This window comes from Symphalangus syndactylus, chromosome X (genome assembly GCF_028878055.3).
Source record: "Symphalangus syndactylus isolate Jambi chromosome X, NHGRI_mSymSyn1-v2.1_pri, whole genome shotgun sequence".
Taxonomy (NCBI): Eukaryota; Metazoa; Chordata; class Mammalia; order Primates; family Hylobatidae; genus Symphalangus; species Symphalangus syndactylus.
The window spans coordinates 148,874,835-148,946,923 of record NC_072447.2 but is presented as its reverse complement, the minus strand read 5'-3'; positions in this window follow the sequence as shown (position 1 = coordinate 148,946,923).

Here is a 72,089-nt window from a genome sequence, read left to right as displayed (position 1 = left end):
GCTTCCACTACAGATTCATAAACATCGACTGTCATTTGCCCTCAATACTGCCTGTCTAGCCTACTACATCCTTTTAATCAACATTTCCACTCTCCCCAAACTTCTATTTCAGACATCCTCCAAACTACTCATTAGTCAACTCCTCTACCACGCATCCTTCTCCCTTTTCCAGAGGACCTTACTTTTTACTTTACAGAGAAAATAAAAGCCACCAGATAGATATGATCTTTTCTCTGTTACAAAATTTATTTTCATACCTAATCTATAATCTATTTCTATAACCTTTCACATAAGAGAAGCCACTCCTGTCTATGGACAACGTTCATTTATCCTAAGGTCCCATCCTTTTCAGGAACTTCTACTTTTGGTAGCAATTATCCTTCTCTCTTTTGCTTATTCAATCCCTTTTTTTCATACAGATCTTTCCATTAGATTTAATAATTCTTAAGTCTCCACCATTAAAAAAACAAAAAACAATAAACAAACAAACAAAAAAACAGGCTGTACACAGTGGCTCACACCTGTAATGCCAGCACTTTCGGAGGCTGAGGCAAGTGGATCGCTTGAGCCTAGTAGTTCAAGACCAGCCTGGCTAATGTGACGAAACCCCGTCCCTACAAAAACTCAGCCTGGATGACAGAGGGAGACCTCGTCCCCCCCCCAAAAAAAAATTAAAAATATCTCATGGAACCTCATGCTTTTTATGGTTATTTCTATCTCTCCTCCTGTCCTAACCAAATCTCTTCAAAGATTCCTCTATACTCATGATCTTTCTGCATTTCCTCACCTCTCATTCATTTCTATTTGACTCCATAAGCCTTCAGCAACATTACAACTAAATTCCTGACCTCCATGTTGCTAAAAGCTAATGGACACTTTGCAGTTTTCATCTTACTTTAGTGCAACAACTTTTCATATCATTGCCCACACCTGTTTTTTGGGAGACACATTCCTTTCTTGGCTAACAGGACGCATTATCCTTTTCTCTCCTTCTCTTTTTCTCCATTTTTATTTCAAATGAATACTCTTCTACCTGGTCAATAAATATTGGAGTATATCATGACTTGGTTCTAAGCTCACTTATTTCATTATTCCCAGGTGAAGTCACCCACACTCATGGCTTAAATCACCACCTATATACAGATGGTTCCAAGGTTTTCATCTTCCATGTAGACCACTTTTCTAAGTATCAGCTCTGTATTTCCAATTGTTTACTTGAAGTTTCTTCAATGTTTCAAAGGCACCTCAGGACCAAAATGTCTAAAATTGGGCTAATAAACTTCCTACCCAAAAGGATTTCATTTCCCCCACTGTTCACTGTCTCGTTAAGAGTACCACCGTCCATCTTGCTATATAAGCCAGAAATCCAGGAGTTGTCATTGTTGCTTCTACCACACTCATTATCATGTCCAATCATCATAATTCTTATGTATTTTACCTACAAATGGGATCCACCCACCTCTCCTCTTATTCACTACTACTTCACTAGTCAAAGCTGCCACCATAGCTCAACTACATTGCTGCTATAAATTCTTAACTGTATTGCTGCCAGCTGTTCTGGTTCCGCTCCAATTCGTCTTCTTCCAAAAGCCAGGGTGATCTTTTAAAAAGTATGGAACATATTACTTCCTTCCTTAAAACTTTGCAATGCTATTAGGTTAAGGATAAACAAAACATTTAATATGTTCTATATGTTCTGACTCCACCCTCTTTGTCACATCAAACTCACCCTTACTCTCTGTGCTCTGATTACACTGACATTCTTTTAGTCAACCATATTTTCTTTCATCACAGAGCTCTGTATGTACTGGCCCATAGGCCTGAGATACCACCTCCTTCCCTTTGTGTAATTATACTTCACACCTCAGATCCATTACCTCTTCTTCGGGAAATCATCTCCCTATTACAAGATACGTTCTTTGTAGTATTTGTCTCAGCTACCATTTTACATTGGATTTTTATGATTATTTGTTTAACAAGTCTTTTCATCCTCAGACCTATAGTTTCCAAGATGTAACAAAATATGCTTATCTTGACCACAACTTTATCCCCAGCACTTTGCTTGGTGTTAGAGACATAGTAAATGTTCAATAAATATTTGTTGAAATAACATTTAAATAAATCAGAATGATGGAGAATGGCAGGGAAAAAGGAAATAACTAGCCGAAAGATATCGGTTAAAATAACACAAGTCAAGATATAGAAAAAAAAAAAAAAAGCCACGTCTTTACTTGACAAGAGGCAGACAAGAAATTCATTGCTTGACAAGACATTCCCATGCTGAGTAGACACTATGTGTGACATGACATTAATTACTAGGAAGTTGCAACAATGGATGGCTTCTAATGTGCTAATTCATAAATGTTTCTCATGACCCTTTTACACCTTTGCAGCTTTTGTCACGTTGTCATGTCAGAATGATATGATTTGCCAGATGAAATACAGAAAGTCCACTTAAATAGTTAAATTTGAATTTTAGATAAATAACAGATTTGTTTCAGAGTAAATATGTTCCATGTAATATCTGGGACATACCTATACTAAAAAAGCATTTCTTGTTTATCTGAAATTCAAATGTACCTGGGTGTTCTTTTTGTTAAATATGGCAATCTTACCTTGTGTCCATATCTTTTTTTTTTTTTTTTTTTTTCTGAGACTGAGTCTTGCTCTGTCACCCAGGCTACAGTGCAGTGGTGCGATCTCGGCTCACTGCAACCTCTGCCTCCCAGATTCAAGCGATTCTCCTGCCTCAGCCTCCCGAGTAGCTGGGATTACAGGCACCCGCCACTGTGGCTGGCTAATTTTTGTATTTTTAGTAGAGACGGGATTTCACCATCTTGGCCAGGCTGGTCTCGAACTCCTGATCTCGTGATCCACCTGCCTTAGCTTCCCAAAGTGCTGGGATTACAGGTGTGAGTCACCGTGCCCGGCCACCTTGTGTCCATATATACAGTGACTCCTCTGCTGTCTTATTGTTCTTTTCCTTCTCACTGTGGGTGAACTTAGCCTTCTGCTTTTTTATTTTCCCCCACTGATAACAGCTTTCACTAAACTTTACGCTGATAGCTCTTAAATTGTTATTTCTCTTTTCTTACCACTTATCTAAAGCTCTAACCTCATACACTAACTGCCTGCAGGCCACCTCTACCTAGATATCTCATCATTGTTTCAAATCTAAAATATGAAACATGAGGTCACAGGTTTAGCCTCCAAAATGTGTAGTCCAACCAGCCATTGCTGTCACTTAAAGGGACATCACCATTCTCCAGGTCTATCTGGCTTTTTTGCTGAACTTTCATCCGAGTGACTCCTTCCACTTGACCATTAAATGCAGGCATTTTCTTAGACCTGCTGATACGTCTTTTGCGAGCCTTTAACTTTTGTACATTGCTGCTGTCATCGGTCATCTCCAAGCTTCCCTCATAATGGGCCCCCAAATTAGTTCCTCTTTGGATGCTCTTCTTTTAGGGAGAAATACTTACTTACAATATTCAATCTTGGCACTGAATCAGGACAGGAGGCAGTGTAATGTAAATTGAGGATAACTATACTTAGCATACAAGATATTTGTAAAAATATGCAATACATATGTATGTAGGGAGAAAATCATTATTATTATCATTAACCACTGTACAAGAATAACTACAGTGTGGACCATGTGTTAAATATTAACCACTGTTATGGAAGGCAATGGGAAAACGGAGTTGTATTCTCTCCCATTTGTCTTAGTCTCAAATTTTTCTTTGAAATTTTGATAAGAATCCCTTCTATTTACATCACTCATGGATGCACACCAATATACATATATCCATGTGCCAGGGATGATATTTAAACAAGAGAGTTCCCTCAGTGTCAGTGTCTGAAATTTAAGTACAGAGACCTTTTGCCTCAACTACACAAATGTCAATTGTCTATTATTTTAGCTATTTCTGGGCCAGTAAGTTAAATGCTTTTTAACCCAAATGCACACAAATTCTTAAAACTCTGAAGTATCGCTCACCTTCAGACCTTCAGTGTGAATTTTTTTTTCCTTTTTTTCTGTTTTTTTTTTTTTTTTTTTTTTTGAGGCAGAGTCTCACTCTGTCACCCAGGCTGGAGTGCAGTGGCACAATCTCGGCTCACTGCAGCTTCCACCTCCTGAGTTCAAGCAATGATTCTCCTGCCTCAGCCTCTTGAGTAGCTGGGACTACAGGTGCACACCACCACCTCTAGCTAATTTTCGTATTTTTAGTGGAGATGGGGTTTCACCATGTTGGCCAGGCTGGTCTTGAACTCCTGACCTCAGGTGATCCACCCGCCTTGGCCTCCCAAAATGCTGGGATTACAGGCGTGAGCCACCGCACTCAGCCTTCAGTGTGAATTTAAGCCATCATTACCTTCAACAAACTGTTCACGAATGTGTCATATGTTACTTTTGTGATGTAAGTGGAGGTTTGTAGACATTAGTGATTTTAAATGGGGAAAACATCTTAGAGAGAAAGTGCAACTTGAAAACTAATTCCCTGTAACACTCAGAAATTATTTGCTCTGTATTTATTTCTCAGCTTCTACTGTTGAACCTTTCCTCCATTAAAGGTAACAGAGATGGGGGTGGAAAAAACAAATGACCTTTCTATGGGAAAATGCTGCCTGCCCTACTGTGGGTTTATTGTTTAAATATTTCTTGTGCAGTGTAGTTACAACTGGAGTGTCAGTTTTCTTCTTAGTTCTTCCTCCTTTAGTTTAGCTCACTCCAACGTACCTTATGCCAAGCTAATCTTCCTAAAATTCCCCCATTTCATTTCTCTACATAATAGCTCTGGTGACTCCCTGCTGCGTAGAAAGTCATGGCCAATGCCTCAGCCAGACCCATACAGCTGTACATCACAGGCCTCATCTTTCTAATGTTGAAGTCCTCTCATCATTTTTTGTTTCCGCTCCTCCCGTCCCTCTCAACAGGGGCAAGTTTATCAGGTGCTCCAGACCTTTGCTCATGCTACTGCTGCCGGCCACCTCTTCTCAACCTTCACAATTGCCCCCAAGGCTCATAATACAACCATTCTCCTCCATTCATTCTTTAAGGACAATCACAATCTCAAAATAATCATTTTCATGTTTACGTATGATACTCCCCTTTTTAGCCATTTTGCATTTTGTCTCCCTAATCAAATTTAGCATAGTGTAAGGGACGACGGTGGCCTTCTACTTCTCTGAGTTCCACTTAAGACAGGTCTTTACACTGTTTGTGATTTTAATTGAGTGGGTAAAGAACTGAATGGTATAGTGGAAAGACCACTGGACTTGAATTCAGTGAATCAAGACTGAAGTCTCAGTTCTACTTTTTACTAGAATATGTTCTTCAACACAAGTGATTTTAGTAAGTGATGCCCACTCCCTTCCCTATAAAACGGGGATAAACCCGCCATCCTAACTAAGTCATAGTGTTGTTGGTTGTTGTGAAGATAAAATCAGGTAATATTTTTGGAAACCATAAACCAGGGCCTTAAAGGAAATATAATGTTTGGTGCTCAGTGTCATTGTGTGTCTATAGCATTTATAGGTCAGAGGCCTAGGGCCATTAAATTACCCTTCTAAGAACATAGAAGTAAACATTTATCTACCCTTTCCTAGCTATGGGTCAGACTTCGTATTTTCTCATATTTCGTAATGATAATACAGAACCAAGCAACCTACCCATGAATTTATTCTATGTTGGCAATGTGCCTTCTGCATAAATCCTTTTTGTTTCTTTCCAAAGGTCAGATGTATTACCGAACATAGGCTCTAAGAAAATGTTTACGGAGTCAATGTTAATTTGGAATAAGAAGCTATTTAATGGTTCCCAGGACATGTTTCCTACTGTCTACCCCTTGTCAAATTCTTGTGCCTTATTGAACACCAACTGACACATAAAGCATGTTAAGAAATGTGACATGATTTTAAAGAATGCAATCAGAACAAATGGCCAAAGCATTTCTAAAAATGCAACATATGTAGTTATGTGAAAATCAATGCTTAATGAATAATAATAGAAAATATTTATATAGCACTTACTATATGCCAATCAATGTTCTAAGTGCTTTCCCCAATGAATTAGTAACTACTGCTTTCCATACTTTATAGAAGAGGAAACGGAAGCACTGATCATGCAGTTGGTGGGTAGCTCACCAGAATGCAAACCCAGGTAGCTGAGCTTTTGAGTTTATATTCTTAACCACTGTCCTATTTGCCTCAAAGGACAAATCTAACTAATTCTTTTGAAAATTAATATAGTACTTCATTGTATGAATGGATCACAATTTATGTAACGAATCCCTTATTAATGAACATTTTGGTTGCTTTACCCTTTTGCCATTATAAACTTTTCAATGAATAGCCTACTAAAAACTAATTGCATATTTGTCTAAGTATTATCTTGGGATTAATTTTTATACATTTCAGAATAGAGTATTCCAGAACATTTATACTTTGAATTATTTTCACATGTAAAATCTCATTTAATAGACATAACTTTGGTTCTTTCAATTATCTCAATTTTAGGTACAAAGTACTTGGAATCAGAAAGATGAAAGTGCTCAAAGTCATATTGCTAACATGTGCCAACTGTCAGATTGTAATCTGAGAAGTCTAAAGTTAAACCTCTTACTCTTTTTACTTATAGTCCACTGTCTTCCTATAACTAAAGGGGGCACCTTCTCAGATCGCATGCCACAGACTTGAATGTCAGTTCCTCTTTGAGTCCTGCTCCACCCCAGTGGGGCTCATCCTATCACACATATCTTCATTCTGTTGTCTATAGAAAATATAAACAAAATCAAAGCCAAGAAACATCATTTCACTTCAGATGTCTAATTTGCCACTAAATTTTTTTCAGATTTTGAAAAACTATGATTTAATAAATAATATTTCTATGTCATAATATAACCATAAAACTAGGCCAAAAGCGATGAGAGTAACAATCTAGTGAGAATCAGGCACAGTTATTTGTGGCTGTGGTTATTTGTGACATCTTACCATACAAGTTTCAAATAAGTGCTGTTGAATTAGGAGAGTAGTTGAAGGAAATTTTTTTTTAATGGGTGGGAGAGGTTTGGTTAAAAATTGGTGAATGAAATATACATATTTACCACTGCTCCTACAATCCTCAATAAAACGACACTAAAAGAAAGAAAAGGGGGTTGGAAAGGTGTGGTGGCTCACGCCTGTAATCCCAGCACTTTGGGAGGCCGAGGCAGGCAGATCACCTGAGGTTGGGAGTTCAAGACCAGCCTGACCAACATAGAGAAACCCCATCTCCACTAAAAGTACAAAATTAGTCAGGCGTGGTGGTGCATGCCTGTAATCCTACCTACTCAGGAGGCTGAGGCAGGAGAATTGCTTGAACCCAGGAGGTAGAGGTTGCAGAGATCATGCCATTGCACTCCAGCCTGGGTAACAAGAGCAAAACTCTGTAAAAAAGAAAGAAAAGGAAGGAAGGAAGGAAGGAAGGAAGGAAGGAAGGAAGGAAGGAAGGAAGGAAGGAAGGAAGGAAGGGAGGGAGGGAGGGAGGGAGGGAGGGAGGGAGGAAGGAGGGAAGGAAGGGGGCAAAAGGAATGAGGAAATAGAAAACAGCATAGAAAACAGGTTAACAACATGTTTGAAGATGGAAATCCAAAGGCCCTTTGTTAAGTAAGCAGGTCTGAAATGTGTTTACTGAAGTAGGCTGTCACCAAAGTAATCACCAGAAAGTCATTATTGTTAGCATTCAGACTCCTGTGTAGCTCCTTCACCTTGACTCTGGGCTGGCCCTGTGATTTTCTTTAATCAATGGAGTGTGACAGAAGTGATCCTGCGTCAGTTCTGAAGATCAGTTGAAAATCAGTTCTTTTTTCCCTTCTCGACTGTGAGAACTCTGATATGCATACCCTAGGCACGTGTTTGGACATTCTTCTCAGAAGAAACTGACCAACACGGGACAAAGTAACTACAGGAAATTCATATCAGGAGAATTGTGAAGGGGATTCTTAAGATGGGGTTAGATGGAAATAAAAAGATTTCAGTGTACATCAGGCCAGAGAGCTGTAAGAACAGGACAGACATTTCCAAGAAGAGAAAAAACAAACAAACAAAAAATGATAGAATAGTTGATCTCCTTGAAGAAAGATTTTACAGTTATACAGGGGAGTTTGAGGAAGAATATATGACTTTATGTTGAAAAGTAATCAAGTGAAAAATCAAGGCAATTATCTAGTCTAGGCAAACAAAGACTAATAGCAGGTAAGATATATGTGTATGATTCTTCTGTGAATAATTTGTATGAAGACACTGACTAGTTAATAAACCAAAAATTCTAATAGTATTTGGATGGTGAGGAAAGGGTAACTGAGAGTATGTGACGGTGGTGTGGTAGTAGCTAAATCTACACTTTCCACAGTATATAAAACAGCTAATATCTAAAATTGAAAAAAAAAATTACTGGCAGCATATGTACATTATTTAGAAATAGGAAAGTAAAATCCACAAGAACAGGGTTTTGACATGTGAGGGGAGAGGGGTTGTCTTTCTTTATGAGCCTTGACGCATTTATATAAATTTTTAACAAATATTGCTTTGAATAAGATACACACGATGTTAGAAAAACAAAAATAAAAACAAAGAGAAAGAAAAGTTCAGCTATAAGAAGTAGGAAGTTTTTCTTGCAAAACTGAATGTGTAGACTTAATAATTTTCAAACATCTCCTCTTAAGTCTGTCCAACATAAACAATGAGACCTGAATGCTGATTTTCTCCTACAGCTACACTGGCAATGCCATACAGGTTTCCCGGGTTCAGATATCAAGTAAAACCAACCTGTAGCCAGATAAGCTTATATTTATAATTTATGTTTTCTATTTATTTTTTAATCCCAAAATAAGGTCTACTTTTTTCCTGGATATTGGATAAAATCAACTGAATATATTAGAGTAAAAAAATATTTTCATGAAAAAATTAACCTTACGGCAGTTTTATTTAGTGTTTCAGTTTTGCCATTCTGGATATCTAGAGAAAAAAATGCCCAGAAGTTGTCTCCAGGCAACAACCCAAATGCAGCAAGCTGAGGAGCAAATGAACTCAGCAAGTGACAAGATCTAGGCATAAGTATAGGGAGACATGATGACATGTGACTAATTGAAGAACTTTCACAGCATAGGGGAGACATCCAATGTATGGAGGCAAGAAAAAGACAATTGAGATTTTGGAAACAACTAGAAAATATAAAGTTTAAAATAGAACTGAAACCATAATAAGCGGGATGTTAGCTTTCCATTTTTCTATAATGTGAAAAAAAAATACATCTGAATGATGAATCAAGTAAAAGAAGACAGTAGAAAGAAAAATAAGCCAAGTAAGGTAAAGAGATCAAAACACCTGAGCAAAGAAATAAATACGAAAAGTGGATGAAAAATAGCAATAGAACAACAACAACAATAACAACAACAACAACAAAAAACCCCACAAAGCAGAAATATTCCTCATTGCTTTATAGAGCTAGAAATAATCCACTAGTAAATTTCTATCATTATAGCCAACTATGCTGACACAGAAAACACCTCCTCTTTCTTCAAACACAGAAATACTCAATGACACGCACTTGGCTTTTTTAAAAGGCTTTACCCAAGTCTAAAAGCAAGAAAGGGAAATCTCCAGCAACAAAAATAAAACTGGACCTCAAAGCAAAAGGGTGAGCAGAGTGATATGAACTTGGAAGAAGCCTCAGGCCTGTGTGTGGCTAAGGAGCTAGAACTGAGATGCCCGAATAAAGTCTATCAAACAATGTCTATTATTAAAAGTAGAACTAAGTGGGAAACGTACTTCCATAGGAAATGTATTCCCAGACACAAGGCAAGGAATCTTCCCTGTCCTGCTCTGCCCTACTCCCACTCCCAAATCAATTTGGGTGAAACATTAATGACTGCTATAATGAAACACAGAAATGCACCAACCTTTGGATAGCAAAAGGACAAAGGTAAGAATTAGCACAAGACTTGAACTGGGGAATCCTGAAGCAGTTAATACAGAAGTGCACCAAGAGGAGTAGACCCACTTTATGGGCATGAGAGGCCTCCCCGGGAAAAAAAAAATAACAATTCTATGTTTATAAAGAAAATTGAACTTTAAGGAAGAAGTAGGATAAAAAAGCAAAGAAATTTGTTAAAACATATTGCTGTATGTAAATAACTATTGACAATAAATAATAATAATAGCAATGAAAAGTTTGAAAAAGTAAATAACAAGATAAAATGTTAGATTTACATGGAATGAAAAATAGAATTTGAGAGTTTGGATTTAATCTTTCTGAAGGCTTAAGGAGTAAGAAACATTGATTAGCTTTAGAGTTTAAGCACATATGTTAAAAATGTTAAGGGTGGCCATTAAAGGACCAGAAATAGAACCCTTTCCTGAGTAAAGGGTTCTCAGTACCATTTGCTTGGTCTTAACTCTTCCTTGCCCTGATCTATGCATCTACAGGCTTATCTCCAAGGACTGTATCATCTGGGCTTTCTTATCCTCCAGGTTCTTAGTTTGGCCACAGCTGTGTTACTCTGTTAAGGGCCACATCTCCTACGGAATGAGCCCCTCCTACAGCTTTCGCAGTTGTTTCCCCCTATAAATGGCTGCCTCATCTTGCCTCTCAGACCCAGGGGTAGTAATAGCTTCTTTTTGCCCCTTAGAGCCTGTAGAAGGATGCTCAGGATTATCCATGATCTCTTGTTTTTGTTAACCCTGCCCACATCTTTGCATGCGGACGTTTTGTTCAACTCTTTTCAATAACCCCTTTGAAGTGTGTCATCTGTGCATTGCTCTGTGTATTGGCCCCTTACCAATACAAAAACGTAACTTCCAAATTAATGTGGAGCAGAAAAAAGTAGAGCTGGAAAAAGTAAAGACAACTCCAAATCTTAGGAATCCATGGAAAAGGGAAAAGGAAAAGGAACAAGTATGCTAAATAGAAACATTAAATAACACAGTGGACGTAAAAGAAAATGATATGAGCAATAGGATATACCATTTATGTACATTTTTGAATGAACAAAACAAAACAATATTATTTATTGATTATAGATGCATATTTGCATAAAGCAATTATAAAAGCATGGAATGGAATTATATATGCCAACTTCAAGCTAATGCTTGCTTCAAGGAAGGCTTAAAAAGGGGATCTAAAAAGAAAACATTTAAACATATCTGAAGTGCTTTCTTCTTCTTTTTTTGTCTTTTTTTTTTTTTTTTTTTTTGAGACGGAGTCTCACTCTGTCACCCAGGCTGGAGTGCAGTGGCATGATCTCGGCTCACTGCAACCTCTGCCTCCTGGGTTCAAGCAATTCTCCTGCCTCAGCCTCCCAAGTAGCTGGGACTACAAGCACCCACCACCACACCCAGCTAATTTTTGTATTTTTAGTAGAGATGGGGTTTCACCATATGGGCCAGGCTGGTCTCGAACTCCTGACCTTGTGATCAGCCTGCCTTAGCCTCCCAAAGTGCTGGAATTACAGGCATGAGCCACTGCACCCAGCGTGAAATATCGTATTCTTTAAGAAAACTATTTGAAGTAAATATGCAACATATTGGTACTTTGGCTTATTTTGAGTAGTGTACATGGGGGGTTATAAAACTTACTGCAGTGTCTGTGTGTCTGGACTATTTTATAATAAAACAATCCATTATTCTAAATTAGAACTGTTTGGTTCCTACTCAAATCCTGTTGTATCTTGATTTTTTCCCATTTATGTGACCTACACTACTGTCTTAGAGTGAAAGAAGTCTTAACATGTCACAATTGTTGGATCAAAGACCTTTTCTCCATGTATATTAATGAATACTTTTGCTGTACTACCTTTAACATATAAAATGTCATCGTCAAATATCTATTAACATGATTTACAAAACATGAAGAAGACACTGTCTCAGCCCTCAAGGATCCAATAATAATGAGACTTTAACACCCCTACATGATATTAATTAAATTAAAAAATAGTTGCATTAAAGGAGGCATTGTAGCCATATCACATTCTAGATTGCTTAAACCATCCATGGATATTTCAACATAAAGTCATGTGATCATTTAGCATTTTGAGAAAATAATAGCCAGCTCCCGATGACATTGATATATCCTAATAAAATAAGATGGATTCTAATGGCCATCTTTCTGAGAATTAACTATATTATTCACATTTTTCATTTTGTCATATGACACTGTAGATACATGAAAATGTAATTCAAATTTTCTTGCAATCATTATAGGCCTTTCTGCTTCAGATATAATATTCTTTTGTGCTCTAAGAAGCAGAATAAATGTAATATATATTGGCATAATGTTACATTGAGAATAGTAAATATTTTAATTCAATATTCTAATGCTTTCAATTTTCCCTGTGTATTTTTATGATCAAAAAAGATAGATCTCTCTGGGGCTCATGTCAAGGAAGAATATTCATAAACATGCAGATTATCCAATTTTAATAGCGAACATTTCCAATTAGGGAAGGACTGATTTCACCAAGTTCTGGATTACATGCAGGCCTTTGAGCTCCTTTTCATTACCAAGATCTGTGTGGGGTACTTTCCCCTCACTTGTAATTCAAGTCTTCTTTCAAATAAGAGTAGAATGAGGAAAGAGGAAAAATCTCAATTCAGGCTATATTTGACATGATAGTGTTCTAAATAGGTTTTCTTACAGAGAAAGATAGTAACATAGATCAAATCGAATTTGGGGACTACACATAAATTCATTTTTGATACCATCTTCCCCAAAAGCACAGAGAAAAGGTTAATTACAAAATGCTTATTCTAACACCAAATAAATAGTGAAATGTACTTGTATTTTCAGTGATAAGTACAGGGGAGAGTAGCTGAACACTATCATCTCCTGTGGGTCAAGGAGCTTTGAATGTGTTATCTCACCTAATTCTCAATAATCTTACAGCAATTCTACAGACGGGGAGACTGAGGCCCAGAGAGGTTCAATAATTTTCCTATAATCACATAGCAGTTAAGCTGTGGATGCAGAATTCTAGTGCCAACAATTTTGGTTCTAAATTACCAATTGTAATAACAAATGGAATTAGGAGTATTGGTTTTAAACCAGGATAAAAAATGCAAGTATTTCATTTACTTACTACATACCCAACCAGACAGCACTCCATTCTATGTGATCGACTGCTACATAAAGAAAATCTTACTTTTCTTCCACCTCTTAATGTAGATTGATCCATCATTTTTCAAGAAGAAAAACTGTCCTCAAGGCTGGGTTTTTGCAAAGTGAAAACATATGCCACAAAATGATTTTTCTCATAAAAAATCAAATGTAGAGATTTTCATGGTGTAAAGATATAGTACTTGTGTTGACATGTTACATTCCTTAATAATTCAATCAACATATCTGTAGAGTTAAACAAATGCAAGATTTTATATGATGGCATGAATCAGAAATGAATATTACAGACCTGAATGCAGGCAAAGAAATTAAGTCCAATAGTTTCAAAGGGTTATCAGGGACTATGGAGCGAGGTAGAGTCGGAAATCAATGGCAATAACCTAAACCCTATACCTCTGATTTAACCAGAAGAGTTTTGGTTTTATCTGTGTTAAGTAACAAGCTTCTTCACTGAGGCATCATTTGAATATATTGTTTCACAATTGAAACAACTTGAAATTTACTTTTCTTATCCAATTGGCTCATTTTTCAGATAAGGAATATGGGTCCAGTTGAGTTAATTCACTTGCTCAATCCTGCACAACTACTTGGGGCTGAGCTGGAATTTAAAAAATATCCTCCATCATGTCTCATTCTACACCTAAGTTCTCATTACTATAGGTAGCATACAATTAATGGCTACCAATAAATTATAATCTTTTCTATACTGTGAATATAATTTCTATAGTGCACTATAGTTTGAAGCATTTTGTTTTTATGTGTGTGTGTGTGTGTGTGTGCGTGCATTACTTGTTCCTCATAGTTTTTTCTATGAATTGGACAGTGTTAATAGCATTCATATTTACAGATAAAGATGTTGATGCTCAGTGAGTAAGTGACTGACTTAGGGTTAGAACGCCGTTTTCCGAATTCTTAGTCCAGTGCACTTTCTTCTACCTCCAACAGTATCTCTAGATTAAGGATAAGCATCAGGACTATTTCTTACCAAAAATATGTTGTGCAATATTTATTCTAGAATTGCATTTATTTCTATTAATGTTACTTATAAAGAACATGGTGGGTGACTCATGACTTTGCTGTAAATTTCAGAGCTTGCTGGCACTGTAGTAATCTCACAGGTAACATCCCTGCTTGTTTGAAGAGATTGGGAAAACAAGAGTTGCAAACACTGGCAAACATCAAAGACCTATTATTGCTGATCAGTGTGAAAAACACACTTGGATATTCTTTTCCACAAGTTTCAAAACAAAATTTCAGTGAAAAAATGTCAAGCTATTTTTCCATAACATTCATAATAAACGCAGACTAATTCCATCAATCACATGTTCTACCAAAAGTGGCATTGCTACTCACATTCACTATGTCAATGGATGACAAAAAAAAAAAGGTCAATGGATGAATAAGGAAATGCGATGGCCTTGTTTTCTTTAAATGGTAATATACTTTATATATGCCTCTTCAGCTACAAGTAGTAATTAAATTTTTAAAGCTATCACAGACTTTAAAGAGTAATGGCAGTTCCCTTAAGGAAAATGTATTTTTAGATCTATTTTAAACAGCTATTTATCACCCAACAAATACACGTGTGCGTGCACACACACACACACACACAATTTCATTTGGCTTTATCTACCACTTAAACCCTTTCGGTGATAAATAAATGTTGCAATACATGTGAAAAAAATTATAAACTGTAATTCTCCATATAAATGCAGTAAATCATTATTACATCTTAATAGTGTAAAAAATAAAGTAGAGGTTGCTCTTCAAAGACTTTCCTCCTCATCTAATAAGGAATAAATAGTAACTCCTCTTAGAAGCAAAATGCATTCAAAGACCTGTGCTAACATTCTTAAATATCTGCTAACCATAATAAAGAAATCAATGTACTTTATGTTCTTAGCTCCCGAATTTAGCCTAAATATTTGCCCTGACATGCTTATACTGGTCCAAGCAAGCATTAGGTCATAGCCTGTTCCTCTTCCTTATTTGAAGGTGTTTTTACCTTTCTCAGCATTCCACAAGTTACCTCCTCCTTCCTTTGCTCTCCTCTGACTTGGACGCTTTTAAAAAGTTCTAACTTGCTAGCCAATCGGGACAAACACAGAATGTGAGGTCCCGCTCCAGCCAGCAGAAACCAGACGCAGCAGTAGGGTGGACGCGTCAGGTTATAAATGACCCTGTCTCCTTTGTTCAGTGTACTTTCATGGCAAAACTGCTGGCGAGTGTACCCTTTCTGCAGAAAGTAAAAATGGCCTTGCTGAGGAAATTAAATTTATGTTCAAGTGCTATTTCTTTACAGCACTGGGCAATCAGCATTTCTAACAATAGTATCAGCTGCTGCAATATAGTTTGGGATAATAATCAGTCACAGCCTTCACTTGAAATAGTCATCCATCACACCATTTCCTCATGTCTAGACTGTTGAATATCTCATTTTACACCTTCATTATAAACTCACACTAATTTTTGCAGTTATATAATTCACTAATTTTCTGCTGAAATTTCATCATTCTGTAGTTAATCTCATCTTAAGATTTACTCGAATCAAAAATGAGGATTCTTCTCTGATTTCTTATTGCATTCCCTCAATTTTGCCTGAAGTGTTTTAAATTCTATAGTACAAAGAGAACTTGAAGGGTAGTTCCTAAAGCTCCTTTTTTGCCTGAGGGAAGGAAGTGACTTGCCTAAGCCAGCATAGTAACAAAACTGTTTTTTGTTGTTGTTGTGGTTGTTTTTGGTTTTGTTTGAGATGGAGTTTTGCTCTTTCACCCAGGCTGGAGTGAAGTAGCGCCATCTTGGCTCACTGCAACGTCTGCCTCCCAGGTTCAAGCGATTCCCCTGCCTCAGCCTCCCAAGTAGCTGGGGTCATAGGCACCCGCCATCATTCTCGGCTCACTGCAACTTCTGCCCCCCCAGGTTCAAGCGATTTGCCTGCCTCAGCCTCCCAAGTAGTTGGGGTTATAGGCACTTGCCATCATGCTCGGCTAATTTTTTGTATTTTTAGTAGGACAAGGTTTCACCATGTTGGCCAGGCTGGTCTGGATCTCCTGACCTAAGGTGATCCACTTGCGTCTACCTTCCAAACTGCTGGGATTACAGGCGTGAGCCATTGCGCCCAGCCACAAAACTGGTTTTTGACCCTTGTCTTCCAATTACGAATCAAGTCTTCTTTTATAACGCCAAGCACAAATAACCTAAAAGTGTTACTTTCTCAGGGGAAAAACCCTTCAAATAAAAATGGAAAAAGAAGTCCGTGCTTCATTGATCTCTCTGGTTTATTTTCTGAGAGTACAGTCACCTATAATGCAAAGACACTTTTCCTATTACTGTCAACAACACGACACTATTATGTTGTTACAACATATAGTGGCCATAACATATTCCATTATATCAGCAGATTTTGTATAATAAGAAACACAAACTCATGGCTCTCCTGCTCTCCCATTTAATTATGAATGCACTAAAATAGCAATACCAATATTATGAAGTTTCCCCAAAGGGCTACTTCAGTTATTATTTTTATGACATATATAGGCTTAAAGTATTTCCCAATACATATTCAAAAATAGAATTACAAAAAGTGAACTTGGGAAGACAATTCCACATGAAATCCCATTGAAGTTATAAGACAAAGCATTCATGAAACTGCAAATTCATTTTAACACATTATGTTTAAAAATATAAAGTGTACTTAATGGTTTTATTCTGCATAACATATAACCATAAAGTATCCAGAGAATGTTCTCAGTGAATTTGGTTTATTTCCTTCTTAAAGAAAATTACGAAGAATAGTCAAGGGAAACTCACTCCATGCCAACCCCCACCCCTCCGTTGAGCAGAAGACCCATTTTTTTCCATAGTAGGTAATAAAATGCACCTGGAACTATACAATTTTCTAAAGGTCATAAGAGGCAAAGGGAATCTGAACCACCATTTGCAATCTTATTCAGGATCTTTAGCATTCTCACTGCAAGCCTGTCAGAAATGTGAAGGGGGAAACATTGAAGTGTTAGTCTACACAACTGAAAATTACACATTTCTAACAAGAGTTCAGGTGATGCTGATGTTTCTGGTCCGTGGACCACACTTTGCATAGCAAAAATTAATACATTAAGTGCCGGGTGTGGTGGCTCACACCTGTAATCCCAGCACCTTGGGAGGCCAAGGAGGGTGGATCACCTGAGGTCGGGAGTTTGCGAGCAGCCTGACCTCGCGAACTTTTAGTAGAGAAACGCTGTCTCTACTAAAAATACAAAATTAGCCGGGCGTGGCGGCACATGCCTGTAATCCCAGCTACTCAGGAGGCTGAGGCAGGAGAATTGCTTGAACCTGGGAGTCAGAGTTTGTGGTGAGCCGAGATCGCACCATTGCACTCCAGTCTGGGCAACAAGAGGAAAACTCTGTCTCAAAAAAAAAAAATTAATACAATAATATTTTACCAAGGTCATTAGCTAGTAAGAAGAAAAGAAAAGAAAGGTAGAAAGACCTAGTCTTCTCAAAACCTCCTAACCACAGTGTCTCAGCAATCTCTTCCAAACTGCCTCTCTTTTAAGAATGCAATGCCGGCTGGGCACGGTGGCTCATGCCTGTAATCCCAGCACTTTGGGAGGCCGAGGCGGGCGGATCACGAGGTCAGGAGATCGTGACCATCCTGCCTAACACGGTGAAACCCAGTCTCTACTAAAAATACCAAAAAAAAAAAAAAAAATTAGCTGGGCGTGGTGGTGGGTGCCTGTAGTCCCAGCTACTTGGGAGGCTGAGGCAGGAGAATGATGTGAACCCGGGAGGTGGAGCTGGCAGTGAGCCGAAATCTCACCACTGCACTCCAGCCTGGGCGACAGAGCAAGACTGTGTCAAAAAAAAAAAAAAAAAAAATGCAATTCCATACTGTGCAACTCTGAATTTTACATGGAATAGGGACTGACTCATGAAGTTGTGCATGGATAAAATACAAACAATGATATACATTCATATTATGTTACATGTGATGTATAAAGCTAAACACAGAGTCATAACTCTGGTTCTTCAGTGTTTAAACCCATTTTATGGTGTATGGTTTTATGCAAACAAAAGTGATGTGTGAAACCATAATGTTATAGGAAATAGAAAGAAATTATTTAGGTAGACAGTTAAGGCAAAGCGAGTCCCCAGCAGAAAACTTTCCTTTTAACAAAAAGCAGCTCAAAAATAGCTCCCTTTTTAACCTCATGCAGTTCAAAGAAATCACTTCTAACAACAAGCTGCCTGAAAGAGCAGGCAGAGATAAGACAGCTCCACACAGAAGTGGGGGTGTGGGGAGTCTCCTGGGTAATCACCCAACTTCATACTTACACAATGGGCCCAGTAAAACAGTGGGCCTTAATAAGCGCATTCCCTTCCCTTTAGGCCACTAAGATAGGGAAACTAAAAGCAGACTGGGGGGCAGGGGGATGTCTGCAGCTACAAGAAGATGTATGGGAATAGACATAGAAACTCTCCCTCCCAGATAAGCTAGACAAAGAAACACAGACTAAAAGTCAGCCTACGTGGTCCAGGAATGGGGTGAGAGCTGATTAAAAACTCTGCTCTATACAGATAGCACACCTGGTCCCAGCTGAATCATTGTGCCCTAGGAGGATAAGACCTCCCCTCCTCACTAACCCCCTCCTCACTAGCCCATTTATAAAAACCCTGACATTTTTACTACTACTTGGCAACCTGCTCAGGACCCCTCTCTGTGATGGAGAGCTGTACTTTGCTTTTGCCTATTAAACTCCCACTCCAAACTCACTTTGTCTGTGTGTGTGTCCCTGACCTTGATCTCCTTGGCCATGAGACCAAGAACCTTCGTATTTACCCCAGACAATGAAGCTCCTTCAATAATAGGCAAAACAGGCCAAATTTATATCACATTCTCTGTCTGAATGGACAGCCCATCAATTATAATATAATAGAAAATTATCAGCTTATATACCATCATCTCCTCCTAATTCGAACAATGTGATACCAGAAAGCCCTCTGCATTAGAGAATTAAAAAAAGGTATGCCATTTTTAAAAGCCACATCTCAGTAGAAAAGTCTGGTAAGAGTAAGACAATGTGATTCCTTTTTTTTTTCTTTTTGAAACAAGAGTTTCACAGCAGCGCAATCTCAGCTCCGGAGTTAAAGCAATTCTCGTGCCTCAGCCTCCCGAGTAACGGAGGTTACAGGCGTGCGCCACCAAGCCTGGCTAATTTTTGGTATTTTAGTAGTCACGGGGTTTCATCATGTTGCCCAGGATGGTCTCGAACCCCTGAGCTCAGGCAATCCTCCCGCCTCAGCCTCCCCAAGTACTAGGATTACAGGCGTGAGCCACTTCATCCAGCTGCCAATGTGATTTCTTCAAGCAGCCATTTTAAAATAAAGTACCAAGCAACAGAATGACAACATAAAACTGAAACACAAACGATGACAATGATCTTGCACCCGAATATGTAAATAATACCTGCAAATTAATAACTAAAACAACTCAACAGAAAAATGAACAGAAGTCTTGAGAAAACCAAAGAGGATATCCGAATGACCAAAAACATCAAAAGGTTCCCAACCTTATCAGCAATCAGGTGAATACAAATTAAAACCAAAAGGAAATGTTCTAACAAACCCATAAGAATGGCTCAAAATTTTAAAATCTGACAATTTCGTGCTATGAAATGTGTAAAGCAAAGGAAAACTTCACAAACAGCTATTGGGAATGCTAGTTGTTACAACCACATTGGAAAATGGGCATTATCCACTAAAGTTGAAAATATGACGCAGCAATTCTACCCTGAAGTATAACCCCAACAAAAAAAATGCATCCATATTTGCACAGACACGTTCAAGTATTTTCATAGCAACATTGCTCATAATACCCCAAAACTGAAAAATAAATTTTATGTCCATCATCACCACAATAGACATCTATATTATGGTTTAGCCACACAATGTAATACTGCACAACAGTGAAAATAAATGAACTACTGCTTCATAAAACAATGTGGAAGAGCCCAAAAACATAACATTGCATGAAAGAAAGTCAGGACCAAAATAAGATAAATTGCTTGACTCCATATATATGAAGTTCAAAGGTAAGAAACACAAGTCATGCAAATATTTTTGTGGGGGGGATGAAAGAGGAGATGTAATCAGGAGGGGATATAAGAGGCTTCTGAGGTGCCAGCAGTATTCTATATCTCGACCTGAGCATGTTTACATATATGTGATCACACTATAATAATTCATGGAGTTGTACATTCATGATTTGTGAATTTTTCTGTATGTAGTTTATATTTCAATGAATAATTTAAAACAAAGAAAGTCAACAAATACTTATTGTGCACTTACTTGTGTGATAGGAATTGAACAGCAAAGTGGAGATTATTCCTGCTTTTATGGGCTTTAAAGTGTAGAAAAGCATGCGTGAAATAAGGAAGCAGCTAAATAAATATACCATTATAAACCAATTAAGTGCTATAATATATAAGGACAGGGTGCAATGAGAGAAATGACAATAAATGAAAAAAATTACCTTTCATAAATCCAGGGGAGCATCCCAGTGCTGTTGAAATATCACAAATGAGGCAGTGGTTGACCTACAAATAAACAGTATGTTGGAAGCTACTTTATGAAGACCTGCTATGTTCCACCTCCTTCAGAAATCAGATCACTTGTTAGGGAAAATATAATGAGGAAGCTGTAACGTGTACAAGCAGCCCCCTCTTATTACCACTGGGCAAGGTTTCTTAAAATGAGATCTATACCTAGGCTTCTCAAACTTTAAAGTGCATATGAATCACTGTGGGATCTTATCAAAATACAGATTTTGATACCATAGATATTCGGTGGGGCCTAAGGTACTGCATTTCTAACAATGACACAATGATGTCCACAGTGCTGGTCTGTAGATCATACTGTGAGAAAGGATGGTCCATATGGTACCAAGCCAACTGATTAATTTAGCCAAACAACTACTTACTTCAATGGGAAACAGCAAAATCCCTAAGGAATCACTTCCCTGAATTGATAGCTTATTTGAAGTTTAATTTCAGTTTTAACATTGAAATCTTTAATGCTTACGTTTATTTGTTCTCTTATTTATATATCTGCCTTATTAAAAAATATTTGAGGAAAATTCCAGTCAGTTAAAATGACTCAGTAGAAGATCACAGAATCATTTAAGTTGTTTCTTTAAAAAATGTACTATATTCTGCTCAACATCACTAATTACCAGAGACATGCAAATCAAAACCATAAGGAAATATCATCTCACACCAGTCTGAATGGCTATTATTAAAAGTCAAAAAATAATAGATATTGGCAAGGTTGCAGAGAAAAAGGAATACTTGTACATTATTGGTGGGAGTGTAAATTAGTTCAACCATTGTGGATAACAGTATGACAATTCCACAAAGAGCTATAAACAGAAATACCACTCAACCCAGCAATCCCATCACTGAATAAATACCCAAAGGAATATAATATTTTCCATCACCAAGACAAATGCATGCATATGTTCATTGCAGCACTATTCACAATAGCAAAGACATGGAATGAAACCAGGTGCCCATCAAGGGTGGATTGGATAAATAAAATATGGTACATATACACCATGGAATACTATGCAGCCATAAAAAAGAACATGAGTGCAGCTGGAGAACATTATCCTAAGTAAATCAATGCAGAAACAGAAAACCAAATACCACATGCTCCCATTTATAAGTAGGAGTTAAACACTGGGTATTCATGGACATAAAGATAGAAACAATAAACACCAGAGACTACTCGAGGGAGGAGGGAGGGAAGGGATCAAGGGTTGAAAAACTAACTTGTTTACTATAGTCACACCTGGGTTATGAGATCATTTGTATCCCAAACCTCAGCATCATGAAATATATCCATATAATAAACCTGCACATGTACCCCCAAATCTAGTAGTTGAAATTATCCGAAAAAATAAAAGAAATATTGATACAGACTATTAAAATTATCATGTAGATATGAAGCTATTATCAATTTAAAACAATTATATTTATCTGTCATTGAAGGTAGCCCTGAGACCAGGAGATTTAGGGGACAGAAAACGGGATGTGGAGTCAGAAAACTTGAGTTAGAGTTCCTCTCTGACAAGCATTAGTTGAGATCATGATGACACAATAAAACCCTTGATTCTCAATTAAAAAATAATATTTGGCAGATGCCTGCCTATTGCACTTTACAAATAAACTTATTTCTGCTTTTTAAATTGAGGTTTATTTGATATATAATGAATTACACATATACGGAGTGTAAAATTTAATGAGATTTGACATATGTACCTCTGTGAAACCATCGCCTATGATTGATCCACATAATGAACATAACCATTACTCCCCCAAAATTTCCATAAGCCCTTTTGTAATCTCTCTCCCACCCCTGCCCACCTCTACTTTCAGCCCCTAGGCAATCACTTTTTTGCTTTCTGTCATGATAGAGTATTTGTATTTTTAAAGTTTTATATAAATGTAATCATAAAGTAGATACTTTCTTATCTGGCTTCTCTCACTCAATATAATTATGTTTTGATTTATCCATGTTGTTGCATCCATCAACAGTTCGTTTCTTTATATTGCTGAATAGAATTCTATTGTATGAATGCACCAAAATATATTTATTTGTTCATCTCTATTTTAGTTGCAACTGCTATAACAGAATAGATAGACGAAGTGATTTATAAACAACAGAAATTTATTTTTTCACAGTTCTGGAAGCTGAAGTCTGAGAGCAGGTGCCAGCATTATTATGTTCTGAAGAGGGCTGCTCTCTTCCAGGTTGCAAATTTTCATTTTGTTCTCACATAGCAGAAAAGAGAATCCAGAGAAGCTCTCTGGATTCTCTTTTCTAAAGGAATTAATCTCATTTGTGGGGGCTCCACCTTTATGAGCTAATTACCTCTTAAAAGCTCTCTACCTTCTTTTTTTTTTTTTTTTTTTTTGTATTTTGTTTGTTTGTTTTGTTTTGTTTTGAGACGGAGTCTTGCTCTGTCGCCCAGGCTGGAGTGCAGTGGCGCAATCTCGGCTCACTGCAAGCTCCGGCTCCCGGGTTCACGCCATTCTCCTGCCTCAGCCTCTCGAGTAGCTGGGACTACAGGCGCCAGCCACCACGCCCGGCTAATTTTTTGTATTTTTAGTGAGACGGGGTTTCACCGTGTTAGCCAGGATGGTCTCGATCTACTGACCTCGTGATCCGCCCGCCTCAGCCTCGCAAAGTGCTGGGATTACAGGCTTGAGCCACCGCGCCCGGCCAAGCTCCACCTTCTTATATCATCATATTAGGGGTTAGGATGCTCACACATGAATTTTGGGGGACAGAAACATTTAGTTGTTAGCTATCTCTTCATAGCCATTTGGTTTGATTCTAATTTGGGGGTATTACAAGTGAAACACCTATGAACTTTTGTGTAAAAGTATTTATATGGACATACGCTTTATCTTACATAAATGCCTCACAAAGAAATGGCTACGTCACATTGTAAATACTTGCATAACTTTTTAAGAGACAAACTTTTCAAAGTGGTTGTCCCAGTTTAAATTCCTACTAGCAGTTGATAAGCCTTTCCATTTCTCTACATCCTTACTAATACTTAGTATGCTCAGTCATTTTAACCTTAGACATCCTAGTAGGTATATAGTAATATCTTATTTTGGTTTTAATTTGCATCACCCTAATAACTAATTGTGTTGTGCATCTTCTCATGGAATTATTTCCCATTCATATATCTTATTTACTGGTGTCTGTTAAAATTTAGCTCATTTTTAAAGAATTGGTTATTTAGATTTTATTATTGAGTACTGAAGATTATTTACATATTCTAGATGATAAAGGATTCTAGAAGGCTTTATCAGATGGATGCCTTGTAAAGATTTTCTGCCAGTTTATGACTTGTCTTTTTAACTTTTTTACAGTATCTTTAGAAGGGAAGAAACTTTTAATATTGATGAAGTCCAATGTATAAATTTTGAATTTTATGGAATATGCTTTTGGTGTTATACCTAAGAAAATATAGCCTAACCCTAGGTCACAAAGATTTTAGGCTACATATTTTCCAAGAAGTCTTAGAGTGTTAAGTTTTATAACTAGATCTATCTTCAAATGTAAGTTTATTTTTAAATATAAATCAAAGTTGTGAATCAAAGCTCAATTTTTTTGCATATGGAGATCCAAATGTTGTTGGAGAACCATTTTTTTTAAAGACTGTACATAACTCACTAAATTGCCTTTTCACCTTTGTCAGATTCCAAAGACTTTCTATGTGTGGGTTCATTTGGAAACTCTCTTCTGTTCCATGAGCTATTTGTCTAATTTTATGACAATACTAATACACTGTCTTGATTATTATATCTCTTTAATACTCCTTAAAATCAGGTATTTTTATTTCTCCAACTTTGGTCTTTTTTTTCTAAGTTTTATTTTTCTGGTACTTTCACATTTCCATAGGAATTTTAAAATTAGCTCATACATTTTGTACAGAAAAAGACTGCTAAGATTTTGATTTTGATGACATTTAATGTATAGATTAATTTTAGAAGTATTGATATCTTAACAGTATTGGATCTCTGACTCACAAGAAATATATATTTCTCTATTTATAAAGGTCTTTAATTTCTCTGAGTAATACTTTGTAGTTTACAATGTACAGGTCTTGAAGATGTTTTGTCAAAGTTGCCCATAATTATTTCACATTTTTGGTGCTGATCTAAATATTATTGCTTTCAATGTCAAATTATGATTGTTATTCCTAATATAGAGAAATGTAATTAAATTTTGAATATTGATCTTGTATCATATAACTTTGACACATGCACATATTAGCTCTAAAACTTTTGTAGAATTCATTGCATTTTCTACAGAGATGATTATGTTATTTGCTAAGAAATACGGTTTTACTTCTTTTCCAATCTGTATGTCTTTTTCTTGCCTTATCGAACTGGCTAGATTCTTCGGTACAATGTTGAATAGAATTGATGAGAGTAGACATCCTTGCCTTGTTCCTGACCATAGGATGAAGGCATTCAGTCTTTCACCATTAAGTATGATATGAGCTTTAGGGTTTTCACAGATGACATTCATCAGATTAAGGAAGTTTCTTTCTATTCCTAGTTTGTTGAGAGTTTTCGTCTAGACATAGATGTTGGATTTTTTCAGATACTTTTATGCATATATTGAGATAATCGCGTGGGCTTTTTGTTTAATATGATGAATTACACTGATTTATTTTTTACTGTTAAATTTGCATTTCTAATATAAAACATGCTCGGCTATTACACATTGTTCTTATATTTTGTTGGATTTGATTTGCTTTGATAAAATCTTATTTACAATTTTTGCATTTATATTCATGAGTTTTATTTTTTGTAACATAATTCTATGGTTTTATTATCATGGTAATGCTGGCTTCATTTGATTAGTTGAAAGTATTCTCCCTTGATTTTTTGAAATAGTATGAGAGAAAATGATGTTATTTTTCTTTACATGGTAAAGATAAATTAATGTTGCAGATGTATGTAAGGTTGCTATTTGGCTGACCCTAATATTGGGAGATTTTTTCTAGATTATCCAGATGACTCTAATGTAATCAACAGATTCCACAGAAGTAGAAGGAGAAATAGGAAAAATCAGTGTAAGCGTGATGTGACATGAGACTCAACTGACCATTGCTGGCTTTAAAGATGGAAGGGAGCTGTGAGCCAAGGAAGATAGGCAGCCTCTAGAAGCCGAAAAAGGCATGAAAATGGATTATCTTGAGCCTCCAGAAATAAATCTAGCCCTGCCAACACACTGATTTTAGTCCATGTCAGACTTCTGACTTACAGATTAGTAAAATAATAAATGTGTATTGTTTAAATCACTAAGTTTGTGATAATTTGTTATTGAAACAATAGAAAACTAATACAGCAGAATTCACCAATGAAGAATTATTAGCTCGTCATTTTCTTTGCAAGAAGCTTTTAAATTTCAAATTTAATTATTTTAATACATAAAGCTCTATTCAAGTTGTCTGTAGTTTCTTCTGTGAGCTTTTGCAGTGTGTCTTTAAAGCAATCTGTCGATTTCATCTAAGTTGTTGAATTTATCGGCATGAAATTGTCCATAATATTCCCTTGTTATACTTTTTTTAAAAAAATTAATTAAATTTTATTTCAGTCTCTGGGATACATGTGCAAGACATACAGGTTTCTTACATAGGTAAACCTGTGCCATGTTGATTTGCTGCACCTATCAACCCCTCACCTATGTTTTAAGCCCCACGTGCATTAGCTATTTATCCTGAGGCCCTCTCTCCTGTCAACCCCGACAGGCCACAGGGTGAGTTGTTCTCCTCCCTGTCTCCAGATGTTCTCATTGTTAGCTCCCACTTATAAGTGAGAACATGCGGTGTTTGGTTTTCTGTTCCTGTGTTAGTTTGCAGAGAACAATGGCTTCCAGTTCCATCCATGTCCCTGCAAAGGATATGATCACATTCCTTTTTATGATTGTGTAGTATTCCATGGTTTATATGTACCACATTTTATTAATCCAGTCGATCATTGATGGGCATTTGGGTTGATTTCATGTCTTTGCTATTGTGAATAGTGCTGCAATGAACATATGAGTGCATGTTTCTTCATAATAGAATGATTTATATTCCTTTGAGTATATACCCAGTAATGGGATTGCTGGGTCAAATAATATCTCTTGTTCTAGGTCTTTAAGGAATTGCCACACTGTCAGAAGTAAAATGTGGGGTTAGAGGCCCCGCACAAAGTCCCTACTGGGGCACCACCTAGTAGAGCTGTGAGAAGAAGGCCACCATCCTCCAGATCCCAGAATGGTAGATCCATTGACAGCTTGCACCATGGACCCGGAAAAGCTACAGAAACTCAATGCAGCCCCTGAAATCAGCCAGAAAGGAGGCTGTCCCTGCAAAGCCACGGGGCAGAGCTTGCCAAGACCATGGGAACCCACCTCTTGCATCAGCATGACCTGGATGTGAGACATGGAGTCAAAGGTGATCATTTTGGAGCTTTAAACTTTGACTTCCCTGCTGAATTTTGGACTTGGATGGGGCCTATAGCCCCTTTATTTTGGCAAATTTCTCCCATTTGGAATGGCTGCATTTACCAAATGTCTGTACTCCCATTGTATCTAGGAAGTACCTAACTTACTTTTGATTTTACATTCTCATAGGTGGAAGGGACTTGCCTTGTCTCAGATGAGACTTTGCACAGTGGACTTTTGAGTTAATGCTGAAATGAGTTAAGATTTTGTGGGACTTTTAGGAAGGCATGATTGATTTTTCAAATGTGAGGACATGAGTTTTGAGATGGTCCAGGGACAAATGATATTGTTTAGCTGTGTCCCCACCCAAATTTCATCTTGAATTCCCATGTGTTGTGGGAGGAACCCAATGGGAGGTAATTGAATCATGGGGGCAGGTCTTTCCAGTGCTGTTCTCTTGATAGTGAATAAGTCTCATGAGATTTGATGGTTTTATAAGGGGGAGTTTCCCTGCACAAGCTCTCTCTTTGCCTGCTGCCACCTATGTAAGATGTGAGTTGCTCCTCCTTTCCTTCCACCATGATTGTGATGCTTTCCCAGCCACATGAAACTATAAGTCCATTAAACCTCTTTCTTTTTAAAATTGCCCAGCCTCAAGTATGTCTTTATCAGCAGTGTGAAAATGGGCTAATACACTTTCCAAAGTCTTTAAAACTAGAAATGAATTTTAGATCCATCAAAGTTTTGAGACATTTCATAAAATTCTATAGTAATTCTGCAATGGTTGTCCCAAACTCTAACAAGCACCCCTAAAATTATCCTTACATCTATCTATGGTTTGGAAGGGTATCTATGTAGCTTTTCTTTAAATTTCTGATAATAATAATCAGTGGAAGAGTTTGTTAAAAATAGCATGCCAAATTTCTCTCCTGAATAATCTGCTTTAGATTGTCTGGTGTGGGACTATAACTTTATTTTTTAAGCAAGAACCCTAAATAATTCATGAAATCAGGAAAGTTTTCTAAATAATGAGTTACAGGACCCCTTGGCCAGCAGATACCATTTAGAAATACAAACTATGGTTACAATGTCCCCTCCTTGGCTCATACTTGGTCTACTTCCTTCTTAGCCAAAACAAATTCACTGTGTATGGGTAGTAGGTAGTGACAGATGAAAGTCAGGTTTTTTTATGACCTGACAACAAAAAACAAATTAAATTTTTAGAGTATATTTTTGAGAGGAAAAAATAAGCCCTCATATCTCCCTGTACTTCAATTTCATTTGATATGTAAGTGTTTCCAAAATTTTTGCACCCACAATTTGCCAAGTTGAATAAAAGATCCCATGGAAATAAAGTGCTTTGCTATATCCTACTAGATACTAGAGCATTTGGTGTCTTGACATATGTCAGGCAAGTGGTTTGTCACTCAATGTGAATAGCAGAACATGTGAACAGGAAACAACAGACAACTGAATGACATTTAATAAGATCCCAACATCATGTCTTTCATATTCCTCACTAAGGGATCTGTCAAGAGATAGACTTTATTTAGGCAATTTTTCCAATATTTGACTAGATAGATTTAAAGAGCATAGTTTGTGGCTACTTTAGAGGCATGCAAGTCAAAAGTTTGTTTAGATGGCATGGTGTTCAGAAGAGGGCCTGGGGATAGGAAATAATATAACACCTGGAAACAGAACTCTAATAGATAGCTGACAATGTTGGAGCACTTAAATGCCAAGTACTGTGTTGTGTGCTTTACACATATCATGTGATTTAATCATTATGACAACCCTAATTGAAAATGTGTCTTGGCCAGGCGCAGTGGCTCACACCTGTAATCCCAGCACTTTGGGAGGCTGATGTGGGCGGATCACGAGGTCAAGAGTTCGAGACCATCCTGGCCAACATGGTGAAACCCTGTCTCTACTAAAAATACAAAAATTAGCTGGGCATGGTGGCACACACCTGTAATCCCAGCTACTCAGGAGGCTGAGGCAGGATAATCACTTGAACCCAGAAGGCAGAGGTTGCAGTGAGCCGAGATCATGCCACTGCACTCCAGCCTGGTAACAGAGTGAGACTCTGTCAAAAAAAAAATGAGAAAGAAAATAAGTCTTTGACTTTGGATTATCAGGGGGTAGGCATCTCTATGGGTATGTTTTCCTGAGGAATTCAGAAGAGTGTTAAATGCTAACACCCTGGAAAACAGTTAACAAAGAGCCTAACTCTGTGAGGACTAAATGTTATCAATCTGCAGACAGTGTCCTGGAGCAAAGCCCTTGTAGAGTCTTTTTATAAGCACAGGAAAGGCAACTGGTAGAATCTAGTCACAACCCTCCCACCTCAAGTTTTATTTATTGTTCTAGGCAATGAACAATAAATAAAATCACATACCAACCTATTGCCACACTGTTATTTGTCATACAGAAGGAGTGGGGTGTTAAACAGTATTTAAGAAGTAGCAGTCACTTATGTGAGTATCTTATATCCTAATGCTCTCATTTAATACCACATTAGAGGTGTTAGTCCATTCTCAGGCTGCTATTAAAAACTGCCTGATACTGGGTAATTTATAAAGAAAAGAGGCTTAATTAACTCACAGTTCCACATGGCTGGCGAGGCCTCAGGTAACTTATAATCATGGTGGAAGACACCTCCTCACAGGGAAGCAGGAGAGAGAATGAGTGATGAGCAAATGGGGAGATGCCCCTTATGAAACCATCAGATCTTCTGAGAAATCACTTACTATCATAAGAAAAGCATGGGAGAAGCCATCCCCATGATTCAATTGTCTCCCACTGGGTCTGTCTCACATACATGGAGACTATGGGATTAAAATTCAAGACGAGATTTGGGTGGGGACACAGAGTCAAAACATATCATTTTGTTTCTGACCCCTCCCAATCTCATATATTCACATTTCAAAACACAATTATGTCTTCCCAACAGTCTCCCAAAGTCTTAACTCATTCCAGGCTTAACCCAAATGCCAAGTCCAAAGTCTCATCTGAGACTGGGCAAGTCCCTTCCACTTATGAGCCTGTGAAATAAAATGCAAGTTAGTTAAGTCCTAGATACAATGGAGGTACAAGCATTTGGTAAATATACCCATTCCAGATCAGAGAAAATGGCCAAAACAAAGGGGCTACAGGCCCCATGCAAGTCCAAAATCCAATAGGGTAGTCATTAAACCTTATAGTTACAAAATGATTTCCTTTGATTCCATATCTCACTTCCAGATCATGCTGATGCAAGTGGTGGGCTCTCATGGCTTTTCACAGCTCTGCCCCTGTGGCTTTGCAGGGTACAGCCCCACTCCTAGCTGCCTTCCCAGCTGACACTGTCTGCAGCTTTTCCAGGTGCACGGTACAAGCTGTCAGTAGATCCGCCATTCTGGGGTCTGTAGGACAGTGGTCCTCTTCTCAAAGCTCCACTAGGCAGTGGCCCAGTGGGGACTCTGTGTGAGTTCTGACCCCACATTTCCTTTCTGCACTGCCCTAGCAGAGGCTCTCCATGAGGGCTCCACCCATGAAGCAAACTTCTGCCTGGACATCCAGGTGTTTCCATACATCATCTGAAATCTAGGTGGTGGTTTGAAAACATCAATTTTTGACTACTGTGCACCTGTAGGAGCAATACAATATAGAAGCTGCCAAGGCTTGGGGTTTGCACCCTTGGAAGCAATGGCTTGAGCTGTATCTTTGCCCCTTTTAGCCACAGCTAGATCTGAAGCAGGTGGGAAACAAGGCACCAGGTCCTGAGGCTTCACAGAGCAGGGGGGCTCTGAGCCTGGCCCAAGAAATTATCACTTCACCCTAGGCTTCTGAGCCTGTGATGGGAGGGGCTGTCATGAAAATCTCTTACTTGCCCCGGAGACGTTTTTCCCATTTTTCCTGCTGATTAGCATTTGGATCCATGTAAATTATGCAAATTTCTGCAGCCAGCTTGAGTTTCTCCCCCAGAAAATGGGTTTTTCTTTCCTGTTGCATTGTCAGGTTGCAAATTTTCCAAACTTTTATTCTCCATTACCTCTTGAATACTTTGTTGCTTAGAAATTTCTTCCACCGGATACCTTAAATAATCTCTCTCAAGTTCAAAGTTCCACAGATCTCTAGGACAGGGGCAAAACACTACCAGTCTCTTTGCTAAAGCATAGCAAGACTGACCTTTACTCCAGTTCCCAACAAGTTCCTTATCTCCTTCTGAGACCACCTCAGCCTGGACTTCATTGTCTATATCGCCATCAGCAGTTTTGTGAAAGCCATTATACAAGTCTCTAGGAAGTTCCAAACTTTCTGACATCTTTCTGTTTTCTGAGACCTCCAAATCTCTAGGAAATTCCAAACATTCCCGACATCTTTCTGTTTTCTGAGCCCTCCAAATCTCTAGGAAATTCCAAACTTTCCCACATTTTCCTGTCTTTTTCTGAGCCCTCCAAACTATTCAAACCTCTGCCTTTTATCAGTTCCAAAGTTGCTTCCACATTTTGGGGTATCCTTGTAGCAGCACCCCATTCTCTGCAGTACCAGTTTACTGTGTTAGTCCATTCTCATACTGCTATAAAGAACTGCCCAAGACTGGGCAATTTATAAAGGAAAGAGGTTTAATTGACTCACAGTTCCACGTGGCTTGGAAGGCCTCAGGAAACTTACAATCATGGCAGAAGGCGCCTCGTCTTCTTCTTTTTTTTTTTTTTTGAGATGGAGTCTTGCTCTGTCACCCAGGCTGGAGTGCAGTGGTGTGATCTCGGCTCACTGCAAGCTCCGTCTCCCAGGTTCACGCCATTCTCCTGCCTCAGCCTCCTGAGTAGCTGGGACTACAGGCGCTTGCCACCACGCCCAGCTAATATTTTGTGTTTTTAGTAGAGACAGGGTTTCACCGTGTTAGCCAGGATGGTCTCAATCTCCTGACCTTGTGATCCGCCCACCTCGGCCTCCCAAAGTGGTGGGATTACAGGTGTGATCCACCACGCCCGGCCAGGCAGAAGGCACCTCTTCATATGGCAGCAGGAGAGAGAATGAGTGTTCAGCAAAGGGGGAAGCCCCTTATAAAACTATCAGATCTTGTGAGAACTCACTATCACAAGAACAGCATGAGGGAAAACACCCCTATGATTCAATTACCTTTTACCAGGTCCCTCCCACAACACATGGGGATTATGGGATTATAATTCAAGATAAGATTTGGGTGGGGACCCAGAGACAAACCATATCGTGTGTGTGTGTGTGTGAGCATGCGTGTGCACATGTGTACATGCACACAAGCACACACCTGTGCACATTAACATCCTGCAGTATTTCAAACATTCATTTTCTTTCAGAGAAGCTATAAAAATGTACTTTACTTCTCTGAGAGATATTTTTCTAACATATGGATATTTTTTAAGATATAGTGAGCAATTATTTTAATGGCCATTCCCATGAAGTAATATAAATACCACTTCATTAGCTTCAGAAGACATTCCTATGCTCTTACAACTATAATTGAAACTGCCATATTGTAGTGCTGCATGACATCAATGCAATACGACATGTAATGTTACACTTGGACAAGCCCAGTCCTCACAGACTTGGCTTCTATCTAAGTCAATACTTAAGAGCCATTTCAAGAAAGCAGTTGGTAAGTCCCAAAGCCATAACAACTATTACACTTAGATTTAAAAGCAGCAAAAGTCTATTTACATATTATTATGTATCAATGTTTTAACTACAAAAAGCTATGCAGTAAACATCAAAACCCTTCAAAATACCCTTTATACTTTTCTTTTGAAGTATTATTAATTATTCAAATCAAATAGAATACAAAATACTAAAAATATTTTGCAAAATCATATAAAATAGTGCACCTTTCTTGGCCCATTGCCCCATTTTTCTTTAGTCATCTTAATACCCTATTGCTCATTAGTCATCACATGTACTAGACTTCTATTACTCTCCATAGCTTTGGGACATCAAAATTTCCCATGAGATCCTGCAAAAAAAATAGGAAATGGCTATACCAGTCATGTTCAGTATAACTTTCAGTTATAATAAAAATGTCGTGTATCTTCACTTCACAGTTGATAGCTGCTGGTCACATGTGGTTATTGTGCAATTGTACATTAAGTACATTAGAGTGACTTGGGGGTGTCTGAATTTTTAGTTTAAGTTAATTTTAATTAATTTAAATTTAAATAGCTACATATGGCTAGTGGCTACCAGTTTGCACACTGTAGGCATATACCAATGATATTTAAGACCACCATCTAATTTAAAGACTTGTTAACATCATGGAGAAAGGTGAGAGCCAAAAAAATAAACATGTGTGATATCTACTCATATTCTCTTCTTCCATCAATACAAAGCTTGATACACAAAGCTGGGAGGGAATTTCCACTTCAGTACTCTGGGATGTGTGGACAGACATTTCTCCTGTTTTATAAAATGGCAAAAAGTAAACCACCTTCAAACCATATCTTATACCCCTAACCCATGCCACATTATGTTTTCTATTTATCACAGAATCACAAACTGACTATAATTAAAGAGGACATTTGACTCAGTGCTAGTTAAGCAAATAAGAGACTATGATATAGGTGATATCTGGCAGTGCCATGAGCCCCAAATATTGGACTGCATCTAAATGATAGAGGTGGTTGTGAGGAGTGTGAAGCATCAATAGCTTTTGAACCATGGTGAGTACTATACTTTACAAAGCACATGCTTGTCCTAAGAGCAACGGTTTAACTCAAGGAAAGACCACTTCCTTTACAGAGAACATTCTATTTCACTTGGCCCATCACACTCTCTGTACAATGGTTGTCATTTTATTTCCTTCTTTCTTCTTGCAATACACACTTACCTAATATGACTGACAGAGCCTATTACATTCTAAATCCATAATCCAATATCTCTAAATAGAATGACCTGTAATGGAATAGTGGAGTATCTGAAGTTTCAAAAGCCAACACAGTAAGTTTTCCGTGGCCTAGGAAAAAAATCAATATCTCAATGCAGCTAATATAATGAAGACATTTTTGCTGGTAAGGCTGAAAAGTGTAGAAATTTGAGACTCCCATTAAAAGTCCTTAAAAAACAAGAAATTCTGATATAGTTAGTGTTGCTTCAAAGATTCCTAGTACATGCTGACTTACCAGGTTTCTCAGCACAATCAGTATGTTTTTTTAAAAAAAATTCAAATGTATTTAATTACTTGTTTGTATTAATCTGTGTTACAGTGTTGCATTTATATGTACTTTTTCTGGTCTTCTCATAACTACAGGTTCTTTTCATGACTATTTTTTTTTCTCAAAGGAAAACACAGGATGCCAACCTTTCATTATACTTGTTGGAAGCAGAGAGCAACATGTAAGCATTTTTCTTTGTCCAAATAGTGAGTGTTGTTCTCTTAAGGTTGATAAGGAGAGTCATAAGAGATGACTGAGAGGCGGACATCGTGTGCAAAAAGGCAGCTACAGGAGTGGTGTTTGAGAATATGAAAAAGCACAGGGAAAGACGAAGAATAGATTCACAAAGGGTCAAGAAGGGCTTGACAAAAGCTGAATGTGTGGGAATATAAGAACAAAATATTTTTTCATGATGCGACTCTCTATCTCTCCTGCCAGAATGTGAACTCTTAGAAGGCATTAGCTGCATGGGCTGTATGTTTTTGGTTTTTTGTTTTGTTTTGTTTTTTGGTTTTCTTTTTGGTAATGTATCCTTGCTCCTCCATAATCTTCCAATGCAGCAGCTTGCACACTGCTTGATGCTGGTATTTTTGAGAAAATGTGGGACAAGAAGATGAATGAATGAATGAATAGGAAGAGGTACGTAGGGAAGAAGAAAGGAAGGAACGAAAGGAAGGAGGGAAGGAGAGAGGGAGAAAATAAACAGAGGGCTGAAAGAAACCATAAAAATCACCTAGTACAGGCAAACATCTGATGCTTTGATTCTGTTTGAAAGCAAAGGGGCAGCAGCTTGCCTATTGCTACCCCTTCCCCTGGAGCGCCTATTAGTAAGCCACAAATACACAAGATGCTCAGGTTGGAGAGGTGAGCCCAGTTGCGTGGCATGGCTCGTCACTCAATTTATGAGTTCTGGTTACTTTGCAATGGCAAACTCAGAGGCAAATGAGAAGAAATAAAATGTTTCGACACAATTTACTGTTTCTTACATCAAGTTAAATGACATTTTAAAAGTTACCTCTTTCTAACTCTCATCTATACCCATGGTCCTCCTCTCCCTCAAAAAAAAAAAAAAAAAGATAACAACAACAACAAAAGTTTTAGTGTTTTGCTTGAACACCTCCCCTGAGCGGGGTACTCTACCTTCTGAGGACACCCAATTGATTTTAAGAGCGCTCTTGTAGTAGAAGTGCTAAATCAAGCTATCTCTTCTCAGAACTTGTCTTTTAATGTTAGCACTTCCCTCTAGAAACACAGTTTAGTCTGCCGTTTACATGAAGGCTGTTATCCATCAATATTCCGACAAGAAACACACTCTAAAGATTTCAATAAAGTGACTATTTACAAGGGCATGGATGGAAAGAGAGTTGAGGAAAACTGGGCTAGCAGGTTGCCGAGAGGGCAAGAGGGGGAATTCCAGGGAGAAACGCAGTTTTAAGAGAAGGAAGGTCCAACAGGAGCTATGATCTTCAGGAGAAGAGCACAGCCACTGTTAAGACAAACCCTAGCCAGGACGTCATAGGGAAATAAATTCCCTGACTTTCCTCTCTTCCCCCCTAGCCGTATCTTAGTGGTGGTTTTTATTGGCTAAACCCAATCAAAAGCCAGAAAGCAAGGGAGTGGAGAAGTGTAGAAAAGCGATCTTGAAGGGCAAACAAAACTTCACATATTTGAAGGCAGAATTTGTGTTCTCCCAGAGGCACCACACTCAACTTCTTGATTCAGTCTTCACGAGATATTTATATGTTTATTCAACATTCAGATGCCTATTCTCAACCCTACATGGTCATACCACTGCAATGGAGATGGAACTGCTATCTCTCTCAGTCGAGGTCACATACTTCAGGAGTGATATATCCGAAGAAGTATTTAACTAACTATTTCAGTGGCTAAACAATATAGTGATCCCTTATGATTTTTGTCATCCTAAAACTTCTACCCGTCAACTCTATTCATCAATATTAACCTGTGTCTCCCACATTCTTTGGGTATGTGGTTTGCTTTTTGGACCCATGGGCAAGATCGAGCATTTATTGTTTCATATTTCATTTTAACTATCAGTCTCCAGCCTGCTGCAACGTTTGTATTTTATTAAATCAACTTTTGCAATTAAAGAAAAATTTGATATCATGTGGTATAACACCAACACTTTATTTAAGGGCAAACTGGAACCCAAAAAGTGAGAGGCTTTGGCAAGTAAATATCAGAGTAGGAGCAGGGCCTATTAGCTTATAATATAGACTGAGTTTTCATCTAAAGTCATTAGACATTTTGACCACTTTGTACATTTAGTTTCTTCAGGCATATAAAAAGATATACTCTTATGTATTCTGCAGTATTATTTTTTTGGAAGGCATACTTGTCTGCTGTCAGTTTGACAACTCTGTTCTCTCAAGCTTAATTTCAAATTCTGTGGCTAAAGGTAGCAGATAATATCTCATATCCAGAGGACTTGTTGATTCATCCTCTAAAAGTGAATGTCAAAATATTGGATGAAAAAGCCTGAATACATCCTCTCATACTTCAGAAGTAATACTACTAAATTACAGTTCAATGAGTAATATTATTAAGAATCAAAAGTACATCGTTAGATATTTCTAAGAATATTATTCCTCCAATTTTACAAAAGCTCCAAAAAAACACAACCTAAGGAACGCAAAATTCACAAGAATTAGCTCATCCCAGCACCAAATATCACTTTTGTCTTAACTACCTATGTATTTTAAATGCAGAAATGTTATCCCAAGTAAATTTTTTTAAAAAGCCTAAAAAACAAAGCAAACAACAATAACAAAAGGTGGGACCTAACTCCTTATTTCCCCACTGAGCACCATTCCTGATGTCTACCTTAACATTATAACCTTAGCTTTTACTAATGCTTAATACAGAAAATGAAAAAGAATGTTATAGAAATTGTCCAATTTATTATTTAACTGAACACAAAATTCCCTTTTGAGCTTTGGCTAGCAGTGGTAACCAGGGCTGAATTTATAGAGATTCTAATATGCAACTAAAAGGGTATATGTACATAATAGCTAGAAAGACAAAGAGTTCATCTTATTTGTTCAGTCACTTAACTTCAATGTTTGTGGCTAAATCAGATAAATAGACAACCAGTATATCGTTCAGGTTTGCAGGAAAAAGCAACAATGAAATCAATACTCTAATGGGGCAAAATTACTCTTATTTAGTCCCGTAATTTCATCTCTTCCAATTGGACCACAAATCATCCAACACAAAAATTCAAAAGGATGAAACAAGCCAATGATTCTCCAGAATTACCAAAACCACAGTACTTATGTGGCAAATATCACCTCCACATAAAGAAAGTTTGTTAATCATTAAAAAGGAAGCCTATCTTTTATGTTGGTGTGGAAATTCTAGGGAAGACCAGCAAGCCATTTTGTAAGTGTCTGACTATTCAAGGTTACCCTTCCTTTAAGTGATAAATCCCGCATGGCAGGAGGGGAGAAGATTTCCAAACTTATTCTGTTCATTTAAGTTTAACTTTTTTGAATAGTAAATATCTATAAGACTAATGTTAGCCTGTGTAGTATCAGGTTTCTGACCAATTAATTTGTTAATATGTCACTACAGACTTCACTTTAGCCATTGTGAGGGCCAGAGAAATTATACCACCTACCTGCAACATTTGCCCTGAGGAAATTTTAGCAGGTACAAACTCATTGTCAGATGCTTCTAGAGGAGTTGCTTGTTTTAGGTCCTCCTAGGAGGAAGACTTGGATGCTAATCAGCTTGTTGACAAAAGCACAGCCAAATTGCACAATACATCTTATCTGAAACATTATCTCATGTTACTTTGAATGACCATAACCCACTTAGATAAAGCTCCATAACTTTGGATAAAGACCAAGCCTGGTGGCGTATGAAATATAAACATGTATACAAGCACCATAGGCTACGTGCTGTCTATTGGCTTCTAGGTCCTGATTTTTTATTTCATGGAGATACATAAGATTCATGGTGGACTACTGTAGTTGGATGAATAATGGCTGCCCAAAAATATAAGGTTGTAATCCTTGGAACCTGTAAATGTTTCTTTACAAGGCAAAGTTTCTTTGAAGATGTGATTAAGTTAAAGATCTTGAGATGGGCAGATTATCCTGCATTATTCAAGTGGACCTTAAATGGAATTACATGTATTATAAAAAAAGAAGCTGAAGGAGATTTAACAAATGCACAGAGAAGAAGGCAATGTGAAGATGAAACAGATATTTAAAGATGTTGATATTGAGGTTTGGAGTAATGGGTCCACAACTCAGGGACTGTTGTTAGCCGTTAGAGATTGGAAGAGACAGGGAATGAATGATCTCCTAGAGCCTGCAGAGGTAGTGTGGTCTTGACAACACCTTGATTTAGGCCCAGTGATAATGATTTAAGACTTCTGTGAGATAATACATTCTGTTGTTTTAAGCTTCAAGTTTGAGGTAATTTGTTAAAGCAGTCATAGGAAACCAGTACAACAATTCTAGAAAAAAAATCTTAAATGTCAACTAATTCAGTGCTCACATTTAACACAGGGAAAACCAAGTAAAAAGTTATTCGTGTTTTTGAACAAAGGAAAGCTTTTGACTCTTAATCTTTCGAGCTATAGTAGTTAATATTCACCAACTAGATCCAGAGTATGACATTTCCAGGGCTAGTGGAGGTCACAAATTGGCCCAATAAGTACAAAGAATTAAATTTTTGCATTTGAGTTCCAAAATAACCTGGAAACCATAGCAATGAAGATACAGTGGATCTTCATTGTTTGTGGATTCCACTGTATTTGCAAATTTGTCTACTCGTTAAAATTTATTTGCAACCCCAAAATCAATATTTGGAGAGTTTTTCTTGTCATTCATGTACAGGCATAGAGTATTAAAAATTTGTCGCTTGACTCTTATGTTCTCAGGTGACAACAAACAAGGTTATGCACTGTATTCTTGCTTAAGCTTTCATACTAAGGTAACCAGAGGATGGAACAGTGGATGCAACAGTAAAGGGCAGTGGACAGTGCAGTGTAGTACAAGAAACTCCAGCCCTGGGGTCAGTTAGACAAGGCTTCAACCCCAGCTCTGACTTTGCTTAGTGGGGTGGCCATCAGTGAGACACTTATCACTTTTGAACCCCATTCGTTCTCTTTAGTAAGTTACTGTAAAGAAAATGAAGCAAACCAGGATGAGTTGGCTTTAGGATTTAAGATTATAATCTATGTGAGACATAGGTGTGTGTATGTATGTGTATGTGTATGAGTATGTCTATCTAACTCTCATAAGAGCAGAGGCTCAATATTCACGAATTCAGTGTTTGTAGGAGTAAACCACAGAGGAAGGTCTTTGTAGGGAGAAACCATACAGTAGGGAGGAATGTGCCATGTCAAAACAAAAAAAAACAAAAAACAGCAAGCAGATGACATGTGTTTCTTCTCTGATATCAGAATCATGTAAGACACACAACTATAATGAATATCACCCACAGGAGGGGAAATAAGGGAGGAAGGAAAAAGAGAAAAATCTTTAATTTATGATTTACTTGGATATGCAAAGCAAGATGCTGGAATAGAAGCCTCCACCTATCACTCCCCGACACTCTCCAATAGCCCCAGCAGCAGCTACGTGGTGAAGAGAGCTTCTCTGGGCACTAGGGGAGGAGAAAAACAGCTATTGTGAGGCATTAAACTTAGTGCTGTCCTGTTAGAGCAGAAAGAAAAACAGGACCAAACTCAGCTGATGCCCACCCACAGAAGGAGCATTTAAACCACCCCAAGCCAGAGGGGAATCACTGATCCCAGTCACCAGATCTTGAGTTCCCACAAGCCTCTCCATGGAGAGCCAAATTGCTCTATCTCTAAGTAAATGTGAAAGATAGTCTATGCCATAAGAACTGCAACTCTTAGGTGAGTCCTAGTGCTGAGCTAGGCCCAAAGACAGTGGACTTGGTTGCGGGGGACCGGGGTTGGGGGGAGGGCTTGTGCATACGACCTACTGAGACACCAGCTGGTATGGCTATGGAAGTGCTGGCATCACCCCCACAACACCAGGCTGTACAACTTGTAGCTCCAAAAGAGACCTCCTCCTTCCTCTTAAGGAGAGAAGAAGGAAGAGTGGGGAGGATGTTATCTTGCATCTTGGATACCAGCACAGGCTCAGAAAGATAGGGCACCAGTCAGAGTCATGAGGCCCCCATTCCAAGCCATATCACAGGGATGAAATTTCTAGACACACTCTGGGCCATAATGGAACCTGCTGCCTTGAAGGAAGGAACCCAGCCCTGGCAGCATTCATCACCTGCTAACTGAAGGGACCTTGGGCCCAGATTAATCAGCAGTGATATCCAGGCACTACGTCAAGGGCCTCGGATGAGCTTCAGAGACTTGCTGGATTAAGTGAGACTCAGCACTTCACCAGCTGTGGTGCCTACAGGGCAAGACTCCTTCTCCTTGAAACATGCAAAGAAAAAAATATAGGTGACTTTGTCTTGCACCTTAGGTACCACCATGGCCACGGAGGGGTAAAGCACCAAGTAGATTCTTGGGTCCCCTGATTCCAGGACTCGACTCTTGGGCTGCATTTCTGAACCCGCCCTGGGACAGAAAGGAGCCCACTTCCCTGAAGAGTGAGTTCCAGGCCAAGCAACATTTACCACAAGCTGACTTTTAAGAGTACTTGGAACTTAAGAGAATATCTCCAGTAGTCTGTCATAATCCTCATGGCCTGGGGTGGCAGCAGCTATGGAGTGAGGTTCCTCTGCCTTTAGAAAGGAGAGGCGAGAGTGGGAAGAACTGCTTTTTGTGGATTGAGTACCAGCTTGGCCAGAGTACAATAGAACACTAGAAAGACTTCTAAGGTTTTTGACTCTCTCCTCTGACTCCTGGACAAAACCTCTGGACCCACCTAGGGTCTGAGAGGCCTTGATGACCTGAAGGGAAGGACACAGGCCTGGCTGGCTTTGCAACCTGCAGACTGTAGAGCCGCAGGGCCTTCAGCAAACATAGGTAGTAGCCAGTGAATGGTTAGAGCAGGACTTGGGTGATAGCCAGTGCTTTGCTGGCTTCGTGTCTGACCCAGTGCAGTCATAATAATGGTGGACACAGGGATGCGTGTGTCATTTCCACCCCCACCTTTCGGTGGCCCAGAACAGAGAGGCAAACTGTTTGCCTGGGAGAAAGTAAGGGACGAGAACAATATTACCTCTCTGGTAATGCAGAGAAATCTCCTGGATCTTGTCCAAGATCATCAAGGCAGTGCCTCTGTGACTCTGAAAGAAACACATTATTACAGGGCTTGCGGTGCCCCCTAATGCAGATACAGCTTAGATCACAGCACGCAAGTCCTTTCAAATATCTGGAAAGTCTTCCCAAGAAAGACCCTGAAGGCTACAATGCATATCTAACTCTGATTCCCAGACATGAAAGAACAGCTACTAGCATTAACGCCATCCAAGAAAACACAACTTACTGAAAAATGCATCAGAGCCCTTTAATAGCATAATTGATCAAACAGAGGAAAGAATTAGTGAGCTTTAAGACAGGCTTTTTGAAAATACAGAGGAGACAAAATAAAAACGAATAAAATACTATGAATCACCACTATTGAATCTAGGAAATAGCCTCAAAATGGCAAATCTGAGTTGTTGGATTTAAAGAGGAGGAAGGAAAATAGATAGGGATAGAATGTTTATTTAAAGAAATAATAACAGATCACTTTCTAAGCATAAAGAAATATATAAATAACCAAGTAACAAAAGGTCATAGAACACCCAGCAGATTTAATCCAAAGAAGACTACCTCAAGGCATTTAATAATGAAACTCCCAAAGGTCAAGGATAAAGAAAGGATCCTAAAATCAGCTAGAGAAAAGAAAGAAATAAAACACATCTTCAGTATGTCTGGCAGCGGACTTTTCAGTGGAAACTTTACAGTACAGGAGAAATTGGCATGAAATATTTAAAGTGCTGTAAAATAAAACAAAACAAAACAAGCCTTTTACCCTGGAATAGTATATTCAGCAAAAATACCATTCACATATGAATAAGAAATAACAGTTTTCCCAGATAAACAAATGCTGAGAGAGTTCATCAACACCAGACCTGTCTTACAAGAAATGCTAAAGGGAGTACTTTAATCAGAAAGTTAAAAAAAATGAATGAGCAATAAGTAATCACCTGAAGGTACAAAACTTACTGGTAATACAAAGTATGCAGAAAAACATAAAATATTATAACACTGTAACTGTGGTATGTAAACTGCTTTTATCTCAAGTAGAAAGACTAGATGATGAACCAACCAAGATAGTAACTACAAGAGCTTATCAAGACTTAGTCAGTAAAAACTAATATAAATAGAAAAGAACAAAATGATTAAAAACTGGGTTATGAAGGTAAGGTATAGAGATTGATTTGCTTTCTCTTTGCTTGTCTGTTTATGCAAATAGTGTTAAGTTGTTATCAGGTTAAAATGATGGGTTATAAAACAGTATTTGCAAGCCTCATGGTAACCTCAAATAAAAAAAGTACGTACAGTGTAGACACAAAAAATGAAAAGCAAGAAACTAAATCATATCACAAGAAAAAATCACCTTCACTAAAGACAGGAAAAAATGAAAGAAGGATGGGAAGACAACAAAACAATCAGAAAACAAAAACAAAATGGTAGGACTAAGTTCTTACTTATCAATAAAAACATTGAGAGTAAATGTACTAAATTCTTCAATGAAAAGACATAGACAGGCTGAATGGATAAAACGACAAGATCCATTGATCCGCAGCCTATAAGAAACACATTTCACCTATAAAGACACATATTGATTGAAATTAAAGAGATGGAAAAAGATATTCTATGTCAATGGAAACCAAAAAAAGCAAGAGTTGCTATACTTAATGAAACAAAATAGATCTCAAGACAAAAAGTGTAAGAAGAGACAAATAAGGTCACTAAATAATAATAATAAAGGGGTCAATTCTGCAAGAGGATATCACAATTGTAAACATATATGCACCAAACATTGGAGCTCCCAGATATACAACACAAATATTATTAGAGCTAATAAGAGAGATAGGCCCCAGTACAATAATAGCTGGAGACTTCAATATGCCACTTTAAGCATTGGACAGATCTTCTAGACAAAAATTAACAAAGAAACATCAGATATAGTCTGCACTACAGACCAAATGGATCTAATACCTATATACAGAACTTTTCATCCAATGACTAGAGAACACACATTTGTTTCTTCTGCACATGGATCATTCACAAGGATAGACCATAGGTTAGGTTACAAAATAAGTCTTAAAACATTCAAAAACTTAAAAGAATATCAAGCATCTTTTTTGCCCACAGTGAAATAAAGCTAGAAATCAGTAATGAGAGGAATTTTGTAAAGTAGACAAACACATGGAAGATAAATAATATACCACTGAATGATGGGTAGGTCAATAAAGAAATTAAAAAGAAAATCGAAAAATGAAAAAAAATCATGTTCATGGATAGAATAATTAATATTGTTGAAATGTCTATATTACCCAAACCAATCTACAAATTCAATGCAATCTCTATCAGAATACAGGAGATAGTCTTCACAGAAATAGAAAAGTGAATCCTAAAATTTATATGGAAACACAAAAGACCCAGAATAGCCACAGCTATGCTAAACAAGAACAAAACTGGAGGAATCACATTGCCTGACATCCAATTATACTACATAACTATAATAACCAAAACAACATGGTACTGGCATAAAACCAGACACATGGACGAATGGAACAAAATAGAGAACCCAGAAACAAATCCACACACCTACAGTGAATTCATTTTCTACAAAGTTTCCAAGGATATACACTCGGAAAAAGACAGTCTCTTCAATAAATGGTGTTGGGAAACCTGGATATGCATAGGCAGAAGAATGAAACTAGACCCTTATCTCTTACCATATATGAAAATCAAATTAAAATAGGTTAAATACTTAAACCTAAGACCTCAAACTATGAAAATTCTACAAGAAAACATCAGGAGAAGTATCCACGTCATTGACCTGAGCAAAAATTTATTGAGTATTACCCCAGAAGCACAAGCAATCAAAGCAATAAATGACAAATAGAATCACATCAAGTTAAAAACTTTTGCACAGTAAAGAATACAGTCAACAAAATGAAGAGACAACCCACATGATGGAATAAAATATTTGCCAACTACCCATCTGATAAGGGATTAATAACCAGAACATATGAGGAGCTCAAACAACTTTATGGGAAAAAAATATAATAATCTGATCCAAAACTGGGCAAAAGGTGTGAAAAGAAATGTCTTAGAAGAAGACATACAAATGGCAAACAGGCATATAAAAGCATGTGCAACATCACTGACCATAACAGAAATGTAAATCAAAACTGCAATGAGATATCATCTCACCCCAGTTAAAATGGCTTCTATCCAGAAGACATGCAATAACAAATGCTGGTGAAGATGTGGAGAAAAGGAAAGCATCATACGCTGTTGTTGGGGATATAAATAAGTAAAATCTTTGGACAACAGTTTGGATGTTCCTCCAAAGAACTAAAAATACAGCTACCAGAGGATCCCACAATCCCACTGCTGAGTGTATATCCAAAAACAGGACATCATTATATCAAAGAGATATCTGCACTCTCATGCTCCTTGCAGCACTGTTTAAAATAACTAAGATTTGGAAGCAACCTAAATGTCCATCAAGAGATGCATGGGGGAGGGGCCAAGATGGCTGACAAGAAACAGCTGCAGTCAGAGGCTTCCATTGACAACAGTGAAAAAGCCAGTGAATCCTGTACTGCAAACTGAGGTCTCCAGGTTCTCTCATTGGGACTGACTGGGTGGCTGGTGAGACCCATGGAGAGTGAAGAACAGCAGGGTGATGTGATGGCCCACCTAGGAGCCACATGGGGCAAGGGGAGCTCCCACCTCCAACCCAAAGAGGTGGTGAGTTACTGTGCTACCCTGCCTGGGAAACCATGCTATTTCCACTGATTTATGCAACCCATGGATCAGGAGATTCCCCCTGTAAGCCCACACCACCAGGGTATTGGGTCCCAAGAACAGTTACACAGATTCACAGAGGCCATTTGGTTAGATACTGCCTAACTCAATGATGTTCCCGGGGGGAGGGGAGGCCAAAATCACTGCAGCTGCCTGCTGCCTAAGATGACCAAGCTCCCAGCCAAGGGGGAGACAGCCATCGCTGAAGCTGCAGTCTGCCAATTTTCCCTCATTGGTGCGAGGGAAACTAGACAGTTGGAATCCAGGAAAAATTCCCCACAGCACAGCACAGCACAGTGGCTGTGGCAGATTGTGGCCAGACTGCCCCTTTAGGCTGGACCCCAACCCATCCTTTCTCACTGGGTGGGACCTCCATGTAAAAATTTTAGCAACTCCAGCCAGGAATTTAGAAACAGAACTCTGACCTCCCTGTGACTGAGCCCCTGGGGGCAGGGGTGGCAATGGTCTCTGTGGATCAGCAGACTTAGTCTTTCCCCCTGCTGGCTCTGAGGAATCCAGGCAGCTTGGACCAGTAGGATTCTCCCCAGTGCAGCACACCACCTCAACCAAGGGGCAGCCAGAGTGTTTCCTTAAGTGGGTCCCAGATCTCTTGCCTCCTGACTGGGTAAGAACCCCCAACAGGGGTCATCACCAGACACCTTTTACAGGAGTGTTACTGCCAGCATCAGGTCAGTGCCCCTCTGGGAAAAAGACCCCAGAAGAAGAAGCATTCAGCCATCTTTGCAGTTATGCAGACTCCACTGGTGACACCTCCAGGTGTGGAAGAGACCAGGCAAATAGGATCTGAAGTGGACCACCAGAAAATCACAGCAGTCCAACACAAGAGGGGCCTGTTAAAAAAACAAACAAACAGAAAGCAACAATAGCAGCATCAACACAAAAGTCCCCACAAAAACTCCATCCAAAGGTCAGCAGCCTCCAAGATCAAAGATAGACAAACTTGCAAAGATGAGAAAGAATCAACAACAACAACAACAAAAAACACTGAAAACTCAAGAAGCCAAAGTGCTTCTTCTTCTGAATATTATAGCAACACCTATCCAGCAAGGGCACAGAACTGAGCAGAGGCCGAGATGGATGAATTGGCAGAAGTAGGCTTTAGAAGGTGGGTAACAACAAATTTTGCTGAGCTAAAAGAGCATGTTCTAACCCAATGCAAAGAAGCTAAAAACCATGATAAAACATTATAGAAGCTGTTAACCAGAATGACCAGTTTAGAGAGGAACATAAATGACCAAAAAACAACACGAGAACTTCACAATGCAACTATGAGTATCAATAACTGAATAGACCAAGCAGTGAGAAAAATTTCAAAGCTTGAAGACTATCTTGCTGAAATAACACAGGCAGACAAGATTAGAGGAAAAAAAGAATAAAAAGGGATGAAAAAAACTCTGAGAACTATGGATTATGTAAAAAGACCAAACCTATGACTAATTGAGGTACCTGAAGGAGACAGGGAGAATGGAACCAAGCTGAAAAACACACTTCAGGATATCATCCAGTAGGACTTTCCTAACAAAGCAAGACAGGCCAACTTTCAAATCCAGGAAATTCGCAGAAGCCCAGTAAGATACTCCATGAGAAGATCAACCCCAAGACACATAATCGTCAGATTTTCCAAGGTCAAAATGAAGGAAAAAGTGTGAAGAACAGCCAGAGAGAAAGGCCAGGTCACCGACAAAGGGAAGCCCATCAGACTAACAGAGCAGAACCCTACAAGCCAGAAGAAATTGGGGGCCAATATCCAACATTCTTTAAAAAAAAAAAGAATTTTCAACCCAGAATTTTATATCCAGCCACACTAACTTCATAGTTGAAGGAGAAATAAAATCCTTTTCAGAAAAGAAAATGCTGAGGAAATTTGTCACCACCAGGCCTGCCTTGCAAGAGCTACTGAAAAAATCACTAAATACAGAAAGGAAAAACCATTACCACCCACTTCAAAAACATGCTGAAGTACAAAGACCAATGATACTATGAAGCAACTACATCAACAAGTCTGCATAATAACCAGCTAGCCTCATCAGGTCAGGATCAAATTCACGCATAACAATATTAACCTTAAATGTGAATGGGCTAAATGCCTCAATCAAAAGACACAGAATGGAAAGCTGGATAAAGGGTCAAGACCCATTGGTGCGCTGTATTCAAGAGACTCTTCTTATATGCAATGACATATGGGCTCAAACTAAAGGAGTGGAGGAAAATTTACCAACCAAATGGAAAGCAGAAAAAAGCAGGGGTTGCAATCCTAGTTTCTGACAAAACAGACTTTAAATCAACAAAGATCAAAAAAGACATAGAAGGACATTACATAATGATAAGGGGATCAATTCAAGAAGAAGAGCTAACTATTATACGTATATGCATCAAATACAGGAGCACCCAGATTCATAAAACAAGTTCTTAGAGACCTACAAAGAGACGTTGACTCCTACACAATAATAGTGGGAGGCTTTAACACTCCACTGTCAATACTAGACATATCATCAAGACAAAACATTAACAAGGATATTCAGGACTTGAACTCAGCTCTGGATCAAATGAACCTAATAGACATCTACAGAACTCTCCACCCCAAAACAACATACTATACATTCTTCTCACTGCCACATGGCACTTACTCCAAAATGGATCACATAATTAGAAGTAAAGCAGTCCTCAGAAAATCCAAAAGAAATGAAATTATAACAGTCTTTCAGACCAGGGTACAATCAAATTAAAACTCAAGATTAAGAAACTCATTCAAAACCACACAACTACATGGAAATTGAACAATCTGCTCCTGAGTGACTCCTGGGTAAATAATGAAATTAAGGCAGAAATCAAGAAGTTCTTTAAAAGCAATGAGAACAAAGAGACAATGTACCAGAATCTCTGGGATGCAGCTAAAATAGTGTTAAGAGGAAAATTTATACACTAAATGCCCACATCAAAAATCTAGAAAGACCTCAAATTAAAACACTAACATCACAATTAAAAGAACTAGAGAACCAAGAACAAACAAACCCCAAAGCTAGCAGAAGACAAGAAATAACCAAGATCAGAGTGGAACTGAAGGAGATAGAGACACGAAAAACCCTTCAAAAAATCAATGAATCCAGAAGGTGTTTTTTGAAAGAATTAATAAAATATATAGACTACTAGTTAGACTAACGAGGAAGAAAAGAGAGAAGAATCAAACAGAGACAACAAAAAAATTATGAAGAGATTACTGCTGACCCTACAGAAATAAAAACAACCATTAGAAAATACTATAAACACCTCTATGCAAATACACTAGAAAATCTTGAAGAAATGGATAAATTCCTGGACACATACACCCTCCCAAGACAGAACCACGAAGAAGTTGAATCCCTGAATAGACAAATAACAAGTTTTGAAATTGAAGCAGTAATAAATAGCTTACCAACCAAAAAAAAAAAAAAAAAAAGCCCAGGACCAGACAGATTTACAGGTAAATTCTACCAGAGGTACAAACAGGAGCTGCTACCATTTATTCTGAAACTATTCCAAACAACTAAAAATGGGGGACTCCTCCCTAATTCATTTTATGAGGCCAGCACCATCCTGTTACCAAAACGTGACAGAGATACAACAAAAAAAAAAATGGAACTTTAGGCCAACATCCCTGATGAACATCAGTGCAGAAATCCTCAATAAAATACTGGCAAGCCACATCTGTAGGAACTTCAACAAATTTACAAGAAAATAAATCCTGATTTAAAAGTTGGCAAAGGACATGAACAGACACTGCTCAAAAGAAGATATTTATGTGGCCAGGAAACAAATGAGGAAAAGCTCAACATCACTGATCATTAGAGAAATGCAAATCAAAATCACAATGTGACACTATCTCATGCCAGTCAGAATGGTGATTATTAAAAAGTAAAGACTCCACAGATGCTGGCAAAGCTGTGGAGAAATAGGAATGCTTTTACACTTTTGGTGGGAATGTAAATTAGCTCAACCATTATGGAAGACAGTGCAGTGATCCCTCAAAGACCTAGAACCAGAGATACCATTTGATCCAGGAATCCCATTACTGGGTATATACCCAAAAGAATATAAATCATTATATTATAAAGATACACGCATGTGTAGGTACATTGCAGCACTATTCACAATAGCAAAGACATGGAATCAACTTAAATGCCCATCAATTACCAGGTTGGATCAAGAAAATGTGGGACATATACATCATAAAATATTATACAGTCATAAAAAGGAATGTGATCATGTCCTTTGCAGGGATATAAACGGAACTGGAAGCCATTATCCTCAGCAAACTAATGCAGGAACAGAAAACCAAACACCACATGTTCTCACTTGTAAGTGGAAGCTAACAATGAGAACACATGAACACAGGGAGGGAAGGGTTGTGGGGAAAAAGAACTTCAGGATAAATAGCTAATGCAGGTGGGGATTAATACCTAGGTGATGGGTTGACAGGTGCAGCAAACCACCATGGCATACTTTTATCTATGTAGCAAACCTGCACATCCTGCACAGGTATACCAGAACTTAAAATAAAATCAAATAAATTGATGCGTTGATAGGTGCAGCAAACCACCGTGGCACACTTTTACCTATGTAGCAAACATGCACGTCCTGCACACATATACCAGAACTTAAAATAAAATCAAATAATTTTTTTCTAAAAAAGAGATGAATGGGCGACAGCCATATGTGGTACTTATACACAATGGTGTACTATTTAGCCTCAAAAAGTTGAGATCCTATTGTTTGCAATAACATGTATGGAACTGAAGAACATTATGTCAAGTAAAATAAGCCAGGCACAGAAAGACAAACATTGCATTTTCTCACTTATTCGTAGGATCTAAAAATCAGAACGATTGAACTTATAGGCATAGAGAGAATGATGGTTATCCAAGGCTGGGAAGGGTAGGTGGGGGGAGGGGTTCTGGGCGGGCAGATGGGGATGTTTAATGGTTACAAAATGAAAGAAAGAATGAATAAAACCTACTATTTGATAGCCCAATAGGGTGACTACAATCAATAATAACTTAATTGCACATTTAAAAATAACTAAAAGATAATAATTGGATTGTTTGTAACTCAAAGAATAAATACTTGAAGAAATGGAAAAAACATATTTACTTAAGAGAGGCTGAAGTCTAAATCCTGCATTGACCAAAACATTATTGAATTAGACTGAGGAAATGCACAGGATATACTAAGAAAATTTTTCTAGAAGACCAAGAGTCAGAGAAAATACATTTTTTGTAATAATAAAAAACAGAAAATGACCTAAATGTTCACAATAAGGAATTTTTTAAGTAAATTATTGGAGATGTATGCTAGGAAATACTAGTCACCCATTAAAAAGATTAAAGCGGACTTCTCTATATATCTATATATGTATGTATCCTGACATTTAAAGGTCATCATGTAATATTATTATTAAGTGAACTGCGAAGTCATAAAACTGAACATGCCACATGATCTCAATTGAAGGAAGCAAAACAAATTGCAATCATGTGTGAGTGTGTGGTTGTGGGCATCAATGACACGTAAGAATCTACATATGACTAATTATGTACTTCGATTAATCTCACAATGCCATCAACGTTTTAAAATCTCTATTAACTTATGTTTCCAAAATACGACATAGAAATGCTGAATAGCAAGGATTTGTAAGATTAAAATCAACTTGGAAACTATTTTGTCTTTGTGGTTTTTCATGGCTGTGGTTATCAACCCCTGTGCACCTAGAGCTTGGTCTCAACCTTCTCCCTATTCCATGGGTATATACAGCCTTGAATTTACCCATCAGCATGCACAGAGCACGGAAGTACATAAGAGAAAAGCCTGTCTCGGCACCTAACAAAAGGGCAGTATCTTGACTCAGGTGTCTTTTTCTCATCTTCCTTCATCTTCATCTACCTTTTCGTTTATTCAGTCAACACATAATTATTATGCCAGTGACCGTCCTAGGAGCTTGGGACATAATAATGAATATAGCAGGCACGATCCCTACCCTTACAAGTCTTACAGTCTCAACCAAGGTGTCGCAACCATAGCATTATTGACATTTAGGGTTGCATAATTCTTTCTTGTGGGTAGGCTTTTCTGTACATTATAGTGCAGGGAAGGAAAATATTTTTTCTCTACCCATCTTAGATTTACTGGCAGGGACACTGTAAATGACACTGACAAAAGATTAACAAGATGAAAACAAACAAACGTATTAACATGTGCATCAGGCATATACATGGGAGCATTCACAGATGGGTAACTCAAAAGAGGGGTTAGGACTTGGGTTTTTATAGCATCATAACAAAAGAATCTACTTCAGTACATCAACTTGTGCTGAAGTAGATTAGTTAAGTTTCTCTCACCTCTCAAGCCATCCTCCTTGGTTTTTCTTTCCCTCTTCTGTCAGTTGGATGCAAAACATCCAGTGGAGAATTTCAAAGCCCTAGAAGATGGGGTGAGCACTTGGTGAAATGACCTCCCATCAACTTCCTCAATGACTGCATGAAGTAGAAACGTCCTGTTGACCCAATTAGACTATGACAAGGATGAGGAGTTAACCCTTGCTGTGTTAAGCCATATATTCTGAAGACAGCTGTTGACTAAGTCTAATGATTGCATAACTCTACATAACTATTGTCTTGTCTACACTTTTAGGTGAACAACATCTACTCCACAGAAATGTTGGGGAGAACATGTCACATGTCCATCACATTGTCTGATCCGATGTAAGCATTCAAAAAATATAGTGATCCTCACCTTCAACTATTCACACCAGTTTATTGCAACTTCTGAACTTTTTGTTTCCCTTTTGCTTTTTGACAATAATGTCTTTATGTGGTGTAAATGTTAACCATGTAGAGTGAATCTGAATTGTTTTAAATTGGCCTTCTGGTTTATTCTTGAATCATAAGAAGATGAAACCATTTTAAGCACTAAACAAGTTCACCAATGCCTCAATTTCTGCTGATCTCAGAAACCACAAACACTATTCTTGTGTGGAAGAAGAAAAATATGCCATTTAATCTGGTGACTGTAAGAAAGCCTTTTCCTTCTCTGTGTTGATTTAAATGTAAACTGTTTCTATTTTGAAAAAAAAAAAATTACAGCTATTCATGTTTACCATCACAGGACTGAATCACAGAGTGTAGGCTGGAACTGACTATGGTTTCATATCTGCAGCTAGAAAAAGGATTGAGGCCTGGTTTGAAGTCCTGTGTTCTATTTATAATAGCTCTATTTTCTTCTTAAATGTCCCAGCAAAGATATATTCTGATAAAACAGCTGCAGTTTCTATAAAATCCATCGGCATAAAAGACACACTCAGGTAACCCATTCATTATTCTAAAACAGCATTGGTAGCTTTGACAAAATAATTATATAGAGAGTCAGATTGTTAAAAATTCCATTGATATTCCAAGTATTCAGATAAATGATGAATCAGAAAATGAACTGGTACATATGGTTCTGTGCTACCAACTAATTATTTACTAGATGCCTGTTATGTGCAAAGTATCTAACATATACTGCTAAACAAAAGCATGAGAATGGAAGAAATATTTAAGTTACACGTTCTGCTCTTTCTCCTTCTCAAAAATTTCTACAAGCTTCCAACTGCTTATTAAAGTAGTTAGAAATCCATTATTCTGACATCTAAGGCCCTCTACAGTAAAGCTTTATGCAACCTTGGTGAGCAAACTGAACTAGCTGATGGTCCACAACAATTTCCTGCATTTTTTGAAATTATGCCATATCTTACCTGAATGTTCTCCTAGTCTGATGGATGTCTGTTGAAATTCAATCCATCCTTTAAAGCTCATTTCCAATGCTACAGATTACATGCAGGATTCTCCGATTACTTCTCAAAACACTTTAAAAAGAAAAGATGCCATGTCTCCTTCTTGTCCCCTTTGCTACTGACTCTTTGGAAACTTCTCATCTTCATCTATTCATCTTTTGTATATTTGTCTTAAGTGCACCAGTACTACGACTACTTGAGGGACAGAAATATCTTATTTTTTAATCCCTCAAAATGGTTTAACACAGTAGTTCCCTATACATAGTTCACACTTCTTAAATATTTTAAATAAAAAATTTAAAACTCAACTACAACAGAAAAAACAAACCAGTTTTTAAATAGGTAAGGGGCTTGTATTAGTCTCTTTTCATGCTGCTAAAAAAGACATACATGAGACTGGGTAATTTATAACAAAAAGAGGTTTAATGGACTCACAGTTCCACATGGCTGGTGAGGCCTCACAATCATGGTGGAAGGTGAAGGAGGAACAAAGGCACATCTTACATGGCAGCAGCCAAGAGAGTGTGTGCAGGAAACTGCCCTTTATAAAACCATCAGATCTCGCAAGACTTATTCACTATCACAAGAACAGCATGGGAAAACCCTTCCCCCATAATTTAATTACCTCCTGCTGGTTCCCTCCCAGGACATGTGGGGATTATGAGAACTACAATTCAAGATGAGATACGGGTGTGGACACAGCCAAACCATATCAGGGCTTGAAAAGACATTTCTCCAAAGAAAATACACAAATGGCTAATAACCACATAGAAAGACTATCAATATCATTAGTCATTATGAAAATGTAAGTAAAAACCATCATGAAATACCATTTCACACTCATTAGGATGGCTATTATTAAAAGAAAAATAAAGTGTCTTCAATGATGTGAAGAAATTGGAACCCTTTTGCATTGCTGTTGAGAATGGAAAACAGTGCAGCTGCTGTGGAAAACAATATGGAAGTTTTTTTTAAAGTTAAACGTAGAATTAGAATTTTATGATCTGACAATTATCATATGATCTAGCAATTCCATGGGTAGGCCTATACCCAAAATAATTGAAAGCAGGGACTTAACAAACACTTGAACACCAATATTCATAGCAATATTATTCACAATATCCAGAAAGTGGAAGCAACTCATATGTCCATCAACAGATGAATAAATGAACAAAATGTGGTATATACACATAACAGAATATTATTCAGCCTTAAAAAGAAAATAGATTCTGATACATGCTAAAACATGGATGAACCTTGGAAACATTTTCTAAGTGAACTAAGCTACACACAAAAACAAGTACTGAAATATTAACTTAATTCACTTACATGAGGTACATAGAATAGGCAGATTTACAGAGAGAGAAAGTAGAATAGAGGTTACCAGGGGTGGGAGTAAGGGTTAATAGGGCATTACTGCTTAATGGCTACATAGTTTTTGTTTGGGATAACAAAAATGTCTGGTAGTGGATAATGGTGATGGTTGCACAACATTCTGAATGTACTTGATGCAACTGAATTGTGTAGTTTACAATGGCTCAAAGTTAAGTTTTATGTGTGTTTTACCATAATAATGCTTTTAAATTAAAAATTACTTGCAGAGCTAGGATTCAGACCCATAGAAGTAAGGCTAGTGATATATGTTGAAATAAATGTAAAGAACATGAGAGTCCAACAGAAGTGAGTTCAAATTTTCTGTGTCCTTGGGGCAGTTATTAATCTCTTCAAGTCCCTGTTTCCTTACCTGGAAAAGGAAGATAATAAAAGCACCTGTAACATAAAGTTATCTTAAGGGACTATATCACATAATTTATGGAAAGCACTTAGCAAAGTGTTTAGTGCACGGTAATCTCACTAGAAGTACACTATTACTATTCTTAAAGCCAACAAACAGTAACTGATTATCTCGTATGAACATAAGACTAAATGCTAAGGTAAGAAGTTTGTAATTTACTTTGATAGTAAGGTAGATGACATTTTTGAGCAAGGGAAGCTTCCGTGACAGGCAGGTTTCAAGTGCTGAACTCTGGAGCCAGTGCAGAAAAGAAATATAAGATTTTGGTTTAAAACAACTGGTTAAAATGGCAGATAAGCTGCAACAGTGAAGTCACAGAAAATGAACGTTTTCAGGAAGTAGTTGGGTTAGTATTCAGCAGGTCTTGTCTACTTATCTTATTCACCATAACTGGCCAATCTGAGGGAATGGAATATCTAATTAAGTATGGTAAAAGACACAAAATGTCTACTCATAATAATTAACAAATGAGGAATGATCTATTTCTCATCGCTTTATTTCACATTTTGACTTGAATACTAAATCAACCTCTAAAATGGAAATGCCTATTTTAAATTATCCAAACACCAAAACCTATTACTGCTATAAGATTCCTATTCCTGCTATAAGATCTCTTTTTGTTTTGCTTTCCTATGAAGAAGAAAATAAGTACAAATTAAAAATAAATTTACAATGGTTTTAAAATACCAAATAGATTAAATAAGCCTTGCTCGTTAAAAAAATGAATTAAAATGTAAAAAGCAAAATTCTATAGCTAATTGAAAAAATTGGGAATATAAAACATGCTCTAAAATCACCTTGAGATGAACCAAAGTTGTTAAGTGAACTAGTGGCTGGTAGCAATACTTTTGATTATTTTACTTCCTAACAATTCATTTACAGCCAGAGGCAACATTTTAAAATTCAAGCAACATTCAAAAACATGCAGTGCCAATATAATTGGCTAAAAATGAATCATTTTTTCTAATTAACAATGAATAAAATTACTAACAAAAACTCACTTAACAAATGTGGAACTTTACAATCATTTACAGAAATTTAAAAAAAATTTATGAGAATAACAAATGGCAAGAAATGCATAGAAGCAAATAAAATCATTACAAAATTTCTTTCAGGTGCATGAAATTTAGTGTGCTGGAATTATGTGTGTGTGAGAGAATGTGTATGTATGTGTCTGTGTGTGTGTGTGTGTGTACAATTGTACCGTTACAGGAGATGTTCAGCTTTAAAGTGTATTTTCTTTTGTCACATTTGAGTTTGATCAATTTCATTTCTTTGCCCTTTTTTTGACAAATTCACCTGTATTTCTGCCAAAAATGGATTGGAGTTGGTGGAGCTATAAAGAAGAGTTGAGGGGCTACTGCAGTCTTCCAAGTGTGAGATGAGGCAGGCCTGGATAAGAGTTCTGGGAGAACTTTTTCTCATTCTCTAAACTGAACCACTTTTAAAAGGAGGCTGTACTATGTCCTCCTCCAGGCACCTCATAGTGCCTTTTATTTATCTAGACTAGAATTTAACACACTCTGTTCTAAGCATTTCATTACTTGTGCTTTTCTCACTAGACTACAAATTTCTAAATGGCAAGGATTATTTTTTTTGCATCCCCAGTGCTCAGCACAGAGTCTAGCACATAGTAGGTCCTCCCAAATGTTTTTTGAATAAACAGAATGTTTACTAGATTCTCGTGGCCCATTATTGGACACTTCTTCTGCACACATTCTACAGCATCTTGTGTGGAAGATTCTTCAATCTGTAGAAAGTAGGGAACAACACTGAAGTATAGGATTTAAACGAAATTTTTTCTAAGTGAATTCAGCATTCTTTTTAACTGAGTGTCTACTTGCATGAACCAGGCAAACAGACTGTTCAATGGTAGAAATGTGAGTGAATCTAAATCAAATATAAGGATGAAAAATTGTAAAGAAACTTGGCAAGGTGCACCAACCAAGCATGGGTGCATCAGTGGTATATAGAAAAGACATAGGATGGGGTTACACATGAAGTTTGGTTACCACTACAAAATGGTAGAGACCAAAGATTAAAAGAAGTCCAAAGAAAAATGAGACGAGTTTCCAAGTATATATATATTTACAAGTAACATTTATTGAGGACCTCTCCTGGCTAGGCAAGTTCGAATTTCTTCTAACAAACACATAAGTAGCATTACAAATTCTATTTTGCAAATAAAGATGCTAAGGCACAGAGAAAGAAAGTAAATAACTCTTTTAGGGACATACAGCAAGAAAAAAGAAGAGCTGGAAGGTCCCCCCAAGTGGTTGGATTTTTTTTTTTTTTGTAAACTCAAAAATTCTGTCTTCAGAGTCTGAAGTTGACCATTGTCCTAAATGAATTATAAAAATTAATGATGGTGGGGTGGCCAAAATGGCTGACTAGAAGCAGCTAGTGTATACCACTCTCCTGGAGAGGAACAGAAAGGGCAAGTAAATACAGCAAATTCAACTGAAACATCTAGGTACATCCATTGAGACAAATGAAGGAAGCAATTTGACCCACGGAGAATGGAGAAAAGCAAGACAGCATGACAGCCCACCTAGGAGAGACATGGAGCCAGGAGAATCTCTCCCACTCAGTGAAGTGGTGATTGAATGTGCAAGCCCAGGAATCATGCTTCTCCCACAAATGTTTGCAACCCTCTGGTCAGGAGACCCCCTCATGGACCCACTCCACCAGGGCCTTAAGTCTGACACACAGAGCTATGTGGAGTCTCCTCAGAGCAGCTTCTCAAGCACATGTGGATATTCTGGAGCCTTAGATAGCCAGGCTTTCAGGCTTCCCAGCAAAAGCAGCTGCAACTCCAGCAAAGTGGGAGATTAGACCTCGGTGCATAGCTCTAGGAAAGGTGCTGAATCCAGGAGGCTGAGCAGCAACAGTCTTCAGGCCCCACATTCAGAGCAACTCACAGGATAAGACCCACTGGCTTGAAACTACAGCCAGCTGCTGGTGGTAGTGTGAGATAGAACTCCTGGGAGGAGGGGTGGGCCACCATTTTTGCTGTTTGGCCAACTTAGCTGTTCCTGCCTTTGGACTTTGGAGAGTCTGAGGTAACTGGGGGCTGAAGCAAGCCCCCAGCACAGAACAGCTGCTCTACAAAAATGTAATCGGAATGCTTTTGTAAGTGGTTCCTTGATCCTGTTCCTCCTCACCAGGTGGGCCATCCCAACTCTGATCTCCAGCTACCCCTGCCAGTGTTCTCCAGCTGACAGACGTTTCAAACCTCCCTGGGATGGAGCTTCCAGAGGGGGCAGTGGGATGCCATCTTTGCTGTCTGGGCAACTTAACTGTTTCACCCTTTGGACGTTGGAGAGTCTGATGCATCCATGGGTTAAGTGGACCCCAAGCACAGCACAGCTGCTCTATGAAAATGTGACCAGACTGCTGTTCTAAGTGAGTCTCTGATCCCATTCCTTGACACAGGGCAGCACCTCCTAACTGGGGCCTCCACCTACCCCCACTGGTGTGTTTTGGCTGACAGGGGTATCAAAACCTCCCTGAGATGGAGTTCCCAGAAGGAGGGATAGGACGCCATCTATGCCATTTGGGCGACTTACTCATTCCACCCTTTGGGCTTTGGAGACTCTGAGGCAACTGGGGACTTGAGTGGATCTCCAGCACAGCACAGCACAGAACAGCTGCTCTACAAAAACAAGGCCAGATTGCATTTTAAATCAGGTCCCCAATTCTGTTTCTCATCACTGAGTAGGTTGTCCCAGCCAGGTTCTCCAGCCACCTCCTAAAAAGCATATGAGCCTGCAACAGGTCCGTACCTTCCTGGAACAGAGCTCCCAGAGGGAGGGGCAGGTGTCCGTCCATCTTTGCGGTTTCACAGCCTTCACTAATGATACCTCCAGGTACTGGAATATCTAAAGAGACTAGGGACTGGAGCAGACCCTCAGCATACCACAGCATCCCTACAAAAAGTGGCCAAACTATTACGTGTGTGCCCATTTCCATATCTCCTCACCAGGCAGGTCCTCCAGGCCTGGGCTCCAGTCACCTCTTTCCAGGGCTATTGAGCCTGTAGCAGCAGCACTGCAACTCTCTGGACAGAGCCCCTAGGGGCAACTGAAAGCCTCTCTGCCACTGCCTCTGCAGTAAGACTACCCTTGCTACCCCTCAGACTAACAAAGAAGCAAAGACCTTAGTGCCTTATCCACACCTCCAACAAACTGCAGTTGACCCAAGAAGAGGAGGCCAGTCTGTCTCCCATGGGTCCCACACACCCCTACTGCTTGTCACCTGAGAGAGAAGCCCTGGCTTGGGCCCACAGCACAGACCTTTTATCCTGGAATGATTGCACTGAGCGATTGCTGATCTGCATCTCTCTGGGGTGGAGCCCCCAGGAATCAAGCAAAAGACCCTTGGCCACAACCACTACTAAGGTCCCTTCCTCTGCTGTCTCCAAGCTGTGGGAGAAACATAAACCCTGAGATCGCCCCAGAGTTGTTGTGGGCAGCCCAGGAGTGCCGAGCCACAATCTACAGCTAGCACTAAAGGGGAAGAGGAACCCACAGTTTCACCACATTGAGAGAGAACATGACTGCAACTGTGAGGAAACACAGGGGAGCCACACAACTGAGCAAGTGTCTGCCAACCAACAGATATGCCTAAGCGCCACCTACTGGATCACACTCCAAAGCTTCAACACCAAAAATACCTTGCTAACATATCTCACTGTGAAACCAAAGAAAATAAGTCAGTTTCAAATAAAGACCCTGAACAAAGCCTTGGCCCTGTGAAAACATCCAGAAAAGAAGTCTGTTGACTGTACTTAATCTACACTGCAGTTAAATGAAAATCCACATGCAGAAATGAGAAAGAACCAATGCAAAAACTCTGGTAACTCAAATGGCCAGAGTGTCATATGTCCTCCAATGACTGCACCAGTTCTCCAACAAGAGTTCTTAAACAGGCTGAGCTGGCTAAAAATAAAATAAATATAATTCAGAATATGGATAGGAACAAAAATCACTGAGATTCTGGAGAATAGTAAAACCTAATCCAAGGAAACTAAGAATCACAATAAAATGATACACCAGCCGAAGGACGAAATAGCCAGTATAAAAAGGAACCTGAAGGATCTGACAGAGCTGAAAACACAATACAAAAATTTCACCATGCAATCACAAGTATTAACAGCATAATAGAACAAGACGAGGAAAAAAATTCAGAACTTGAAGACTGGTTTCTGAAAGACAGTCAAACAAAAATAAAGAAAAAAGAAATAAACAAAACTTCTGAGAAGTATGGGATTATGTAAAGAGAACAAATCTATGAATTGTTGGCATTTCTAAAGGAAGGAGGAGAAAGTGCTGGGAAAACTGGCTAGCCATATGTAGAAAGCTGCAACTGGATCCCTTCCTTACACCTTATACAAAAATTAATTCAAGATGGATTAAAGACTTATATGTTAGACCTAAAACCATTAAAATCCTACAAGAAAACCTAGGCAATACCATTCAGGACATAGGCGTGGGCAAGGACTTCATGTCTAAAACACCAAAAGCAATGGCAACAAAAGCCAAAATCGACAAATGGGATCTCATTAAACTAAAGAGCTTCTGCACAGCAAAAGAAACTACCATCAGAGTGAACAGGCAACCTACACAATGGGAGAAAATTTTTGCAACCTACTCATCTGACAAAGGGCTAATATGCAGAATCTAAAATGAACTCAAACAAATTTACAAGAAAAAAACAAACAACCCCATCAAAAAGTGGGCAGAGGACATGAACAGACACTTCTCAAAAGAAGACATTTATGCAGCCAAAAAACACATGAAGAAATGCTCCTCATCACTGGCCATCAGAGAAATGCAAATCAAAACCACAGTGAGATACCATCTCACACCAGTTAGAATGGCCATCATTAAAAAATCAGGAAACAACAGGTGCTGGAGAGGATGTGGAGAAATAGGAACACTTTTACACTGTTGGTGGGACTGTAAACTAGTTCAACCATTTTGGAAGTCAGTGTGGCGATTCCTCAGGGATCTAGAACTAGAAATACCATTTGACCCAGCCATCCCATTACTGGGTATATACCCAAAGGACTATAAATCATGCTGCTATAAAGACACATGCACACGTATGTTTATTGCGGCACTATTCACAATAGCAAAGAGTTGGAACCAACCCAAATGTCCAACAACGATAGACTGGATTAAGAAAATGTGGCACATATACACCATGGAATACTATGCAGCCATAAAAAATGATGAGTTCGTGTCCTTTGTAGGGACATGGATGAAACTGGAAAACATCATTCTCAGTAAACTATCGCAAGGACAAAAAACCAAACACCGCATGTTCTCACTCATAGGTGGGAATTGAACAATGAGAACTCATGGACACAGGAAGGGGAACATCACGCTCCGGGGACGGTTGTGGGGTGGGGGGAGGGGGGAGGGACAGCATTAGGAGATACATCTAATGCTAAATGACGAGTTAATGGGTGCAGGAAATCAACATGGCACATGGATACATATGTAACAAACCTGCACATTGTGCACATGTACCCTAAAACCCTAAAGTATAATAAAAAAAAAAAAAGAAAAAAAAAATTATATAGACACACACACAAAAAATGAGTAAACTATGCATTCCACAAAAGTCTAATATTCTGCATCTATAAGGAATTTAAATTTACAAGAGAAAAACAACCTCATTAAAAAGTGGACAAATGACATGGACATATGCTTTACAAAAGGAGACATACATGCAGCCAAAAAGCACATGAAAAAAAAAAAAACCTCAGTATCACTGATCATTAGAGAAATTCAAGTAAAAACCACAATGAGATACCATCTCACACAAGTCAGAACGGCTATTATTAAAAATCAAAAAATAATGGATACTGGTAAGTTTGCGGGGCAAAGGGAACATTTATGTGCTGTTGGTAGGAGTGTAAATTAGTTCAAACATTGTGGAAAGCAGTGTGGCAATTTCTCAAAGAGCTAAAAGCAGAACTATCATTCGACCCAGCAATTCCATTACTGGGTATATACCCAAGAGCATATAAATTGTTCTGCCATAAAAACACATGCACGTGAATGTTCATTGCAGCACTATTCACAATAGCAAAGACATGGAATCAACCTAAATGCCCATCAATGACAGACGGCATAATAAAAATTTCCTACATATATACCATGGAATACTATGCAGCCATATAAAGGAACAAGATCATGTCCTTTGCAGGGACATTGACGGAGCTGGAGTTATCCTTAGCAAACTAATGCAGGAACAGAAAAGCAAATACCACATGTTCTCACTTATAAGTGGGAGCTAAATGATGAGAACTCATAAACACAACGAGGTAAAAAACTGCCACTGGAGTCTACTTGAGGGAGGAGGTTGAGAGGGGGAAGTGGAGCAGAAAAAAATACTATTGGGTACTAGGCTTAACACTTGGTGATGAAATAATCTATACAACAAACCCCCATGACATGAGTTTACCTATATAACAAACCTTCACCTCTACTGCTGAACCTAAAATAAAAGCTAAAAAAAGAAAAAATAATAAACAAATGAAAATTAATGATACACCCAGAACTTTATGTATAAAACAAGAAAAGATAACTATTCCCAAGATTCTCATGATAGAAAACCAAGCCTCAGGACTGAGGGCATTTTTCATCTGACTCTTAAGGATTGGAGGGACATTCAAGTCCTAGAAGTGTCTATTCTTATGCAGTCACTAAAAAGAAGTCTGAGCACTATTCCCATTCACAGTCTTGTCATTCATCAAATCTGTTTCATTCGCAGTCTCAACATCAAGGGTATTTTCGCTTCTTGGTATCTTCAACTGCAGAAAAACTGGAGTGAATCAAATGAATCAAATATAAAGTTACACACTGACTGCTCACAATTTCCTCCCTTCTCTCAATTTTGTCATTTATAAAATTGGGATAGAAGAGGAGGTGAATCAAGAAGGCTAAAAAAGAAAAATACTGCATCAATAGCCCCCAACCCCAGAAAGGCCAAATTGAACAACTATGCCCACAGGAAAGCCCCTTAATAAGAACCAAAAAATTAAGTAAGCCACTACAGTACTTGTTTTCTACATGATGTCAAGGAAAGAGGCATTGAAAGGGTTAGGAAAGGCAGTCTTGCATTGCCTACACCACTTCTTCAACTTCCACTGTAAGCACCCTTTGGAGAGAGAATTTGTGTTCTTAGGGGACATTAAAATGAGGATAATACTAGTCTCTACCTTACAGAGTTGTGGGAATTATTGCAGGAAAAATACTCAGTGTAGTCTCTGACACAAAATAAGTACTCAGTGAGCACTGTGTTTGAAATGAGCGCTCTACTTCACTTTGCAATGTCTTCTCTCTTCCTCTAGGCTGTGACTGTGTCAGAAGTTCCAGGGATCAGGAATTTAATGGATGTTGATTTCTACCCACTCAACAAGCCCCAGTTATGAGACAAATGCTTGGGCCAGGTGGCTATTTATAACCTACTGAAACTATAAATTAAAACACTCACAAGGGTAATTAAAACAAAATTATGGAGTCACAAAAGTAAGTTGAAGAGAAACTTCTATAAGAAGTTCTAGAAGAGGCAAGAAAAATAACTTGCTAATGGTAAAGCCCCACTGTGTACAGGAAGCACACAAATTAGAACACCCTCAAAAGGTGCTCTTAAGTTTACTGAGACTACAGACTTATATTTAATGTGAATACACAGAGTAAAATATGCCTTCCCTATTTTAGCACATCGCAGCTCTTCTTGTTTTTAGCTTACTATGCATAAAATTTCACACCCTTGCTTCAGTGAAGATGTGTGCCCTGCCAACCTGCTGGATTTTACATGTATAGTGGATGTTGCTGTGATGTTAAGAAATGTATCTGAGATACTTTGCGACAGTCCAAGTAGGGACAAAGAGCAGCCTACAACAAGAGTATAATTTTAGCCCATCACAGATTTTGAGGACAGATAAGGAAGGTAATGCGCTTAGATTTACATCATGCAGCCTGCATGGAGAGCAGATTTCTAAAAATCCTACAACTGTGATTCTCAACCACTTCTCTGCAAAACGTAATAAAATGCTTATTCTTTAATATCTGCTTGCTCACTTCCTTTGTCTCTTCTCAGCTCTAATAATTCACCAAACTGCACACTGAGCCAATTATTGGGCTGAAAAAGACTTCCCTAAGTGATATATTTTGGAATAATCAAAACATAGAAAAAGAAATCACACAAAACAGATTCTATTAATATTTTAGGAGCAATTTTTAAAAGAGGGAAGATGTAATGTGGCTCCCTTCCTTATAAGGTTGAAAATATTTTATTATTTTGTTTTATTTTACTTTATTTTATTTTTAGTTTAGTTTACTTAGCATGTAGATAGCACCTATCAAGAGCTAGGCAGTATTCAAAGTACTTACAAAATGTAACTCATTGGATACAATAAACATTGACTATTTACGATTTCAGCTTTAGCTTATAGTTTTATGCTTTATGGGGGAAGAAGATATGTGAGCTACAGCTATGTCCTCGAAAGCTTTATTCTACTGAAATGTCACATTACCTCAAGTTAGTGGTCAGAGAGGAGGCAGCAGCCAGACAGTGGAAACCGTGCAGGTTCTACCAAGAAACTCAGACTTCAGCCTCAAGGTCATAGGGAGTGTTCATTATTGGAGAAACACGATGCTGTTTTTGCAGTGGAAGTATGGCTTATGACTGGGCCAGGATGTCAGGATTCAGATGTTTTATTCTTTGATGAAACAGAACAAAGTTACTTTCTAGCTGTGTCTAAACATTGAGAAGGAGAAAGAGAACAGAGAGAATTGTCTACTGTTGGACCCATTTTAAGTAGTCCAGAGTTGTAGCTCAATGAATAGCTGGATTAAAACTCAGCTGAAGTTGTACCTCAATTGTCTTGATAATTCATGAATCAGTAAAATAGATGTGTGTATTAGTCCATTCTCACACTGTTATAAAGATACTACCCGAGACTGGGTAATTTATTTTATAAAGGAGGTTTAATTGACTCCATTCTGCATGGCTGGGGAGGCCTCAGGAAACTTACAATCTTGGGAGAAGGCCAAAGGGAAGCAAGGCACATCTTACATGGTGGCACAAGAGAGAAAGCATGAGAAAGTGCCACACTTTAAAACCATCAGCTCTTGTGAGAACTTCCTATCAAAAGAACAGCATGGGACAAACTGCCGCCATGATTCAATCACCTGCCACCCCATCCCTCCCTTGACATGTGGGGATGACAATTTTGCAAGAGATTTGGGTGGGAACCCAGAACCAAACCATATCATTCTGCCCCTCATCCCTCCCAAATCTCATGACCTTTTCACATTTCAAAACCAATCATGCCTTCCCAACAGTCCCCCAAAGTCTTTACTCATTCTAGCATTAACTCAAAAGTCTACGTCTAAAGTCTCATCTGAGACAAGGCAAGTCGCTTCCACCTATGAGCCTGTAAAATCAGAGGCAAGTTACAATGAGGTTTCAAGATACAATGAGGGTACAGGCATTGGGTAAATGTTCCCATTACAAATAACAGAAATTAGCCAAAACAAAGGTGTCACAGGCCCCATGCAAGCCCAAAACACAATAGGGCAGTCATTAAATCTTAAAGCTCCAAAATGATCTCCTTTGACTCCATGTCTCACATCCTGGGCACAGTGATGCAAAGGGTGGGCTTCCAAGGCCTTGAGCAGCTCTGCCCCTGTGGTACTGCAGGGTATAGCCCCTTTGGATGCTTTTACGAGCTGGGGTTGAGTGTCTGCAGTGTTTCCAGGCGCACGGTGCAAGCTGTTGGTGGATCTACCATTCTGAGGTCTGGAGAACGGTGGCCCTCTTCTCACAGTTCCACTAGGTAGTGCCCCAGTGGGGACTCTGTGTGGGGGCTCCGAACCCACATTTCCCTCTGCACTGCCCTGTCAGAAGTTCTCCATAAGGGCTTCGTTCCTGCAGTAGACGTCTGTTTGGACATCCAGGTGTTTCCACATATCCTCTGAAATCTAGGCAGAGGTCCCAAAGCTCAACTCTTGTCTTCTGCATACCCACAGGCCTAACACCACATGGAGGCTGCCAAAGCTTGGGGATTGCACCCTCTGAAGCAATGGCCTGAGCTGTATGTGGGCCCTGTTTAGCCACAGCTGGAGCTGGAGTGGCTGGGATACAGGGCACCAAGTCCTGAAGGGGCCCTGGTCCTGATCAACAAAACCATTTTTTTTCTTCTAGTCCTGTGGGACTGAGATGGGAGGGGCTGTCCCCAAGATCTCCGACATGCCCCGGAGTCATTTTCTCCATTGTCTTGGCAATTAACATTTGGCTCCATGTTACTTATGCAAATTTCTGCAGCTGTCTTGAATTTCTCCCCAGAAAATGGGTTTTTCTTTTGTACCACATGGTCAGGCTGCAAATTTTCCAAACCTTTATACCCTGCTTCCCTTTGAAACATAAGTTCCAATTTCAAATCATCTGTCTGAAGATCAAAGTTCCACATATCTCTATGGAAAGGGCAAAATGCCGCCAGTCTCTTTGCTAAAGCATAGCAAAAGAGACCTTTGCTCCAGTTCCCAATAAGTTCCTCATCTCCATCTGAGACCACCTTAGCCTGGACCTTATTGTTCATACTACTACTATCAGCATTTTGGTCAACCATTCAACAAGTCTCTAGGAAGTTCCAAACTTTCCCACATCTTTCTGTCTTCTGAGCCCTCCAAGTCTCTGGTAAGTTCCAAATGTTCCTGCATTTTTCTTTCTTCTTCTGAGCCTTCCAAACTGTTCCAAACTCTGCCTGTTGCCCAATTCTAAAGTTGCTTCCACATTTTCAGGTTATCTTTATAGCAATATCCCACTATCCCTGTACCAATTCTCTGTATTAGTCTGTTCTCTGCTACAAAGATACTACCTGAGACTGGGTAATTTACAAAGAAAGGGGGTTTAATTGACTCACAGCTCTGCATGGCTCGAGAAGCCGTAGGAAACTTACAATCATGGTGAAGGCAAAGGGGAAGCAAGGCATGTCTTACATGGCAGTAGGAGAGAGGGACAGGGGAAGTTCCACACTTTTAAAACCATAATCCTTTGTGAGAACTCACTATCAGGAGAACAGCATGAGGGAAACTGCCCCCATGATCCAATCACCTCCCACCAGGTCCCTCCCTTGACATGTGGGGATTACAATTCAAGATGAGATTTGGGTGGGGACACAGAGCCAAACCATATCAATGTGTTTTTTGAATTTCATATTCTCTTTTTTAGCTTAAGTTCATGGACTCACTTTACTAATGGAAAATTCTAACCATATGGATAGTATTAGTTATAACAACTATCATTTCCCAAGGGCCTGCTTTGTTCCAAGTGTTATGCTATGTACTTTACATATACCTTGCTTAATTCTTACAGCTTGGTAGGTGTTATTATCACCATTTTACTGGTGAGGAAATTGAGTTTCAAAGAGGTTATGCACCATTCGAAGGTCATTCAGCTAGGAAATAGTAGAGCTGGGACTCTTCCTACTCTCCGGGTATCCTTTATTTGAGACACCCCTGCCTAATTGCTGTTGCCTTGCTATACATTATCCTTTTCAACCCCAGACCTTTTTGTTTCTGTTCTTCTGTTTGGAAAGTTTTCTCTGAATCATCTGTTCTCACCCCTTAGTGCCTAACTCAAATGTCACTTCCTTGCAGATATCCTCTCCTCACCGCATTCCCAGGAACTGGTAGTTAGTTTTAGGAACTAAGTATTTATATCTACATTGAAAATGAGTTATTAGGTGGGCAGTGGGTTGGGCTGGCCTAAAATGAGGTTTTCTCTCTGTAGTTTGTGGATCACCTACAGCAGAATCACGTAGAGCTGCTCTATGTGTATTATTGGTGGGGACGAGAAGAAACTTGTTAGACACCACTTTCCTGGGCCTCATGCCAAATCTGCAGGAACAGATTCTTTTGTCATAAGTCCCTGGAATATGCAGGTACCCCAGATTGTTCCTAAAGACACTAATATTTGAAAAGTTTTATAGGCATTAGACCTACACAATTTCCCTCATTACGGGTCCCTCAGGCACAGGCATAATGCATAGTGGAATTCAATTGCTTTGCTAAATAAAAATGAATATCGATTACAGGGAAGACAAAGGAGAGTTGCAGAGATTGAGCCTTTTTGCTTAAACTTAATGGGATTTTTTTGAAGGAATCTTCTAAAAAGTATTACAAATTAATTTAAACTGAAATAACTACAAGATTTTTCAAAATTAAACCTGCCAAATACATCTGTTGATTTGCAAATTTCCTTTCTAACATGTAGGCTCTTTAGAGGTAGAGACTGTGTCTTTTACCCTTTTTTCACCCAACCCTATACTTTTACCCAGACCAAGCACACAACTGGAGATAAAAGTCTATATTAACTGAAAGGAAAACTGAACAGGAGGAACCTAAGATTACCACCATATGCATTGTGGTTCACCCAAGGGCTTCATTCACTGGACATTTGCGGCTAAGTGTTGGTTTTGGGTAAACACGACTTTGAATCAGCCTTGGCCTCAAGGAGTTTGCTAGGTAGTTAAAGAGTCACATGTATGTGCAGTGAACTGTTGTGAATCCTATGAAGGAGGTATAAAAAGCCCAATGGGAGGATTAAGGAAAATGTGCTTTTCTCTCTTGGATTATGGAGGACTGCATGGCAGAAGAGGACTACACCTAAAAATACAGTAGCCTGTAACTTTAAAACAGAAAATGAGTAATAAGTTTTTCTGTTGGTGCACACAGTGAGTTATGTTCAAATAAAAATGAACTAGGAAGGCAGCAGGGATTTGTCCTTACTTTTCACACTAGTAAGTACAGAATCCATAGGTGGATTTTTGATATAAAATTTTTTCAACTAATAAAATGTCAGCAATGTATTAAAAATTTTCAGAGAGGAGAACTATGAAATAAACATAATAAATCACTTTAGTGGTAATAAAACCAAGACAAATCAAAGCCCAATGTCAACTTTGCAGCTGTCTTTGAACGATTTTGTATCTTGAGAAGAAATGTCCACATAATTCCGAAACCTTATGGATGATAGCATTAAAATATTCAACAGTTTTTCATTTAAAAGCCTTGCCTGCCTCACATTCTATAGCTTCTCGATTCAGAAGTTTCTTTGCCTTGCCTGGAAGTTTCTTTGTTTTATTTCTGCTGCAATATGATTTTAGAGAATTTTGTAACTGAATACTAATTCAGAAATCCTTCTTACATATTTTAATTCCCTAGATGGAGTTTAATTTCTTTGCTATGACTATTCAAGCTTTTTGAAATAAAGTAGAGTTTAAGGTGCACAGATTTATCCTTTCTTTGGGGCATCTTAAGGTCTACTGATATCAAACGCTATGTGCAAGTTACCCACAGGTTTAATGATTTCCACTTTTGTTAATGAAATGTTTGCACAGCTGCCACAGTGTGTACAGGAAGATTAAAACCTGCTGTCACTTTGTTAAGAGAAGCCTAGGGGAGATTTAACACATCTGGCCTGTGGATTAAGGAAACCTGGTAAAACCAAAACCGTCCATTAGTTTACAGGAGCTTCGACCTGGGAACTAGAAGCAGGAAAGAAGATGTACTGACCTTTAAAGTGAACTGAAATCAATTAACCCCAGTACCTGTCAACTTCTTGTGATTTGTGTTTATGCTGTAGTCACCTTTATCGCTCCTATGAATTCTTATCTGAAAACAAGTTCTTCGTTGGTATAAGATGAAGTGAAATAGCTGAGCTGAGAAAGCAGTTTCCCATCTGAATGGCAAATGCAGTTCCTGTCAAGCACGTTACAATCTTTGAAAAAAAATTAAAATAAAATAAAATAAAAGGCTACCAAGATAGACCAGATCAGTAATTTGACAAGTTGTGTCCTGTGTGTAAAACAAAGTAAATGAAAATGTTCCAGGAGATATATGCAGATCCAGCAAGAGTGAATGCACTGTTGCCCAATCTGTGTCAAGCACCATGAACAGATTTGGGGCGGAATAGCTTGTCACTTACTTGAAGACTAAAAGAACTGCCTGTCTATAAGTCTGCAAACCCTTCTGAACTAATAACTTAAGGGCAGAGTTGAGGGTGTGCAGAAGGCAACAGGCACAGCAGGCTTGGAAGATTTCACATCTTGACTCTTTGTACTTGAATGAGTCTTTCACTGAGGAAACAGCATGCTTTAGAGAAGCAGACAGGGCAGCAGAGAAGACCAGAAAGTTTAAGGACTTGCCCAAGGCTGGTCAACTTGACCTTCACAGTACTAGGGATGAGGGAAATCAACCTCTTTATCCTAACGACTAGACCAAGATTCCCTCAACAAAGCACACTTCTCTTGGAACACTAGGGAGGCACTCTGGTCAAAGGAAGACCAGATGAAAGAATTAAAAAGAAACAAACAGTGCTATTGCAAAGAAAGCGCAATGGGTTGAGTTGATAAAAGAAACTTTATTGATTTTAGAACAGTTACAGTTTATTTCAGCACCCAAACTCATTTGCAGAGGTATTGATGCACCCATGTGCAAACCTGAGTTGTCCTCACTGGGGGCTTGCCAGGCAGAGGGGAAGGGTTCTCCCCTCTCCTATCTCTTCTGACAATCTTTAGGTTGAGAAGCCACAGAAAGGTGGAACTTATTATTAGTACAAGAGGCTTTCGGCCTTTGGGGGTATTTCAGTGAAGCCAGTGGCTGGTCTGTGTTTTGAGAGTTTCTGAATTGAAAGTTCTCTGCCCCATTTCCATCAAGAACCACTAAGTGAACAAGCCAGCTCTTCACTTCTTCACTTGTAAGTACTGTTACTGTTTGTCAACAGTATGTTCTAAGGTGAAGGGCAGTTTGCTTTCAGAAGTCATCAGCTAAATTCTACTGGCAGACAAGCGACAAGACAACAGATGGACGCTGCCGGGAAGTCGTGCTTCCCTCTCACTCCTCCCTCCCACCTGCTGCCAGCGCCTGCTGCTGTTTCTCCACACAGTCTGGTTGGTAGCTCTGCCTTCCTCTGCCTTCATAGCCATGCTACGGTACCTCAGCGGGCTACTATCACGTTCTCCTGTGAGCTTTCTTGTCCAGACCCACTCCACAAAGCTAACCTCAGCGCCCCTGCCAAAGTCATGGTTTTTGTTGTTGTTGTTGTTGTTGTTTTGTTTTTGTTTTTGTTTTTTTGTATTTGACATTTTGACCATCTCACTCTGCTCAATCCTTGTGAACTGCAAGGTGGCTGGTATCACAAAACAAATATGAGAAGATGATTGAAAATTGGTCCGCTATTAAGAGCCCAGACTCTGGAGCCAGATTGCTGGGGTTTGAAACTTGTCTCATGCCACTTACTAGCTGCATAATCTTGAGCAGCTTACTTTGTATTTCTGTACCCTTAGTTTCCTTATATGTAGAATAAAATAGTAATAGTATTTACCTCACATGGTTGTTAAGGGAATTAAATACGCGAATATGCGTAAAGTGCCTAGACAGTGTCTGACAGATTATGAATGTTACATAAGGTTAAATAAAATGAATATATATGAAATAGCATAAATAGGGTTGCAAATTCTTTGGCTGTTCAGATATTGACATGATAAAACAACTCTTGCTCCATAATAAAACTAAATAAATCTAAGACAATCACCTTAATCTCATATATAACAGTCTTTATCTGTAACGATTGATACAAATGTTGCTATTTTAAATCATTTGCCACCAAAACAAACAATTGTTTTATAAGGTCTTTCTCAGGACCATTGAGGCATTTTGAAATAAGCTACCAGCTCCCAAGAAATTCCTTATAAAGGCAACATACCCTCATTTCCTTACAACTTTGTGCATACTTTTCTCTCTGTTTTTATTGTTGTTGTAATCCTCCTTTTTCTGTCATGATAGCACACATTCCTCCAAGGCTCCAATGACAATCTCTCTGCTATTCCTGGTCCCCCAAGCTGAGAGGGATGATTTCCTTGTTTGTGTCCTACATGACAGTGTGTCCCTGGACCAGAAGTGAAGAGCATGCTTAAGGGATCCACTGTTACTGCCTTTGTGCCTGCCTCCTCACTAGACTGAGGGCAGGGACTGGTTCCATTCATCTTTGTATCTTTTGTGCATATGTAGCTCATGACTTGGTAAAGACAGTGGCTTACCCAACAT